We start from the raw sequence: 71328 nt of genomic DNA, 5'->3' as shown, positions 1-71328 counted from the left end.
CTTTAACACAAGCCTACTTCTCTCCACTGGTCTCTGCTTTGCCCCACTCGTTACAGTGACAAATATACATGTGCAGCATGTACACTGATGACCAAAGTGGAAATAGCTCAAATGCTCAAGAACAAGAGAACCAAACGTTGGTTTTAGTATAAAATATAATGGAATACTAGCTAACAAGGGAGAGTAAGAACTATCAATTTAAGCATAAAATGGAAGAATTCCAAATGCTTTATGTGGAACAAAGCAAGGCAGCCATCGTGAATAGCTACTAAAGAATATCACGCATATAAACTTTGAGAATTTGAATGCTATATATGTGGTAGAAATCAGAATGATAATTTCTTTGGCATTAGGGAAGTATGTGAAGTTAATGGAAAATCCTCTTAAGGGATGGTTCAGGTGTGATGGAAGAGTTTCATTTTTTATTTGATTGCTACACAGGTACACATATTTATAAAACTCACATAACTGGGCAGTCAGATATTTGTACATGTATGTAAAATACTTTAAGACCTAGATGGCAATAAGTATAGGATGGCACAAAATATTACTCAACTTATAGTCTCTGAATTTCCTCAATTATACAGTAAAAAGAAGTGAAATTTCAGGAAAATTGAGTAAGTCTGATGCTTCTTTCCCCATGTAAGTCTTTGAGAATTTCGTCCTTTTGAAAATAACCTAGATGATTTTTCCAACTCTCTCTGTGAGTTTGTTGAATGAAAAGAAGTTCAATTAGCTTTGAAGGATCCGTTATGCTGTTTTGTAAATGAATACTTGGGGATTTCCTGGAAAGTCTCAGGTTCATCTCATGTGCTTCCTGGGTAAAGACTGTTTGTCCTTCTTGGCTGAGTAAATTATTATTTTTTATTTTAAAGGGAACAAAAAATTACAAAATAACAACAATATAGACAAAAGCAAAACAAAGCAAAAACAATAATAATGATACAGGTCTTCAAAACAGAAGGATAGGAATTAACAGTAGTTGTTATATTACAAACTGTTATCTTCAGTGAAGTTATTCAGATTTCCAGATGTAAGAATGCAAGATTGAATAAACCATTAAAGAAAATTAAAATAATAAAAAAATTAGAAATGATACAGAGCTTCACTAGACAAGATGGTAGGAAACCAATGGTGGTTATATTGCAAATAGTTGTCTTCAAATTAGTTGTTCAGATTACCAGATATAAGCATAAAAAAAAAAAAAAAAAAAACAAGTAAGCATTAACTGTTCCTTTCAATAAACCATTAGACATCTGCAGCACAGTTATCCCACCCATGTTTCTCTCTATTTCTTTTTCTTTTTCTCTCTCTCTCTTTCTTTCTTTCTTCTTTCTTTCTTTCTTTCTTTCTTTCTTTCTTTCTTTCTTCTTTCTTTCTTTCTTTCTTTCTTTCTTTCTTTCTTTCTTTCTTTCTTTCTTCTTTCTTTCTCTTTCTTCTTTCTTCTTTCTTCTTTCTTCTTTCCTCCTTTACCTCATCTGATGGAGGCCAGTATGAAGCAGACCTGAGCAGGACTTAAATGTTGATTGGCTTTTTATGTTCACTGTGAATCTATCCAAGGCCTAGGCTCTTTACCTGGAAATGGCAGACTCATAGTAAGTGAACCTCTGTGAGTCATTAATCCTTACTAAAGCCTGTAGTGGTGAATGAAGCTGGAAAACCTCAAAGGACAAGACAAGATCACAGCCAAGGACACCTGGATCTGATCGCAACTAGATAAAGACTATAGCCTCAGGCATCTCTTCAGTGGATTAACTTAATACCTTACTTAGAGAAGTCCTAGAGTGGTTCTGCCCTTCTTCAGTACTCCCCTCCCTTCTTCTGACAACCAAATAAATATGAGTGACTCAGAGGTCTTGGTCTTAGCCCTGAGAGAATCTTGAATTATGTGAGAGGGCTTTGATCCCCTTGAAGTCCTGAAATCATACTATTTGCCTCTTTTTATTTAGCCTTCACTGTACACTCATTCAGAAGATTGTGGACCTGGTCAGCCCACAATAACTAAGGGATATTATTAACCCCATAACTGGTGCCTGGGCAGGGACATATAGTCTTTGGACTGAAAATTTTTTTTAGCCTGATTGAGTAAGTCTACCTGAGTAGAAAGTGTGGGAGATGGAGAAGGCCTTCACACGATGAAAACTTCACCAGGGATGCCTGGAGAAAGGAGGGAAGAGAAGCATTCCACAAGGAATAGGGGTGAGTCTTCCCGCTGTGAACAAGCCATTTTTTTGGGGGGGGGTTGGGTTTCCAGTACTGGGCATCAAACTCATGACTTTGCTCTTGCCAGGCAGGTACTGTGCTGCTGAGCTAAATCCCCAGCCCCTTGAATAAGCCATTTTTATCCAGGAGTAAAATAGGCCAAAAATTTTCAACCAAAGCGCAAAGATACATAAAGCTGCTCCAAGGTTTACTTAAGTGTTCAGGAGCTAGTGTTCCAAAATAAGACCTAACAAAAATGTTACAAGAGGCAATCAAATATAGGCCGGCCCTTTCAGGCTGGCCCCCAGCTGTGCAGGTGCCTGGGAGGCGGCACAAAGACGTGCACTAGCCCTCAGGCCGGCCACCACCACGCAGTGGAGAACTATCACGCCACAGAGAAGCACCAACACAATCGGCCCACCCTGTGCTGGCCATGGAGGCCTTCCCGGGGACATGTGTGAACCATCCCAACATGGAGAAATCCCTGGGAAAACATGCCACATGGTGGGTCACTCTGGGCCCTGCCCTTGAGAACCAGAAATGTCCAGAGTCAGCGGAGAAGCAGCTGCTGTACAAGGACTTGGAGAACACAAGAATACAGATGATTCTCCATGACTCAGAGGTCGAGCTGATTGGGGATGCGAGAGACCTTCAGGAGCTGGAAACCAGGAGGACCTTGCACAAAACCTGGGGAGACGCCCTGGAGGCCATTCTCCCCCTGACTGTATAGGCTGTGGTGAAGGAACACGTGGAGCTTCAGAGAGGTCTGCACTGAGACTTCATGGATTACATGGGTGCCCAATACTCAGATTCTGTAGAACCGCCTTCATGGAGAAGGTACGTGTCTAGGTTACCTGCCTGGGACACTTCACACCTGATGGTGCTGAGACTGACTAGCGGGCCAAGAACTTCCTCCACATGCTCCTGCCGCCTGTGTTGACGGTTGTGGAGAGGACACTAAGCGGCTGCAGGGTCCCAGTGCGCTGGGAGGCTGGAGAGACAATTGGTGTGAGGGCTCCATTGATGGCTGAGATGGAGACTCCCCCCTCAAAAAAAGGAAGCACTCCTCTGCTTTCTTAGATCACTTACAAGAGGCATTGATAAAGCATACTTCCCTGGATCCCAGTTCAGTAGAGGGACAAACTATTCTTAAAGATAAGTTTATTACTCAGTCAGCCCCAGAGAGAAGAAAAAACATACAAAAAATGGCTTTTGCCCCAGATAGCTCACTTGAGATGTTAGTAAGAATTTTCTCCTCAGTATTCTATAGCCATGATGACGAGGAAGCCAAGGAGAGAAAACAAAGAGACCGAGAAAAAAGAGCTGCCTTTGCTGCAGCACCAAGAGAAACAGACCCTAAGTCTGATTCTCAGGGCCCCAAGAAGAACTCGATGACTACATTCATCTGCTACTGCTGTCAAAAACCAGGCTGCCTCAAGAGGGACTGCCCTAAGAAGCCTGCTGGGCCATGCCCTGACTGTAAAGGTGACCACCAGAGGTCGGACTGCCCTCTGAAGCAAGGGTCCCAGAGCTCAGGCCCCTCCTACCAGCTGGTCCAACAGGAATGAGAGGACCTGGGGCATACTCTGCCTTCTCCCCCTGGCCAGACCATCATCTCTAAGGAGGAGCCCCATGTAATCATGACTACAGAGGAAAAAGTAAACAGACTATTGCTGGACACTGGTGCTGGTCTCTCGGTCCTTCTTTTCAATCCTGGCCTTCCTTCCAGCCGTCACACCTCTGTGAAAGGAGTCACTGATGAAGAGGTAATCTGCTATTTTTCACAACCCTTAAGCTGTAACTACTTGTTAGATCCCTCTTGCATATCTCTGTCTTCCCGAAAAACCACTTTGAAGATACCAACATATATTATAGCAGCCATTGATAATTTCCTACCAATCTGTCCATAGCTCTGTAATGTTTGTATTGTTCCTATGTTATTTCATAAATGGATGTATATGACAATGTGTTTCCAACAATAACCATTGAGAAAAGCCAATGATTATTTAATTGATCACTCATGTATAGCTCTATTTGTTTTCTCTAGAAACCACTTTGAAGAAACCAAAATATAGTACAACAACCATTGATAATTTCCTACCACTTTTGTCTGTAACTCACTATTATTTGTCTATTTGTTTTCCTGAGAAACTACCTTGAAGATACCAATAGGTAAAATAGCAACCATTGATCATTTCCTACCACTTTGTCTGTAATTCAATAAGCCCCCCTATTACTACGTTATCCTTCTTTTACTCTTTAAAATAAAAAAAGAGGTAACCAAATGTAATTCATGGTTTCCTCAGACAGGAACTGCAGATATTGATGACTGGGAAAGAGTTGGAAAAGATCTTATAAAGGCACACAGTATGGGAAAAGTAATTTCCCCTAAGACATTCTCAACTTGAAACCTAGTTCATTCAGTTTTAAGTCTGCTGCAGAGTTTAAAATCAGTAGCCTCTGACTCAGACACAGAGGAAACAAAAGAGCTCCCAGTAGAGAAACTTAGGCAGGAGCAGGAGCCTTTCAAAAGAGCATCCCCTACGGCTCTATCTAGAAACTTACAGATTTTAAAGGAACAAGCAGCCACAAAAGGAGAAATCATTGGCACCCCTGCTTGCTTCCCAGTTGGAACTCAGCAAAACAGTCAAAATGAGAAGATTATTTCTCATTTGCCTTTTGAAATCTAGATGCTAAAAAATCTTAAAGAGAGTATTGTCAATAATGGTGTTCAAAGCCCGTTTACTGTAGTTCTACAGAATGTTTTGGATACATATTAATTGACACAATATGATATCAGGCATCTAGCACAAACATGTCTGTCTCCTGCTCAGTTTCTTCATTTTGATGTAAAGTTTAAAAGTCTGGTTTCAGAGCTGGCTCATAGAAACAGAATGGGTCCTAATCCACATCCAGAAATAAATGAGGAGATGTTTTCTGGGCCAGGATGCTATGCACTCATTCGGAATCAGCTCCGAGGTCTGATGAGCTATATTCACAATTGGCAGATTTACTGAAAAGGGCATTGCATCAGAACAATGGCCCACTATTCCAGAGGATGGGACTCCTGTGCAGCCCTTCTTCCATATCCTTCAAGGCCCTAAGGAACTCTTTACTCAATTTATGGCTAGATTACAAGAAGCCATTCACAGACAGGTTTCAAACACACAAGGTTTTTTTCCTCAAGCATTCATGTATTATTCCAAAAATTACAAATTTGAACCCTCTTGTGATGCAGTAATCTATTTTACTGATGGTTTATCAAAGGGCAAGGCCGCCATTTGGAGTAAGGATTATCAGCAGGTAACAGAGACTACAGGACTCTCTGCTCAAAGGTCTGAAGTTACAGCTATTTTATTTGTCATACAACAATCTATCTCTAAACCTAATAACATGATTAATGATTCAGCCTATGCACTCTACCTTACTCAGAGACTTGAGAATGCCACCTTACGGTTGACTTTAGATCCGTCTTTATTTAATTTTTTTCCAGGCTACAAAAGACAATTGATAATTAAAAAGAACTCTTCTACATTGGTCACATAGGATCTCATTTTAATTTACTTGGATTTTTAACATATGAGAATCAGCAAGCTGATTCATTCATCACTTTTACTACTCCATTTGATGCAGCTAGACAGTCTTATCATACCATCATCAAAATAGTAAGGCTTTAACCAAAGAATTTCAATTATGCAGGTTGCAAACAAGACAAACTGTTATGTCTTGCCCTACTTGTCAAAAGGTTCCTAGGCCTGCACTGCAGGAGGGCAGTAACCCCAGAGGTTTAAAATGTAATGAGATTTTGCAAATGGATGTTACACATCTTTCATCTTTAGACAAACTGCAATATATCCACGTATCTGCTGATATGTACTCTCATTTAATTTATGCAACTTGCCACACAGGAGAAAAAATTGGCCATGTTCAGCAACATTGTTTGTCAGCATTTGCTTCTATGGGTGTTCCACGCACCATAAAGACTGACAATGGGCCTTCATACATTAGTAAACCATTACAGTCCTTTTTCAACTATGGCACATTAAACACATCACAGGAATCCCTTACTACCCTCAAGGACAAGTGATTATAGAAAGAATATACCTATCTCTTAAAACCCAATTACAAAAACAAAAAGGATGAATACAATTATCTCCACAAGCACAGTTAGATTTAGCCATTTTTACTCTAGACTTTTAAAATCCAGCTTCAGAAAATAAATTGGCCCCTGTAGAATTTCATTGGTCAACATCCCACAATGATGCCCAACACAGGGCTTGAGTGCTTTGGAAGGACATCAAGGGAAATGGGAAGGACCGGTCCAGCTAATAACGTGGGGAAGAGGTTATGCTTCTGTCCTAACAGGTCCACAAGGTGGCTGCCATCCAGGAATGTACGACTTTGGCAAGAAACATGACCAACCGTGGAGACAGTCTCTCACCATGGCTCCACTGATCCAAGCCCTCCAGAGAAAGAGCCCGTACCACGAGGCTGGCGCCCAGGGACTTGCCAATCAGAGAGGCAATCTACCACCAAGCCCTGAAAATACTTTGATTGCCTCAATGGCTCACTGATAATATCCCATGTATAAAACCTGTTTCAAGGGCAGATTATTAGATTTATGCTCCTAATCCACCATGACTTGGGCAGATTCTCCACCTAAGATTTATCATGAACCAGACACTACTGGCCCTAAATTAGGTTAAAGGTTTTTATTTTTTTCAAATTCTTATAAGAGATCTCTACTAATTGACATATAAAAAATTTGATGACTTTTTATAATTACAAACTTAAAAACTATTACTATAATTTAATTTGGCAAAATATATTTGAGTGCACTCTAATTTTATAAACAAATTGTTTTTTGTGTATTTCTTTGTTTGTCTCTCTGTCCAATCTGTAAACAGCTGTTTTATTTGAGCTCAACAAATTTTTCTTCTTTTTGTATTTTTGAAGCATTGCCCATAATTTAATTTGGCTTATAGATAAATGTCATCTAAAATTAAGGATATACTTCCACCAAGGTTACCAGCTGGTCAAAATGTGGTCAAAATTGGTTTTATAAATGTTATGTGTATTACTGTTTGTGTATTATGACTTGAGGGTCCTTCATTGTTCACATTTAATGTATTAAATACTGATATTGCATTTTCATGGGCTATAAAAATTTATTAAGATAATTACACAAAAATCCTTTAGGGTGAGGAGAAACTGTTGGACAGGACCCCAACTGATGACTAAGGAAGTAGCTGCCTGGCAACATTCTTCCAGTCCTTGTTCATTAATGGGAAGCCTCAATAATCTCCATAGCCTTATGGGAGACACTCCAATAAATATTGTTCAAAATATATTATGTGATATATTTGTATTTGTCATCATCAAAAAGTTAATTTTAAAAAATAAGATGGTAAAGATCTCTGATTAGAAGATATTCTTGATACAAAACTAAATTAAACAAAATAGTGACAATTCATTATTGCTAATTTCATGGTGTATTTAATGTATTCTTGTTTTCCAAATGTACTGTACTCTAAAATGTAAAGCTTGGATTATTATACTGATAGACATCTGCCTTTCTCTTGTGCCCCAGATATTTGTAATAAGATGTTCATGTCAAGCCAACATAAGGTCATCAGTCAAATGGTAATTTTTAGAAAAAACCTATGTAATGTGTATGCTATATATGTGCCTCTACTTTTAGAGACGTTTAGATATTGAACAGCCCAGACAATATTACAAAGTTCTTCAAGGACATCCCATTAAAGGACCACAAGTTAGATAAAAGCTTCTTGTGTATTAGGTAGGAATAATTGACTAAAAAGATTACTCTATTCCCAGATAGAGATTTAAATGTATTTCAAAAATATCATCATGTCTGTTATGCTACACTACTATGTATGGCTTTTGATTTCAAATTTTCTCTGTAGAACTATGTAACTATTGTCTATTAACATTCTATAGGGATTCAACTACTAGAACATCCTTGGTTGGTAAAAATAACCTGGCTATACTTTATATTTCAAGATGCTCCCCAGCACAATATATGTCATTATCTTTCTCTTCTGGATGTTCAATGACTGAGGTTTGGAGACCAAAAATTAGAAACATAGATGGGCTAAGCAGATAGCCAATATTTTGGCCCAAGCCCTCTGGGGTCAATGAGAACCCAGGACATAAGAGAACCTTTGCTTAGACATCCTATTACTCAGTTGAGTCCTTAATCTGATCAAGGATATTGTGGGACCACAGAGGAAAGTGACACTACAGTGTGTGGTGTGCCTAAGGAGAGTCGCCAGGAGAGAAAAATCTCCCAAGCTTTCAGAGAAGGCAATTTGGTCATGAGAAGCAATGGTCATGACTCATCCAAAGGGCTGACACAGAACTGAGAGGCAATGTACACGGTTCCACGGTAAATCCTGAAGAGATTTAGCTGACCTTGATAGATAGCAAGAAGTTAATTTTAATACAGATCTCACCTTAACTTGGTCTTTTAACAACCAGAGGAAAGTCTAGCTACAAGATGCATAAAACACCATAGTAATACTAATTTCTCAAAAAAAATTGTTATTCTTGTCTAAAAGACTACCAAACTCCAAGTAACCAAATAGATGAAGCCAACAATAAATATGCTAGATTCCCTCTAGCAGGATCCACCAAATCCACCTTATGAAGGCAATTCACAACTTGTCATAAATCACCATTATGGATGCCACCCTGGAACATGTTGTCATGGAGGGATAAGATCTCAAACCAGTGATGAAGTGTGCTGGCCACAGACCCGCCATGGATTCTTTAATGGACTGATTACATTAACATGTTTGCACCTTTTACTTCTGTTCTTAGTCTGCTATGGGGGACACCAAGTCTGACAACACTAGCCAGTTTCAATTGCTGCAATTACAAAAACAAAAAGGAGGAATTGATGGAGACCACTGTGAAACAGACCTGAGCAGGACTTAAATTAACCAACTGGCTTCTCATATTCACTTGTGAATCTGTCCAAGGCCTACACTCCTCATCAGGAAATGGCAATCTCATAATAAGTGAACCTCTGTGAGTCACTAATCCCCACTAGAACTGTAGTGGTGGATGAAGCCAGAAAGCCTCAAAGGACAAGACAAGATCACAGCCAAGGACACCTGGGTCAGACCTCAACTAGATAAAGACTATAGCCTTAGGCATCTCGTTCTTCAGTGGGTTAACTTAATACCTTACTTAGAGAAATCTGTGAGTGGTTCTGCCCTTCTTCAGTACTCCCCTCCCTTATTCTGATAACCAACTAAATATGGGCAACCCAGAGAAATTCATCCTCTTATCCTTGAGAGAATCTTGAATTATGTGAAAGGGCTTTGATCCTCCCGAAGCCCTGAAGTCATACTATTTGCCTCTTTTTATTTAGCCTTCACTGTGCACTCATTCAGGAGATTGGGAATCTGATCAGCCCACAATAACTAAGGGATATTATTAACCACATACTCTTCTGAGCTACTCTTTCCTTCGAGCAATTACTTTCTCTTCCATATTATGTATTGTACATTTAGAGTTTTATTTATTCTTTCATGTTCTTGTACTATGTTTATACATGTGGATCCAATTTATTTCACTAATGAGTATGGTCTCTAGTTGCATCCATTTACCTATAAAAGCCTCCAGTTTATCTTTTTTATAGCTGAGTAATACTCCACTATATAAAAATATCACATCTTTTTCATGCATTCCTCAGTTGATGGGCATTAATGTTGTTTCCGAGATTTATCTATGACAAATTGTGCAGTAAACATGGGTGCACATATATCACTCTGATATGATGTTTCTAATTCTTCTGGGAAAATACCCAGAAGGGAAAGAGCTGATTAAAGTGAACCTCTAATCTTAGTTTTTTTGAGGAATCTCCACATTAACTTCCACAGTGGTTTCACCAATCGACAATCCCACCAGCAGTGAAGAAGAGTTCCTTTGCCCCCACAGCCCATATAGCATTTGTTACTGGTTGATTTCTTGAGGATAGCCATTCTTTCTGGGTTGAGATGGAATCTCTGTGTTGCTTAAATTTGCATTTCTCAAATGACCAATGATGTTGAACATTTTTTCATATATTTATTTACCATTTGTGTTTCTTCATCTGAGAAGTGTGTATTCATCTCAGATGCCCATTTTTGGATTGGGTCTGTGAATTTCAGGACCTTGATTTTTAAAAATTCTTCATATATTCCTGATAGAAGTCCTTTGTCTGAGGGGCAGTTAGCTAAAATTTCATCCCATTCATGGGTTTTCTTTTTGCTCAGTTTGTGATTTCTATACATGTGCAAAAACTTTTCAATAAGATGAGATCTTAGTTGTTGATTCTTTGAAGTATTTCCCATGCAGTATGGTTTTTGTTCATGAACTCTATGCCTATCCCTATGTCTTCAAGATTTCTACCTACTTTCTCTTCCAGTAGATTTAGTGTTGCAGTTTAAATATTTAGATCTTTAATCCATTTTGACTTTTGTTTAGTGCATGGTGATAGACATAGGTCTAGTTTTAGTCTTCAGCAAGTGGAATGCCATTTTCCAACACCATTTATTGAAGAGGCTATCTTTCTTCCCAGTGAATATTTTTGGGCCCTTTGTCAAAGATATGGGGGGCTGAATGTGTTTGTAGTTGTGTCTGCAACTTCTAATCTGTTCCATTGATGTTCAGGTTTTTTTTTTTTTCCAGTACCATGCTGATTTTTTTCACAGTAGCTTTGTAGTATAATTTTAAGTCAGGGATTGTGATGCCTCCTGACTTGCCTTTGTTTTCCAGGATTGCTTTTGCTGTTGTAGGCTTTTTCTGGTTCCAGATGAATTTTAGGAATGTTTTGTCTAGATCTGTGAGGTATAATAATAGTATTTTTATTTGGATTGCATTGCATCTGTACAAAAATTTTGGGAGTATGGTCATTTTCACAATGTTGGTTCTTCCTACCCATGAGCAAGTATCCATGTCTTTCCATTTTCTGAAATTCCCTTTGATCTCCTTTTTCAGAGTACTGTAATTTTCACTGTATAGATCTTTTACTTCCTTTGGTAGATTGCTTCCGCATCTAACTTACTTGCTTGGTTTTTATTCATTTCTTTATTGTTATGGGTGTCTCTATGCCTAGGAACATTCTTTGTTATGTCTTTCTCTGGGCACACAGGGTAACTTCCTAATTTCCCCAAAGTATATAGTTAGTTTTGCATTTACTAGCTCTTACATTTGAATCTCAGAAAGAAAAATGGAAAAATGAAAGGAAAAATAAAAGTGACTGCGCAGGTAGGTGGCACACGCTTATAACCACAGATACTTGGGAGGCTGAAGAAGGAGGATGCTTAAGGCCAGCCTCAGTACTGAAATTTTATTTCACAATAAAATAAGGAGAGGCTGGGATGTAAGAGTGCCCCAGATTCAAACCTCAGTCTTCTTGGGTGGTACTGAGAAAACAAGAAAAAATGGAAGTGACCAGCACTTTCATTTCTCTGGAAATCACATCAGTTGGAGAGCATGGACTTTCTTCTGATGGGAGGACGTACGGAAAATATGAACCCTTCCCACGGGTGACAGAAGAGTACAGATTACCAGTACTGCAGGACAGCGTGTGTGTGTGTGTCTGAGAATTGTACCTAGGGTGTAGTGCAGCAAGTGCTCTACCACAGTGCTGTAGCACAAGCCCTATTTTGATACTGGGTCTCCCTAAGTGGCCCAGAATGGCCTCTAACGCTTACATCAGGAGTGTTACTTCAGCCTCCTGAACAGGACAGTTGGATCAACAGACAGGTAGTTGAGATTACGGGCTCAGGCTCAGCATGATTTTCTTCTTGTTACTGACCCTGCATCCCTGCAAGCTATTCCTGGAGGTCATTTGAAGTTGTCTTCTACACAGCTGGGAAATGTGGGGTGGATAACTGCTCCTGTGACAATTTGAAATTTACCAAAATTTAGTTTAATTTGCTATTTAAACCTTTCTCTGGAAATGGAAATCCATCAGTAAACTTGAGTCCTCATATACCTGCATCAGAGAGATTCTGCCAGGGAAATTGTTGTCGTGTGTGCTGCCATATTCTTTGAATCTTATGCCCTGTCCTTTTGAATTAATATATTACTTAGGCCTCATCTCAAATGTTACCTATTCAGAAAATGTCCTTACTTTTTTTGTTGACCATACTGCTACGTGAAGTCTTCTTTTTAAATTGTGTTTCAGAATTGTGGAAATGCTACACTGTGATTTGTTTTATTGCTTTAACAACTTATTAAGAGTTGAGTCACAAAAAAGTGAAAACAAATTGAACAGTGTCATCTTTTGTTCTCTCACTTCCTATTCCATATATAATAAAATCTTCCAAAGCTCCCCTTTGAGCTTTTTCCAGAAAGATAAAACAATGCTGGTCTCTTTTGTCATGAGGACCTTAACACCACACATCTTCACTTGGGTGTGGACTTCTCAGCACTGTGCTGAGACACCACCCCAGTATTTATTGTAGGTGATGGTCAGTTTAAAATATTCGCTGTGTGCCTTTATTGAGCAGGTAATGAGGCAGGTTAGGGAGAACAAGAACAAGTGAAATGGAAATGTTCCCCACCCAAGATATCATAATATATCTGAAAAAATATTTTACATGAACAATTTAAATCAGGAGACCTGAGTCTCAGCTGGTTGCACCCAGGTGACAGTTAAGAGAACCTAGAGGGACAGGTATCGAGACAGGGTTAGGATTTAGCAACACCAGTGACTGCATGCAACTGGAGTGGTAGGTCTGAGGCTGAGATTTCAACTTCCAGGCAGAGATCACCTGGTTACAACTGTTAACAGGGAAGGTCAAGGAGCCTGTGAAGTTAAAAATGGAGATGTCACACTTCATTAGTTGTTTCCCCTAACACCTCGCTAGGGTAAAAAAAAGATAAGTGTACTCCAGTCTCTTTCTTCTCAAAGGTACAACAGTAATTTGCCAGTTTTAAAGTCTATATGGCCAAGCATGGTGGCACATGCCTGTAATCCCAGCACTAAGGAGGCTGAAGCAGGAGAATTGCAGCGAGTTAGAGGGCAGCCTGGGTTACACAGTGAGTTCAAGGCGACTCTGAACTATATAGTGAGACCCTATCTCAAACAAAAAGGTCCATATGAACTCTCTTAGTAGTTTCCTCTTGTATTTTTTGCAAAAACACAGGAAGCACCAGTGACTGTCCTTGTTCCTTATTAAAACAATGTGATTTGAGATGACTTGCTCTACTAACTCCAGGGCACAGTGTCTCTTAGGTGAATCTTAAAGTTTTGAAGGAAGGAAGTTTCCACACTAGGATTTGGGCACAGAAGAGCATGGTGAGCTCCAAGTTAAGTCCTCAGGGGCCCCTGCCTAGTTCTAGGAAATAATGCACTCTGGGGCTCCATTTAGCATCTGCTCATCTGTCAAACTGAGTTAAATCTTCCTTTTGACCTTGTGTGAACCAGGGTGCTTGTATAAGCAAGTTCAAACACTGGCTTATTTTCTCTCTGGATTCCTTCATTGTATTCCTCATTCGAATGTTTTTATTGTCTTGAGGTAAAATGTGTGCATGATAGACAAGGTATGAGAAAGCCCTGGCCATGGCATCAACTACTTCATCCCCATTCCTGAAGGGTGACTCTCTCTCTCTCTCTCTCTCTCTCTCTCTCTCTCTCTCTCTCTCTCTCTCTCTCTCTGTGTGTGTGTGTGTGTGTGTGTGTGTGTGTGTGTGTCCGTTTCTCTCCCCACCCTGTCTATCCTCTTGGTCCTGCAAAGCCTAGTTTCCCCTCTTTCTCTGAGAGGAGGGTTTCTTTCCAGGGTGTTACTGGACAGATGGTCTCTGTCCCACTGGATATCCAGCGTCTTTGTATCCCTAAGAATTGAGCCAGACACACAGAAGCAACAAAAAAAGCACAAGTTTGTTAACGTGAAAGCACACGCTGCACAGCAGGTAAGAGCAACAGCGAGCCTGAGTCAGGGTGGCCCCATCTGCTTAGGTTCTGAGGTTCTTATGAGGGACTTTGTTGGGCTGTAGAATCTGTTGTGGTACCTAAGGGGGTCTTTTACAATAAATAGTGAGTCTCCACCCTCATGTTGGGAATTTTTGAAATTACATGGGCCTAGAACCATCATGACAATCCAAGCCTCTTTGGGGGCCAAAACCAGAATGTTGATGACACTGTCGTAATCATGGGCTCACCTAGGATGACATTTTAAAATTTTTATTATTAGTACATGTTTGCAGTACATAATGATTACAATCAGCATGGGAACTTGTTACATGTACATTATACATCTTAGTTCTTTTTATATTTCCCCTCCCAAAGTGACTGTAGGATAGTTAGAGCTCATACTCCACAGTCTCATGCTGCGGGTAAAGGGAGCATGGTCAGGGCAGAATGCTCTTGTGGTCTCCAAAACTAGTGAGACATCTTGCTTGCTATGAGCCTACTGCCAAGATGTTTCCCATACTGTCTACCTTCTGCCTTAATGGGACACTGAATCTGGAAATTCCAGAACAGATTAATGACATAATTTCAGAGAAAATGGAGGAAGGATGCCACTGAGTATAGTATTGGAAGAAGCCAGTGTCCACTTCATAAATCTAGGAGCTAGTTCAGCTTAATGCTGTTATCCTCTACTTATCCTCTAGCATGGTGTTACCAGACACTCAGGGGCTGGAAGACATCCCAGGACACACAGAAAAAGTGGAAGTGAGGCTGGAGGCAACTAAGGAAATGGGTTGGAGAAAGGAGGGAGGGCCCACCTTGGAGCCTCTTTTCTGGGTCTCCATTTAGCATCTGCTCATCTGTCAGGGTTCACCTTCTGTGTTAAACATTAGCGCAGGACCTGGATGCCCAGGTCTAAGTATGATGGGGTAACCAGGTAACTAGGCTTACACATACAAGTACCCAGGCATGTACCCAGAGGTCTTCAGCAACCCTTGGCCAACCCCAGCCCTAACTTCCACTAATTACCATGTCATTGACTATGCAGTTTTGATCCTACCACCCTCCACCTCTAGCTTCAATCACTAGGACAGTTCCTGCAAGGGCCATACAAGATCAAAACTCTACCACCCAAATGAAAGGAAAGCCAAACACCAAGCCTCCTGGCTGGCACTGTCTCGCTGGCCTGCTCCCACCTTGTGGGCTGTGCTTGCCCATTCAGCAAGTCTTTGATCATACTCCTCTTTTTGAGTGTCCTCTCACTTCTTCATTCAGGACATGAAGAACTTGGAGGACCCCTGATCAATGACCAAAGCAGCACAAGTTTACTGACATGAAAGCACACTGTCCAGGACAAAGTAGCACCAGTGCCTCCCAGGGGTCTCTTCAGGGAGGGAGCTCCTCTAAGTCCCTGTGAACCACTCCAGGTAGGGACCAAGTCTCCTCTTGTTGAGGCAGGAGGCCAGGGCATGGCCAAGGTCAGCATAAGGAATGGGTGACATAAAAAGTACCACTGCCACTGAGTGCTTTGCCACTGGGTTCCTTCCCAGTAGTCCACCCTCCCACTGTAGGGTTAACTGGTTTTTCCTACTTTTATTTGGCCCAAACTGGTGCTGCAGAGCCTGTTTCTTTTCCTACCTTTAATGAATGTAAAATTTTGTGACTGTTTGTTAGAAATGTGCCCCCAAACTCAGATTGTTGGTGCCAGAAAGAACTCACTCAGACTTGACAGGGGAAAGTTTAAAGTTTACTTCTGCAAAAGGGTACCAGTGTAGTCAACACAGGAGGCAGCAAGCATGCTCTGTGGTGTGGAAGCCTTTTTTCTCATTGGCTGGATTGAAGGATAAGAGTCTTTCCTGATTGGTTAGTTTAAGAGGCTGAAGGGGAGGATCTGAAGGATTGCTGACGGGAGGAGGAGTGGGAGGGGAGAGGGTGTTGGGGAACAAAAAGTCTTTGGCTGTTGAGCTGTCTTTGGTCTGTAGCTATGTTTCCAAAATCTAGGCGTTTCTGTAATTTCAGTGTGAGGGCTAGGGCTGCCCAGGGTGGACTAGAGTCTAAGAGAAGGCACTCCTGTCCATATCTTGAAAGAAAAGTCAGGACTGCAGTTTCTCACACGTTCGTGCTTGTCCTGACCAAGTCTTTGTTCAGGACAGAAAGAACCTAGAAATCACCTTGAGAAGAGGATACCAGCACCCCAAAACTGGGTCACACTGTCTGCTGAAGGTGGTGTTTTTGTCCTCATGGGGACCTTTGTGGAACTATCTTGGCCCCTGAAGGCCATGGGGGCAAGGTCAAAACCACAATGCAAATAAAATTATAATACCTTGGGGTCACTTCTGGGTGTGCAAGATGGCTCACAGCGCATGCGTACCCTCCACCAGATGTTTAGGAAACAACCGGTTCTGGGGAGCCGGGTTCCTTTCTCACTCTGCCTTTCAGGCCTCATCAGGGACTTCCTCCTTCTACGTCCTGACTCACTGGACCTGGCGTGCGCAGGAAGAATCCCTTGGCTTTTCTGACAGCTGAGACTGTAATCGGTACTCTCACTGGCACGACCGAAGTGTGCCATAACTTTCCTGTCACCCAGAATGGTCTGGAATTTTGGCCAATCAGCGGCACTGTACTAGCTGTCCAATCAGAAGCGCTGTTGAATAGAGGTGCGCGCCCTAGCCAATCTCGCGAGATTATCTTTCCACGGCCATCCGGAACTTGTTATGAGTTGCTGGGTCCGAGGCCGTCTTCATGGTGTGGGCTGCGGTGTCCGTGAGGAGGACTCCTGGGATCTGGGAATGGTGAGTGCCGCTGGGGGCGGTCGGGAGACGGTAGCGTCGGGACCGCGGCGGGCAGGGTTAGTCAGCGCGGGACGGGGCTGCGCCGCGCGGGGCTCCGCAGGGAGGCCAGCCCCGGAGGCGAGCACCGACTGGTGAGGGCAGAAAGACGAGCCGGGACAGAGGGGTTTCGGGCAGCGCCTTCATCCCCTCGAGGCCACCGTATTTGAGTCGGGGCGGGGTGCGGAGCTCGGCCGGAAGTGAAGTGGAGGACCTGAGTTTTAGCGAGCTGAGCGAGGGTCGGGCCGCTAGGTGGGGCTCTAAGGTAACGCTTCAGCCTTCTGCAGTGCAAGGAGAGGAGGGGAAGTAGTATATAAACGGGGCGGGGGTGTTGGGCGCTGTTCTCCAGCTCTTTCTGCGTTGTTGGGGGTTGTTCAGGTTTGCATTTCTTCCCACTGGTGAGGGATTTGTCGGTGTCTGAGTTTTGTGAGTAGCAGGGTGTTGTCCACCTGGTTTTGCGTGAGATTTGGGGCTGGTGTTGGATGAAGTGTAGGGTCTGCCTGGCCCTGAATCTTGACTGGGCGTTGTGAGATTTTATCAAGGCTTTTCTGTGGGCCCTGTGGTAAGCTTTGGTAGACGAGGAGAGGAGTGGTCAGTCCCACTGAGGTAGAACAAATAAAAGACAGAAAGGAGACAAGGAACCACAACTGAAAATTGTATTTTTAAAAACTCTGCAGCTTCCAAAACACAGCCGAAATTTCCTAAGGCCATAAATTGGCTCGATTAAGAAAGTAAGGACTAGGAGCCTGGTCCTGAGATAAGGACAGCCTCAATGTCAACAGTCCTTGGCTGGATTTACACTTGTCCCTACCAGACCCATCGTTAAAAGACCAGAAGTTGGCCCAATTAGGAAAGCGGGTGAGGAGGGGTACTAGAAAGGAATGTGTGTAAATTGTTTTTAAGGTATAAGACAGAGGCTTGGTACAAAGTGGTTTGGAGATAAAGCCGTCAGCCACCATAATAGAGACGGGTCCTCTAATGAAGGTCCCTCATCTTTCCATAAAACTGAAAATGTCACTTATATCCAAACAAAAGAGATCAGCTTACCTGCTACTATTAGACAACCCTAGGCTCTTTTGTAGTGATGGAGACAGCAGGAGTTTCAGAACGAGGGCCTAGTTCAGCTGTCAGCAGCAAGTCCTCTCTTGTTCTGAAGGCATTGTGGATTAATCCTCATTTATTACTGTCTCTCATTGTCCCTGTACTGTTCCAGTTGTTGGTCTTATCTCATCCCATAGTGGGGGGAAAGTAATTGATGATTTAGAGTAAGTCATGTAGCCTTTTAGTATCAGCAGAAAGTGAAAAAAGAGCAAAGACCTCAACCTTTTGGCTAGGACTGTCAACCCTTTAAAACTTTATGTGGGCTTGCATAACAAATTTTCTTAGTGCACATAGAAAGCAACAAGAGATCAGTTTAACCCTGTAATTGTAGTTTAGAATTATCCCAAAACTGTTTATAAAAAATGCTTTAGTCCCATATATCCAATAAAATTTTTAACTTAAAGAATTTAAATGTGAATTTACCCATCAAAGATGTTTCACTTATGGGCCCTCATTACCATTTTTATAGGCTGTCCTGAAGGTATTTTCTCTTGGCATCCTGAGATAGGAGTTAACTTTAGATTATTATTTGTCAGAATCCAGGGTAGGCTGTGTGTAACCCAAGAGCTTCTTGTTAGCTGGTATTTGGCCTTTTATTTTGACTGTCTGTACGATGTTGAGTTTAGACTTAAGCCTGAGTTCAGACTGATGGTTCAGACCTTGGGCAATTACCTAAAATTAGGATGTTTTGCCCAGGATGGATTAGAATAACCCTTTTTCTTTTAGCTTAGTTTGTAATATCTCTGTTATTCTAACACTATAAAGTTACACCAAGGCAGAAAGGGCATCAGAGAATGGAGAGGGAGAGAGAATGGAGAGGGAGAGAGACTGGAGGCTAAACTGGGGCTGGAGGGTGGCCAAAATCCCGATGTGTTTTACTTTGGAAGAGGTTAAAGAGAGAGCAGGGAACATAAATGTGGATAATGTTTTTTGCCCCAGCATGTCATGGAGGGAGAGGACAGAGGCCAGCTGGGGTTCTGGTTTTGGAGGGAGTTGTTGGGAAGAAGAGCAGGTAGTGGACAGAGAAGGAGGGTGAAGAGGGAAGAGAGAGGGATGGAAGGAGGCCCTGGTGGTGAGGTTGGAGAGGAAGGGGCTGAGGTTGAGGGGTGTGTGGCACTGAGGGCATGTGGATGGTGGATCACATTTAGGTTTAAGGGTAGAGTTGGAGTCAGGTCTGGGTTAATCATGAAGAGTACAGGACTGACAGAGAGTACCTATGATGGTGAAAGAAAGCCTGCACATAAGAAAGTTTGGACCACTTGCCATTGCACCGGGTGAATCTGAGTCTCAAAGAGTTCAGCAGACAAAGTGCTTCTGTTCAAGTTACTGATCATTATTTTCTAATAGGTACTGTGGCGAAACTGTTACAAATAAAATAAGTTTTTTGGTTTTTAAGATGTTTAAGGAGACAGAACAGAGGTGAGTCTTTGAGCACTCGGGGCTGCACTGGAGTTGACTGTGATGGAGTGACTGAGACCTCTAGGAGGATGGAAGAGAAAACAGCAGAGACACGGGCATCCCTGTTCTCTGAGCATGCTCACAGTAACAGGGGCCACCACCAGGAAACCAGTGTCCCAGGCTTCCTCAGGGGCCAGGCCAAAGGGACAGTACCCAGGCCAGGGAAAGACCAAGGTTTTTAGATGGACAGAAGACAAGGGACAAGGTCCTCTGGAGGAGACCCGGAGACACACCAGCACTTGGCAGGTGCCGTATGGAAGAATGACAACGGCAAGGGCAGCCTTTATGCCTCAGTGGCCTCCCAAAGGTCTCCCTGGTCTTTGCACCAAGATGTCAGGTGAGTTGAAGACCCAGAAACAACCAGTGGTGGCAGAAAGACGTGTTAGGGCAACAGCATGTTGAGGGTCTGCAGGAGACTGCAGCATCCCCACCCCTAAAGGCACGGTGGCTGCATTGAAGTCTGGGGTAGGGAGTGAATTGGAGGACCTAACTTAGTTTTTTGAGCAAGAATTGAAACCTAGATTAAAAATTGGGCTATTAGGGGGAGTTTATCTAAGCTAACACCTGAGAAAGAAAAAACTTTAAATACAGGGTGTCCTGTGTTTCCCAGGCTGGCCTCGAACTCAGAATCCTGCCACAGCCTTTGAGTGGCTGGAACGAAGACTCCATCACCCAAGCCTCTCCTGAGATTCTGAGTAGAGGATGCAGAGTCTCAGCTCCTTCTGGGTCCGAGTCTGTGGCCCACCTGGATGGACGGGTCAGGCCCACTGTCAGCGCCTGAGGTGGCCAGAGAGAGGGAGAGCGGGAGAGAGCTGCACAGACTGCCTCCTATAGCAGGTAACTCGCTGTGAGTCACTCACCAGCCCAGGAATCAGACGGACAGAGTGGTCTTGGAGGAGGGCTAAGCTCTAATCTCATTTCAGAGGTCTACCTGGTCACACCTCCTAAAATCTAGTGGAGATTGAATTTCCCAAAGGACAAACCACATTCAACCCATTGCAGGAGAAAGGGTCCCCTTGCTGGGGTTGTGCTTGTTGTTTCTGGACATTGTTTTTAGGAAAGGAAATGCCAGTTGAGGTAGATGACTTTATCTGAAAGGAGGGTTGCAATAGAGGGAAGGCCCCAAATGTAAGTTCTTTAAGCATCTCAGGTGTTAGAAAGGGGCCTTTCTTTTGCAAGGAAGAGCAAACAAGAGTAGAGAGAAGGTGGGAGAAGCCACGGTTCTTGGCATTTGCATGTAATCACAGCACTTTGGGAGGCTGAGGCAGAATTGTGAGTTGAAGGCCAGGCTGAGCTATTTAGTGAGACCCTGCCTCAAAAAAAAGCAGATAGGAGGAGGGGGATGATGCTTAGTGGCCACCTCAGCTCCTAGACCACAGAATGATTTCCCCTAGGTTCAGCCTGCCCTCATGGTGGCGATCTGGAAGGGGCTGTGTGCTACTGACCCTGGCTGAGCGGGGCTCAAGAGTCACAGGTGTGAGAGAGAGCGTCAGGGCTGTTATGTTCATGTGTGCTTTGTTCCTGCTGGCAAGTTCAGCTGTTCCTAAGGTGAAGAACAGGAATTTGAAAAGCCGGTCTGCCTTGTCCTTTTAAAAAGGGCCACTAACTCCGTGTAGTAGGAAAGATGTGTCCTTGCAGGCAGCTGCTCCTCCAGGATGAAAGCTCTGGGTGGAGCGAGTTCAGCGTCTTCAGCTGTTTTCTGGAGCTGCTCTAGTGACTGCAGTTCGTGGCAGTTGAGAAAGCCTGTGAGGGTCTGGTGCAGAAAAAGAGGCCTTTGCATTTTTCCTGTTGGGAAAGGGTTTAGGAATATGAGAGTTTATTTGAGTCTGTGGTGTAATAACATATATTTGGTCTTTGGCCCCAATATCTGGCCCTGAGGTCCTATGACCTTAGACTTTCGTGGCTGACTGGTTCGTAACAAGCTCCAGTCAGGAAATGAGTGAGTTGGTGGCAGTGAAGTATCTCGGGGTGCTGTAGTTAGTTTCAGGTTGGGGCTGGTGACCTGACATTGTAAACACTGTGTGGTGCTTTGGACTGGCGTCCACAGTGGGAGCACAGTGCAGGACCCTGGGCTTTGGGGTCTCTGCTAACTCTGCAGGGTGTCGTAACTGCGTTGTTGGCCACCTGTTTGGTGTTGGAGACTTGGCTGGTTTCAGGAAGCACCACACATTCTGTGTCAGCAGTGATGTGAGAAGACACTGAAAGTCAGCCCCTTGCAGGCTGCCTGCTCAGTGCATAGGGTGAGCGCAGGTTCTGGCGGAAGATGCCTGTTTCGTGCTGAGAGGGGAGAGTAGGGCGTGTGTGCTCCTGAAACTTTTGGCTTCTCGAGTTTTGTCACCACTACCTCAGTGTGAGCCACCTTTTGCTACCTCCCTACTAGTAGAAGGTTCTCCAGGCATGGGTTATGTTTGTAATACTACTGTATTCGCAAGAGGGTGAAGCAGGCTGCTTTTTAAAGCTTTTTTCTTTCCTTTCCTTAGTAGAATCTTGTTGCCATAAAGTTTACATAAGCATTCAGGCATTTTATTTCATGATTTGAGCACAAGATTGTGATTTTCTCATTTGGAATTTTGGTGGATATAGTGATAAGATCTGAAGACTCCCAAGAGAATTATTTGTTTATACTAAGTTTAAATAAGTACATATATGCACTTTTCGGTATCACCGTGCGGATAAAACTAGCCATGATCACATGAAACTGGTATAATGCACCTCTGCACCCAGCGCCATCTGTAGGGTTTTCTTTATAACATACCTTCTCTTTTTCATGAAGTAAAAGGTTTACCTGGTATTGCCTCTTGAATTTGGAAGGATCCAATACCCAGCTAATACACTACTATGCATGTTATGCATAGAAGCGATGTTTGTAGTTTCCTTCCTTTGCTCTGTTGGACCTCTGATGCAGGCGAGGCTTTTTATCTTTTTCCCTTTCCCTTTCCTTTTCCCTTTCCAGCTTGCTGTGTAGTTTTGGGTGGCCATGAGCTCACTATGTAGCTCCAGCTGGCCTTGAACTCACATATCAGCCATTTCTTTCACTCATTTCCCTGCTTATGGGATTAGATTTTTTGAAGATTATTTTTTGATGTTTTTGACAACATCATTCTTGATTTTTCTGCAAATGTTAATGCTTTATAAATTTTTGCACAGTATGAGTCACTGACTCGTGTGTTAACTTCTCATTTGGTGTTACCGTTCCTATATGTACATTCATTTATTGTGTGATTTATCAATTCTTGGGATAATCTGAGTTACGGTGTTTCACAGCATCTCTGTGTGATTATATGTTGCTTTATATCAGTGACCACTGGTGATGAGCATTATTTCTAGAGGGACCTTTCTCATTTTCTGTGAAATCCTTTCCATTTTGTTTTGTTTTGGTTGTTTGGTTTGGTTTTCTATTTGTTTCTCCTGTGCCATGTAACTGGCATGTTTTCATTGAACATCCATTTCTTCACTGCCATGTAGCAAAATTATGTACTTTTGTATGTTGACTTCATGTTGAACAAACTTGGTACTAGGTTTTTTTGTTGGTTCTTTGGGATTTTCTACACAGTCGTATATCTACTGCCAATGACAAGTTTATTTCTTGCTTGTCGTTCTCAATAATACTTTTATATTTCTTTCTTGCTTTCTGGTCATTCTGTATATATTGTTAATGATCTTAGGAATTGTGTTCTTTAGTTTGTGGAAGTGATGGATTACATTAATTCCTTTCTCAATGTTTTCGTAGTTCTTACTTGGTCCTCGTTTATAGTTCCTGTTATAAGTTGTTATGTAGGAGTTGGTATTATTTGTGAAGTATTCTGTGTCTGTGTTCAGAAGAGGACTTGATCTACTATATTTTACCTTGTCTGACCTTTATTCAATTTTGGTATCATTGTAGTTTTGCTTCATAGCATAAAATGTTACCTCTTCTGTTTCCTGGAAGACATTGTGGGAAATTGGTGTGACTTCTTCCATGTTAGACAGAGTAAATCATTGTATTCTTGTGGGCCTTGCCCTTTTTGTTTTGGATAGTTACTTCTTACTGTTTTAACGTCTTTAATACATATACTTCAATTTGTATTGTCTCAGCTGGTGTGCTTTTAAGTAAATTGTTGCTTAGCACAGATCAGTTCATTTCACCCAGGTTGTTAAGTTTATGGGCGTGGAATTCTTCATAATACTCATTTATTGTCCCTTTAAGGTCCACGGAAGTAGTGTCTACTGCCTGTGTTTCATTTCTGATGTTCGTAATTTGTATGTTCTCTGCTCTTTTAGTTATTTTGCCTGAGTTTTTATTAGTTTTATTGATCTTTTAAGAGAATTGGGTTTTAGTTTCATTAATACCCTCTTGGTTTCTTCTCTGTAATTTTATTGATGTCTTTACTAACCATTATTTCTTTCTCCTTGATTTGGCTTGTCTTAGTCTTCCTTGGGTTTGCAGGAGTGGAGACTTAGTGGGGAATTAGTTTATTGCATTTAGGTCATTCTCCTCTTCATTAGATTAGGAGTCACCTATGTACTGCCTTTCCCTCATCCCACAGATTTGGTTAAAATGACTCACTTATTTTTATGTGTTTTTAAAATATTTTATTTCTTATGTGACTTGTTTTTGACTTGTATTATGTAGATGTTTGTGGGTTAATCTCCAGTTGGATGGAGCTATCCATGTGCTCCATTTAATTTCTAATATAGGAGGAGAGGATTTTATATGTTGCTATTCCTTTACATTTGTTAAAGTGTATTTTGTAACTTAGAACATAGTCTGTGTGGGTGAATATTCTATATGATTTAAAAATGAATGTGTGTTCTTTTTTAGGTGGAGTATTAATAACATAGATCAATAATTTTCGTTTTTGGTGCTGCTAGTTTTTGCCTCATATAATTTTGATGCTCTCTGTATGGGAATGTACATTAAGGATTGAGAACTGACTGCTTTGTCATTATTTAATCCCTATATTGCTTCCTTTTGTTTCCTTGAGGTACTCCTACCTGATCAGTCTGAAGCTGTTAGGTTTCTTTCAGATAGTGCTAGAAGTGTATCTGTCTGCATAACTTAATACTTAATCTTTGTTGTTATCCTATTTTTAAAATGTTTACCTACTTAAATGTTAAAAGGTTTAATTGACATAAAATCAAATGCATTGATAAGTTGAAATATGATGCTTGTACAGATTTTGAAGTGGTTGAACTGAGCTAATTTTCCAATTCCATTAGTTCATGTGTCTGTAAGTTTTTCTGATGTAACACTGAAAATGTAATCTTTTGGTATTTTCCAGTGAACAATACAAAGGTAGTAACTATACCTTCCATGTTGTGTAATGGATCTCTTGAAGTTGTCCTTCCTATCCACCTGAAATTCTGAAACCTTTGAATAGTACCTCCCTAACTCTCCCTTCAATATATCTATCTTTAAAATGTTTTTTCAGGTAGAGCACAAAAAGTGACATCTTTTCTAATGGACTATCACTCTTTTTTGTTTGTTGATTTGGTTTGGTTCGGTTCTTTGAGAGGGAATCGTGCTATGTGTATAGGGCAGGCTAGCCTTGAACTCGCTGAGTAGCCCAGGATGGCCTCAAACTCGTGGCAATCCTGCTTCAGCCTCCTCAGTACTGGAATTCTGTGTGTGCCACCATCCTGGGCTTGTGGGGTTTTTTACTTTAATTGGTACGTATTTAGATAATTCACAGTTAAAGTGATTAGTGATATATTTAGATTACATGTACTATATTGTGACTTACCACAGCAATTTTTCTCTTGTCTCCATTGTGGGAACCTGATAGGATGTCTGGAGGTAAAACTTACATACACATCCACTTAAAACTAGACATTCTGTATTTTTTACCCGACTATAGCATTTTATCAGGGACAGTTTAGGGTTCTTTTCTTTTGTTCTTCTGGGCTTCCATCCAGAGGGTTCTCTTGGTCTGCCTTTTTCACTACTTTGGGGACAGTGCTTTGCCTATTGACCTTAGTTGTCCTGGGGTTTTGTTTAAGTTGTCTTGATATTTCTCCATTCTCTTTTAAATCATTTTATACTGTTGGGTTTTTTCTTCCTTTGGGACATCAAATATACTTGTTTCCTACAAGTTTTTAGTCATTTCACAGTGTCAGCGATATCCATTCACAACTAATCTAGTTTTTGGTAAGGCTGACATAAGTGACTCTGTCTTGATTTTGACAACCCTAAAGCTTTCTTTGTATTTCTCCTTTGTCTTTGTGATTGTCTCTCTGGAGACATTGCTGATGTGTCATCCTGTAGTTACATTGTTAGCATCCCCCATTAGTGTACTGCAGTTCTTGTTGCTGGCCTTATTTTATCCCACAGAAAAGATCTGGAGAGGACATGAGTGTGAACAGAGAGAAAGAATACAACCACCAAGTTGTGTAGTAAATGTTTGAGATTCACAGCATCATGTGAATTCCTCCTAAATTGAATATAGATCACTGCTGCTGTCAGTCTCACTGTTCCTTCTGAAACATATTTGGGATGTTTTAGGAGTCAGTGACCTTTGAGGATGTGGCTGTGAACTTCACCCAGGAGGAATGGACTTTGCTGAAGCCTTCCCAGAAGAATCTCTACAGAGCTGTGATGCGGGAGACCGTCTGGAACCTGGCCTGTATAGGTAAGGGGAACCTCACCTCTTATTTAGAGAATAAATATTTCTTGCTCACCAGTGCTGTTCAAAAAGTGTTAGAATATGAGAAACAAACATTTTGGAGAAAAAATTTGGCATGGTCACACTAGAATATGCACCTGGAATGTAGCAATTTTTATATAATACAATTATTTATCATAATTTTCTGGTGTCTGCATTTTAGGTCAAAAATGGCAATTCCAGACCGTTGAAGATAAAAACAAAACTCTCAACAGAAACCTAAGGTAACTTCCACTCACAAGAGAAAGCATTGTTCCTCACAAAATTTGGAGTGACAGGAAATATTTTTTAAAAGCATAAAAAACAGTCCCTCCTTCAAAATGATTTCCTCTCAGCATTTTTTCCTTAAACTACGTACAGATTGAGCGTCCTTATTCCAAACCATTCAAAATCCTAAATGCTGCAATGTCCTAAACTCTTGAGCACCAACAAGATGCCACAAGTGGTATGTTCAGATTGTTCAATGTATACAAATTTTGTTACATGCCTAGAATTATTTAAAATGTATACAGCTACTTTTAGGCTTTCCATATAAGGAGCATATAAAACAAATAAATTTTTTGTTTGCACTTGGCTTACATTTCCAGATATAATGTATATGCTGATACTTCAAAATCCAAAACACTTCCTCTGCCAAGCTTTTTTTAAAAGTAGAGTCTCGCTGGCTAGTTCAGGCTGGCTTTGAACTCACTGTGTAGCCCAGGCTGGCCTTGGACTTGTGGTGCTCCTCTTGCCTCAGCTTCCTAGTGCTGGGATTACAGTGCCACCACGCTCTGCCCTCCCATGCATTTCAGATGTGTGATTCTAAATCTGTATGTAAATGTAACTTAGATGTTCAGTGTTTGCACTGTAGTTACCTTGGAAACAGTACCAGGAAACCTCCATGACTGTCAGCGCTTTGATACACACCCTTTTCAAGCATTCAGTTCATTCAGGGATAAAGCTGACACATTTCTGATGACATTAAAATATAAATATAAATCTAGTACTTATTAGTAAATGTAAAGTCATAAGCAAGCCTCTTGGTAATGTGTTGCTCTTTTATTACAGACATCAAGTGCTATAGAGATTCTCTAAACACAGAGAAAGTAAACAACATGGAGAAACATTCAGCAAGACTCCAAATCATAGAGTGAACAAGAAAGCTTCTAGGGTAAAACAGTGTAAAAGCCATGTGTTGAAAGAAGTGGCCAGTAGTTTTTCAGTGGACATCATAATTAACAATGGACACAGGCCATCTGGATATCAGGAATGTACAGAGAGGCCCCATGAATGTAAAAAATGTGATAAAGCTTTTAAGTGGCCCTGTGACCTTCGAAATCATGAAAGGACTCACACCGGAGAAAAACCTTATGCATGTATGCAGTGTGGGAAAACCTTTGCTTGTTCCACCTACTTTCGAAGACATGCACAAATTCACACTGGAGAAAAACCCTACATATGCCAGCAATGTGGGAAGTCCTTCCGGTGTTTTAGTTTCCTTGAAATACATGAAAGAATCCACACTGGGGAGAAACCTTTTGCATGTAAGCACTGTGCAAAAGCCTTCACTCGTGCCAGTACTCTGCGAATACATGAAAGAAACCACAATGGAGAGAAACCTTATGTGTGTGAGCTATGTGGGAAAGCTTTCCAAGAGTACAGCAAAATGCTAAGGCATGGAAAAACTCACAATGGGGACAGACACTGTGCATGTGAGGAATGTGGGAGAGTCTTCAGGAGCTACGGTTACTTGCAAAATCATATAAGGACTCACACTCGCCAGAAACCCTAAATATAGAATGTGAGAAGCCTCTTTATCCCACAGCCACCATAGCACAAATGAGAATGCCTAGAGCAGGGGCCTCTTGTCAGGGTAGATTGAGGAAAGCCTCTAGCACCTGGGTTCCATTGACAGGGTTGAAAGAACACAGTACAGAGAAAAACGTTAGAACAGATGTGCAAAAATCTTTAGTTGGTCCTCACGTAAGAATGTATGCTGGATTGAAACCCTGTGAATGAGAAAAATATCAGAGAGATGCCAGTTGTAATAGTTTTGGGGTCCTGTAAAAGTTCTTGTCCTGAAAGCTTATGAATTTAAGTAATACAAAGAGCATAATGCCATACCTGACCTGAAGGAAACCTAAAATTTACGTTAATAATGCATCCATCATTGGTTCTCTTTTTGGGCAGAACATGTTTGAGCTAGTCAGATTACTGTCGTTAGGTAGCAGATTCTAGATGTTTCTTACATTTTGCATATTTTTATAACTGTGAATGTGCTTTGTTTTACCTGTTTTAGGACACATGTACAAAATACCTTTGTTTTGTCTTGATCTATCCTAATCTCTGAGGAGCATCATTTGATGCTGTGTGTAACTTCATAAGGTGCAACCTTGTAGATGTGAGGCCTACTGAATTCTCAGCCTTTTTTTTCCTTCTACTTATTATCTAAACACTAAATCATTTCCTGCAATGTATAAGTATACTGTTCTCCATAAATGCACATGCTCTTGAACCTAGGGTGGGATGACATTTCTATAAACCCATGGTGAGAAAATATTAAAACTTGAAGAAACAGTACACCTAACCCACTCGGCATCAATGGTGTGTCCTAAAATATGCTCATATGCTCACATCACTTAAAAAGCCCATGACTATGCAGAATCATCTAACAGGTCTGTGAAATGAAGAGGTGTTGCAAATGTCATATAATTTATTCAGTATAGGCAATGTGTCATGTGGATTGCTTACCTTCACGATCATGTGTGCTTCTGCCCAGCATCGTGAGAAATAGTTGGCACTACCACTGTCATGAAACTTTAATCTTGAAACTCTACTGGATGCATATCACTTTCCTATCATTGTTAATATCATAAGTCAAACCATCATTAGTTGATGATCATCCTTGATCATCCAGTTAAAATACAAACCTTGACTTAATCTTTAGCAAGCTGTATAATTCATCTGTTAATTCTCCTCTGAGGGTTTAAGGAGAGCAGTATGTTTAGGTAAACTGTCAGATTACCATCCTAGGAAGGGATAGAAAAGGTATCACTGTTGCAGTTAAGCTTTTATTCCTCAGAAGATATGCCTTTCGTGGTAATTTTTCAGCATCCTCACATGCTAGCTTCATAGATTAGAAACATACAGACTTAATCATGAATAACCCAGGCCTTCTGTGCTCTTAGTGTAGAGCTGTTTAAAAATGAGTTGCTGTCATGCTGGTACTTGCTTTTTTGGTAAGAAAAGTAAGGTGGCAAACAGATGGGAAATCTGGTGTTGTTAAGATGGACGTCTAAGCCTTGTGTAGTGACACACTTCCGTAATCCCTGCACTCAGGAGGCTAAGGCAGGAAGATTGCTGCAAGTTCAAGGCCAGCCTGAACTGCATAGTGAAACTGTCTCAAAAAAGACAGAAAAAGAAAGAAAAAAAGATGGACATCTAGAAGCTGTGCTGTCCTCTTTATGTGAAGTCAGTGTGTGAGCAAGTGAGGATGTCATTTTTCTCTTGTTTGCACACCATCCAGTTGTCACTCCAGGTTCAACAGCTGCTTAGCTATGGGTCTGACAATGTGGGGCCTGCAGAGAGGCCTGTTTTGGTGAGATTGATGGTCGTCATAGCCTTTATAAAAATTAAACAGGCATGGAGAATTAGCAGTAGCTGAGTCTCATTGCCTGTGATTATGAGACACTGAGGGCTGAGACTTCCCATTAATTTGGTATACAGGTTGTCTTGGTTACTTTTCTCTCACTGCTGGGACAAAATACCCAACACCCAAAATTAAGGAAGGAAAGGGTTATTTAGCTCACAGTTTGTGGAAGTTTCAGTCCATACTCAGAGGGCAGGGGTTCCTGGTGGCAGAACATAGCAGAACCAACAAGAGCAACAGGGAGGAGTGGCAGCAGGAAGAGCAAGCCTCTTTCCCTCCCTTATAGTATATGCAAGCTACCCACCCCAGGGTGGTTGTAGTGCTCACACCCGTAATCCTAGCATTGGACCATAGATCAGTCATAAACTTCAGAAGCCTGCGCCTATGACTGCATGAGGCTTTGCGGGGACATCCAGACACAAACCATAACATAGGTGTCTGTGGTGCATCTGGTTGATGTCATTTTCAGGTACATGTTTTGTGTTTCCAAATGGTTCTGCTCTGTAGTCTGAGAAAGGGTTATAATTCTGTGCAAAGTGCTAGGCCCCAGTGGGTGTTCTGTGTTAGTGGAGTGACATCCAAGTAAGTCCCCTGATTTTCTCCTTGAAACACCAAGAAAGTTTGGATGCCTCAGGGTTGCTTGTCCAACTGATAAAACTGAAGTGAGCAGAAGACATAGCTTATCATTTTGAGTGAGGATAAAGGAGTATATTTAGCATACTGAGCAAGGGAAACCATATCTATGTGAGTGTAGCTGAGAACATCGCATTTCAATGACCCACAAAACACAGAGTCCATTTTGCTGTTCATAGGTGTCCCTTCTACATGCTGAGACTTTATGTGTCAGGTTTCATTCGTCCTCCAGTGTAAATAAGAATATTGTATACTTAGCTTCTTGGAGATATAAGCCAGTGCTCAGATTTCACCTTGAAAATGACAGATCTCATGCTATTTCAATTCTTCCCCCAAAATCCTGTGTGCAAAATTAATCCCAATGCAAAGGTAATGGGCAGTGGATCCTCCTTTGGAGGTGCTTGTGTCATGAGTGCTGCATCCTTAGGCGTTGATTAATGCCGCTCTTGCCTATCTGCATTCTGCTCTTGAACATACAGCAAAAGTGTTTTCATCAGGTGCTGGTGCCATGATGTTGGTCTTTACAGTGTCAAAGACTATAGGGACATTCTGTTTTTTATGAATTGCCCAGGTGAGGTATTGTTTTATAGCAGTCAAACTAGGACACGTTGAGTGCAGAAAGAGTAATGGCTGCTGCAGCAAGTACCTGAAATACGGAAGTGGCCTTGAAATTAGGGAGTGGACGCTGGAACAATTTTGTTACGAATAATTGGGGTAAAAAGAACTTGCAGTGCTGTAATTGGAACATGGAGGTTGGGCAAGTGAAGGCTCAGAGAAAGAGAAGAGCTACTGAAAATCCTGAATCCGCTTAGAAATCACTTAAGTGACCTTGAGCACAATGTCGATTAGAACATGAATGGCAGAAGCCAGTAATGAATTACTTAGATGAGGAAATATTGTTGGAAACTGGGGAATTGTGCGTTCTTACAGTGCGGCATTTGGCTGGATTTTTTTGTGTCCGAGGACTTATGAAGTGCAAAATTTCTGAGTGACGGACTAGTATATTTGATACAGAAAATCCCAAAGCTTTATTGTTTGAGTGTCTCCGCTGACCTTTCTTAGCACCGTAGAGTGAAAGGTAAAGGCCAGTGGTGACCAGGACACTGGACATTTCTCAGTCTTGCCCTATAAGGAATCAAAGTTTGCCTAGTGGAGAATACCAAGGAAGTGTCCAAGCAAACATGTAGAATATTGGTGTGGACAGAAGGAAGTCAGGATCAAGGCCGTGGAAAAGTGACCCTGAAGTCACTGTGGTGCATTCCATCACTGCCCCAGATTGCTAGCACAGAAGGATTTAGCAGCAGGTCCCAGGGTGTCCTTGGTACCGTGAGACTCACTACTAAGGCCACAGTGGGCCTATTTCCTGCGTTTTCATGCAGCACACTTCAGTCACTCCAATATAGGTTTTAGAGGGCCAATATTTAGTTCCATCCACCGCTTCGAAAGGTACAATAACTTGTCCCCTTAGTCTTGGTTATCCATGGCCTTAGAGTAGAAGAACCTGGGAAGGGTGGGTTTCCGCGCCTGTATTTCAAAGAATGTCTCAATCCTCAGGCCCAACAGAACCCTGCCACAGTGGTGGAACGGTTACAGAGACACTGCTTCGGTGAAGCTCGGGATTATGTGGTTGGGCTGCTGCAGCAATTGACCAACAGGGCGGTATCTAGGTGAGAAATGAAAGGGGGCCCCTCTGTGACCGGATAGTTCCTGTGGAGCACAAGCCGTGACAGCCTCAAGAGCAAGATCCATTCATGGCAGGTGAAGCGCTGGCTGTGCCCGGAAAGTCTCTCGAGGATGGGCTGCCCGGGTTCTGGGCAGAAAGTTGACCCAGTGTACGGGAAATCCGGTGTGAAGTCAACTATGATTCAGTAGACTCTGTTGCCAGCAAGTTCATATTCTACAGCTTCAAGTCAACCATAGTCTGAAAACTTTAAAGGGGAAAATGTAAATTTTAAATCGTGGGCCTTTATGATTAGCTTTAGGGAATCTGACCTCGACATCATCATCTCAGCGAGCAGCTACATGACGTCACTTCCGGGTACTAAACCACACCCGCCTGACTTTAGTGCAAGGTGTTGACAAAATAGCTGTGGGTCCATTTAGGTATTCTGCATCCCATCAGCCCCTCGTGAGGTTATTAAACTATCACAGAGGGTGTGGTGGTGCTCGGCTGGAACCTGTCACTTCCTTCTCCCAGGCCGGTGCGCCACCGTAACGTGACACTCTGCAGCAGACGGGAGTTCCGGTCTCTGGCCAATCAGCGGTGCTGTGCTAACCACCCAATCAGGGACTCTGTTGTATGTAGGTTCGTGTCGACCCAAATATCGCGGGATTTTACTTACGCCACCGCCCTAGCAATTTCCTGTGCGGGGCCGTATTTCTCACTGTACACGACGCCGGACTCGGGGTCCGAGGGGAGGCCCGGGACCCCTGGGATCCCGGAATGGTGAGTTCCGCCGGCACCGGGACCCGCCTGTGCCTCCCCGGGAGAGGGGGGGTCGGGGACCGCGGCCGTGAGCGGCTCCGGCTTCCGATCTCCACAGGATGGAGCTGAGTGTGCCGGGGAGAAAAAGCTTCAAGTACAGTTGCCGTGTTTCCAGGCTGACCGAGCTCGGAGGCTTCCCGCCTCGGCCTCCCGAGCGGCTGAGACGCCGAGTCCGGCTCCGGATGTGTGTGGTCGGGGTTGGCGTGAGCCGGGCGGGGCCTGTAGCTGTGGGCGCTTGCGGCGGGGCCGTGAGCAGCGTTGTGGAGGGGCGCGCCTGGCAGCCCCCCAGTGCGATCGGTCCTTGCGCCTGAGGCCTCATCCTGTCCCTTTCCCTTTCTTTCTGCCCCCCGCGCCTTGAGTCAGGGTCTCATTCTTTTGGCCAGGTTGGGCTTGAAATTGGGGTCCTCCTGCCTCAGCCTCCCCGAGCGCTGGGATGACGGGCGTGTACCACCTTCGCTTTACATGACAGGCTGCTGCGTCCTCAGCTCGCTCTTCCGTTGTCTCCTGGTGCCGCTGGTGACCCAGTGTGCCCCCAGTGGCCGTCTCGGGTCTAGTGAATGTCGGGCCCTGCGTCCTGGAGGGCAGGAGGAGTAGAGGACTGGGGCTTCGCGGGCACCTCCTTGGTGGGCTGGGGCCGGGAGGACTCTCCCGTACTCTTCACCTGAATGGGCGCCCCTTTGGGAAGTCAGGACGTTCCACTCCTTGCGCACACTGACGGTAGCAGTAAGTACGCGATGGCATTGGGAGGACGAGGTGAAATGCTGCCTGGCCCCTGGACTCTCTCGGAGTCATGAACGAGGACAGGGAGAGCTCACCCAGTTGAGGTGGCGTCTGAACCGCAAAGCACCATCCGCTTGGGGCAGACAGGACCTCACAGACCAGTGTGTGCGAGGGTAGGCTGATGTGAAGAGAAGGGTGAGCTCACTTGGTGCTTCGAATTTCATTCAGACGTGTTAACTTCCAGCTCTGTGCTGACTGTCCCTGCGTTTGTTATCCTGTAAAATCACGTTTGGCTTCAGATTTTAACAATAGTTAGAAAGATATGGTAAAATGTACTCATAAGCCAGTAACAAGTGGACTTCAGGGAAAAAAAGTTATGCATTTAGCTTTACATTTCGTTTGTTAACATTTTAAATTTTATTCTCAGGCATGATGCCATACACCAATAATCTCAGCTCCTGGGGGCGTTGAGTCAAGAAGACTCCAAGTTTGAGCCCAACCTGAACAGTGTCGTGAGATCCTGTCTCTAAATTCGAAAAGTAAAAAGGGCTAGGCTAGAGCTCAGCACTCCCGAGGTTCAATTCCAGACCAAAAACAGAATTTTATTTACAAATTATTATTTTTACATTTCTTCTTTATAGTATGTACAGTACATGGTCTGTTCTTTTGTGAGGGTGGGATGTGCTCACCTGTAATTCCGAGGCTTAGTCTTAAGCATTCTACTGGAGTTAGGAATCTCAGAGAAGGGCTGGGATTTAGCTCAGTGGCCCAGCGCCTGCCTGGCAAGCGCGAGGTCGTGAGTTCCATTCCCAGTACTGGAAAAAAAACAAAAAGCAAAACAAAACAAAAAGAGACTCTCAGAGAAACAGGCTTGGTTGTTGTAGGGAAATAAGTACATTTCCTCAAGTCAGTATGTAAACAAACTAATGAATTGCAAACACTTCAAAATATCATTTCATCTTCCAAGGTGAGGCTCTTGTTACAGTGAGTAACAGAACCTTGTTTTTGATACCTGCTTTTCAGAGGCAACCCCCCAAAATGTTCAAATATAATTATTTATTAAGTAATTTTTTGTCGTAAGAATTAAATGACACCTTTATTGTCTGAAAGGGATGGGTACTTGTGTTTTTCTTGTCAAGCAGTGAAACTTGTGGCTAATTTTCCTCTTGCATGTGCATACATAAACACTGAATTTCAGTGGTTTTACTGGAATATTTGAGCACTGGGTATTTTCTCTTTTAAAACAACTGAACAGTCTTTTATGAAGACAAAGGGTGCATGCCTGTGACTTCAAGGTAAGGTTAATGTAGAGCTGTATGCGAAGTCCTGGGGGCCTTTGTTTCTTCTGTGCATCTGCCCTGCAGGTATCCCTGGCTACTCACAGGAGGCTTAAACAGCGCTTGCTACGGAGACTCTGAAAAGCTGGGGTCTGCTTGCTACTGTGGGTTGGTGCGGCCTCTGAGAAGAGTTTAAGGCTGAGGTCTTAGGTTAAGGTTGTCATTCCTGGGGTATTTTAGACATTGTTGCTTAAAACTGAAGGACTGGGAAGCCACCATGGTGATGCACAGCTGTAATTCAAGCACTTGGGAGGCTGAAGCAGGAGGATTACTGCCGGTTTGAGGCCAGCCTGAACTACATAGTGAGACTGTGTCTCAAATATAATTAAATAATTAAGACAATAAGAGTGACTGTTGAGTTAGGAGCTGACTGTTTGAAAGGAGTATTGCATTAGAGGGAAGCCTGAACTCTGAGGTCTATAAGCATCACCCAAGTTAGGCAGAAAATGGCTTTTCTTTCACGAGGAGGAGCAGGCAAGAGTGGAAAGGAGGTGGGAAAGGAGGGCACTGTAGAGAGGCAAGGTCTGCTTCTGGCGCAGAGTAGGCTTTGTTCTTAGGGTGACAGCAAAGTCAGGGTTTTGTGTTAGGTAAGGCCGAGGGTGGTTAAAGACCACGGGACTACAGGAAAAAACCTAAGGAGTTTGCTTGTTTTGTTGTGGTATTCAGTTCAGCTCATTATTGCCAAAGTTGGAAAGCAGGGATGTGTGTGGTGACTACTTGGAGTGGGAAGGTGCTCCCGGGCCCTGGGCATTTCTCCAGAGCAAAGCAGTTGTGCTGGGTGTATACACTGTTAACTTGCTAAATCCAGCTACATAGTTAATAGATGCATTCTCATGTGTATCGTATTTTTCTGTTGAGAACACTTACAGTACCCTGGTCCCGCAGTAGTTTTTCAGAATGCAATAAAAAGCTCTTAACTGTAGTCATCATAATAAAATTTTGATTCCTTTCAGCTCCTTCCATTTCATTTTAACTTTTTTCTTTTTTACAGAGAGTTGGTTTTCTTTTCTCTAGCTTATTTACTCTGTCCTTTTGTCAGTGTGTACAGATACAGTCCAGAGTGTTTACATCAGTTGTGTTGGTCGGCTTTCCTTTTGCTGGGACAGAGTGCCTGGCAGCACGACTGCAGGGAGGAATGATGGTTTTGCTGTTTCAGAGGTCTCATTCCTCAGAACCCTCATGACGGAGGGCACGGTGGAGCGCAGTTGCTCACTTCCTGGCCCCGGGAAGCAGCAGGAAGCATAGGGCTGGGACCCGGCCCCCAGGTTGTGGCCTGTGACCACCCAAACCCTGGAGTGTGCTTTGCTGTCTGTGAAGTGTGCTGCATTCGCTGAGGTTGACAGTCATGATCAGCAGTCACTAGTCATTGATGTACTTGGAGTAAGAAGTACTGTGCCATATTTATGTTTTCTACTTTTTCTTCAGTTTTTAAGTTTCCATCATCTTCTGACTTCTCTCTTTAATTGGGCATTTTATATGATTCTATTTTGACTCCTCTGTGACTAGGTGGGCTTGTTTCCTAAAATTGTTTTAGTGATTGCCCAGTGTTAGAAAAACCTACTCGCAGTGAATATAAATCAAGTTTAACCTAATGGTCTAATATTTCAGGACAGTGCCAGGACTGTAGAAATGCTCCCGCCTCCTCTTGCCGTTCTGCAGATACTTGCTGTCCTTGAGTTTCCTGTGAGGAGCTGTAACCATGTGGTATAGTGTTGATACCATCAGTAAACAAATGCTTGTCTGTTAATGAAGACATGGCAAAACTCTGGACGGTATCTGTACACACTGACAAAAGGACAGAGTAAATAAGCTAGAGAAAAGAAAACCAACTCTCTGTAAAAAAGAAAAAAGTTAAAGTGAAATGGAAGAATGAAGAATAGTTGTGCATTTTATTCTTTTCATCAGAGTTCTTTACTTAACCTATTTACTTCTTCCCACCATCTTGCATGGCAAATATATCAGAGACACGTTCTGTTAATGTTTTCTTTCCCTTCTTCAGGCTGCATGAATTTAACTGGCTCATCTTCATGTTAGTTGTTTTTGGATTTTTTTTTTTAATTGAGACAAGGTCTCACTATATCTTCATCCTAGTTGATTCTGTGTTCTGCTTTCTGGAATCTGCCCTGGAAACCCTGTAGTGTTGATCTCCTTTAACCTGTACCTTACACTTGCATAATTTTCAGTAATTTCAAATTCTTCATTGGTGCTGTTCTGTGGATACATCCTTTCCTGTTCTTCCTTTGTTCTTTCACCATGGGTGCTTCTGCTCCTTCGAGCATAGGTAAGAAGTTTGCTTAAAAGACTTCATGTCATAGTGCATGAGGTTCCTCAGGAATTGTTTCTTTCAATTAGTTTTTCCAGTGAAGAGCCATGTTTCCCTGTTTCTGTGTATTGGTGGTGGGATGTAATTGTTAAGATGACATTTGAGTGGTGTGCTAAGGTAACTTCAGAAATGGGAATCTTTTTCCAGTGTTGAGTTGTAAAGACGAGAGAGGTTGAAGTTAGGATTTTCATTTGCCTCCTCTCCGCCCCGCCACCCAGTCTCCCAGTTGGTCAGGCTTTTGGGAAATAGGTGGGGTTTTTTTGTTGTTTTTAAAAATACAGAACGTATGGTAAAAGAAGAATTTTTAAAATGCCTCCCTCGCTCTCCCCCACTGTCAGAAGCGGCAGTTTTTGATCACAGAGGAGCTGTGGCAGGTTCCTGGAGATAAAACTCACAGATCTGTAGAGCCTGCTAACATGGGGCCTCCCGGAGGTTTTGCATCTCAGGGCTCTTCTCTCGGTCTTCAGTTCATCAGGGACGCTTTACCCTTGTTCTGCTTACGGGTTTCTGTTGTAGTGAGCTGTGCTGCTCCGTGCCTGCCTTTGTCTCTCCAGTTTGTTGAAAATGGGTTGCATCTTATCCTTACTTGTCTGAGTTTCGAAGAGTTTCTGTGTTACAATTGTTTTTTGGTTTTGCTTTGTTTTTTGCTTTCTTCTGGGGTGGGGGAATCACTGCCCTCCTGTGTCCTTCCATGTTGTGGGGAAAAGCAGAAATGTGTGACTCTGTTTCTTGACATTTGGTGACAGTGTTTTGCCTTCAGTGCTCCTTTCCCTTTCTGACACACATCAGAAGAAGCCTGGAAAGAATGGGAACATCCAGGCCTCTGTCTGAAGGAGTGAATTTTTGTGGTACCTCTTTGAATACTTTGGTTCCTGCCCACCTGACGCTCACCTAGCCTCAGCTACATAAGCAGTAATTCTGTGTGTGTGCTCTCGGTTTGGTTCCTTCTCATCCTCAGTGTCAGTATCTGTCCTTAGCAGATCCACACCTCTGCTTAGTGTGAGCAGGGTGTGTGGGTGCTGGCCCGCTCCTGTGTCTGCCTTCCTCACTCCGGCTGCTGGCCTGCCCTTCCTCCCAAAGGCCACCTGTGCACTGTCCCTGCTTGCTAAATGTCTGGAGATCTCTGGCTGTGACGTGCTCTCTTTATCACTGCCACAGCTTTGAATTACCACTCATACTGCCAAGTTACAAGGAGACAACGTACAGTACGGATATTAGTATGTTCATTCCCAGTGTGACCTTTAAATTATTCATGATGGAGTTTATTTTCAAAAGAGTAAGTATAAAGTTTCTGATCAGATTGTTTAATTGTTGTAAATATTTTTGACACCTTCATTAAGATTTAAAACAGGGCCTTGGTGGCGAGCCTGGGTCATCTGTATGCTGCACCATAGTAGACCACATCTTGATTCCTTGGCTACTTTTTCTGTCTTCACACACATATTTCACTTAGCAGTGTCCTTTAGCCACATCCCAACTCTCAGTGAATGAGTGTTAAAGGGAGTGGAAAGAAACCCCGAGATTCCTCCTTTCTTTCCGTGTGTTTTGCATCTGCTGCTGCCTGAAGTGCGTCAGCTCTTGTCCTCCTCCATTCCAGGGCACATTGGGTGCCACTTCCTCAAGGTTACTTTTCGGTGCTGTTATAAACAGTGCTTCTGTCTCAGGTAAAAATGCACAATGTGTTCTTTGGACATTAAAGAGAAACAGTGTGTACATTGTAGTACAGTTCAAAGTACAGGAATTGGCATTGCACCACATCAGTTTGACCTCCAAGCATAACTGTTTGCTTGCTTTCCGTGGTCCTCCACACTTTCTTTTACGTATTTGGATGTTTCCTCTATGAAGGCCATAGATATTGTTTGGTATATGATGTTTTATCTTGAGTTGCATTTATTTTGATATTTTTTCAATCATGTTTTTATTTGTTCTGCTCTACATGCTAATCCTTTTTGTTGAATGTATTGCACTTTGTTTTTTGACCTTTGGTTTTTTACCTCCTTAGTTTTTATAGATTTAAATACTATGGATTATTCAAAATTTATTCAATGTGGCTTCTCAGAGTGTTTAGATTTTATCTTTCCTGTTTTAGTATTGTGTGATTACTGTCCATGCAATGTTGGGAATACAAACCATGTTCCAGGTCTGTTCCTATTTGTGCCTGCTTTGTGTGTGATTGATTTCTGGCACTGTTTGTTGTGCAATGTCTGCTCTCTTGTGAGTCTATTTTTGTTTACATGTGCAGTTACAGGATGCACTTGGTTTTCTAAGTAACCAGTGGCAAGAAGTGATACATAGTATCTGTCAGCACTGCCCATTAGTGTCTTACCATGCAGAGTGTAGTTTGGGAGCATGTTGACTCCCTGTGATGAATTTATCAGAAAATTGCAAATATTCACAAGGACAAAAAGGGAGTTAAACAAGTAACATATTGTTGTCATACACTGAGAACCTCTAGCACCTCTTCACAGTAAATTCAGTGAGGTCCATCCCAATGGCATTTCCCAGATAACAGCAATGATCAGATTTTTAACAACAAAAAAATCAGACTTTGTTCACAACAGTTTCTAATGTTAGCAGTCTCTGGACTGCTGGTATTAGCCCTTTTGTTTATAGTAAGTAGTAGAACTTCCTGAGGAGAAGTGCTGCAGACCCTGTGCACAAGAGGAATTGGGATGACCCAGCAGTTACGTGGTCGTTTGTTTTCTGTTTCTCTTCCAAGTAGTTCTGATCTAGTGGCAGAATTTCTCTATGGGAGAGGTTGTATGTGTAGGTAGAAAGTAAGCGTGACAAGCAGGAGTGGACTATTTGGAGAACATGGCCCCATATGAACTCGTGATGAGGAGAGTGCATCTCCAGTGAGTCTCACCCTTTCTTCTTTAATATATGGGATGATTTAGGAGTCCGTGACCTTTGAGGATGTGGCTGTGAACTTTACTCTGGAAGAGTGGGCTTTGCTGGATCCTTCACAAAAGAGGCTGTACAGAGATGTGATACAGGAAACCTTCTGGAACCTGGCTGCTATAGGTATGGTGACTTTGCTTCTTTACTTAGTCAGTCAAGGAACAGGTGTTTCCTGCTGATCAGTGCTGTTCTGTAAGTCAGAACATGTAAATGGAACATTTTGATGAACATACTGTGATAGCATTGTACCATCAGCCTAGCTAGAATATGTTTTCTATGATCTTGTATATTCAAGATTATTCATTTATATTCATAATTCTTTTCCTGGCTCTACCTTTTAGGAAAAAATTGGGAGGAGCAAAACATTGAAGATGAATATGAAAATTCAAGGAGAAATCTAAGGTAATTTGCACTTGCAAGAGAAACCAAAGTCCCTTCCAATATTGGAAATACCTGAAGCACTACCAGGATGCCCTAAGTGATATTATCTGGTGGTTCAATATTCATAGACATTGTTCCCAAGCTCAGAATTATTCAAAATATTGTCTGAAATTATTTTCAGTGCTTGAGTATAAGATATATATGAACAAAATGTACTTTGTTCTTGCACCCATTTGAACATATCCTGTCACATATGTGTAAATATGCCAATAATTGAAAATGCCTTTGATCCCAAGCCTTTTACGTGAAGAATGTTCAAGTGCATGTAAATATGATATAGGTGTTCAGACTTTATAAAATAGTTAATTTGGAAATGGTACAGAAACATGTATCAGTGCTGGTGAACCGATGTCGTTAGCAGCAGGCTAACCGATGTAAGGCTATCTGTATCATTGAAAGCTCTAAAAGGTTCCCATCGCTGCCCTATGTAAATACCTTGTATTGCTCATAGCTGCCCTTGAGCCATCCTGCAGAGCACTCCATTCATTTTCAAAAGTTCTTGTTAGCATTAAACCAACATTTCTCCCTGTAAATCATTCATAAACACACCCTTAGTAATGTGCTTCTCATTTTTTGCAGAAGTCAAGTGGTAGAGAGTTTCTGTGAATATAAAGAAGGTAGTCAATGTGGGGAAATCTTCAGCCCGCTTCCAGATCCTATTGGGAACATGAAAACTTTTCCTGGAGTAAAACTAGGTGAAAGCCATGTTTGTGGAAATGTCCTTATTGTTCCTTCATTCCTAAATTTGTCCCTCAGGGAGGACACTGAGCAGGAACCGTATGTGTATGAGGAATATGGAGAGATGTTGGATAAATTTGAGGAACCCGGGAACGCCTTCCGTTTTCCCCAGTGGTTTCACATGTATGAAAGGACTCCAGCTGGAGAGAAACCCTATGAAAGTGAAGCATGTGATAACTTTAGGTGTTTCAGTTCTCTTCAAAACCATGAAAAGCTTCTCTGTGGAGAGAAACAGCATGAATATAAGCAATGTGGGACACTCTTCAGGAGTCACAGTTATGTAGGTAAGCAATGTAGGAACACCTTCACAAGTCTTGCGCACAAGCAGAGACCCACGATAGCTCATACTGGAGATAGACCCTATAAGTTTCAGGTGCCTGATAAGGCCTTTGACGGTTCCAGTTCATTTCTCATGTACGAAAGAAATCACACTAGAGAGAAACACTATGAATGTAACCAATGTGGGAAAACTTTCGCTTTTTCTAGTTCTTTTCGAAGACATGTACGAACTCACAGTGGAGAGAAACCCTACATATGTAAGCTATGTGACAAGGCCTTCAGTTGTTCCAGGTCTCTTCAAAGACATGAAGAAGCTCACAATGGAAGGAAACGTTATGTTTGTAAGCAATGTGGGAAAACCTTTAGTTCTACTAGTTACATTCGAATACATGAAAAATCTCACACTGGAGAAAAACCTTATGTATGCAAGCAGTGTGGGAAACCCTACCACATTCCCAGATCTCTCAGAAAACATGAAATAACTCATACTGGAGAGAAACCCTTCGTATGTGGGCAATGTGGGAAAGCTTTCCATTGGTCCAATTATCTTCGAGTACATGAAAGAGTTCACACTGGAGAGAAACCCTATATATGCAAGTATTGTGGGAAAGCTTTTAGTTCTTCCAGTTATATTAAAATACATGAAAGAACTCACACTGGAGAGAAACCCTATGTATGTAAGCAGTGTGGGAAATCCTACTGTGATTCCCGTTCCCTAAGAAGACATGAAAGAAGTCACACTAGAAAGAAATCCTGCATACGTAAGGTAGGAAGGCCTCCAATCTGTACAGTTCCCTTCACAAATGTGAAAGAACTGGCCCTAGAGAGCAATCCTAAATACAGAAAGGGAGAAGGCATCATTAACACAGGACCTTTCTAGGAACATGGAAAGGCACATAGAGAGAACCATAAGTTTGTAGTGTGTAGGAATGTGTCTAGTCCTTTGGTTCCACACTGATATGAAACTACAGAATATGGCGGAGATTACTCGAAGAGATGTGAAGTCTTCAAATGATCCCCATGTAAAAAGGCACCCTGGGTCAAAATTCTGTGCGTGTGAAAAACCCATGAAACTTGCCAGTTGTAAAAATAGTTTTAGAGTCCTGTGAAGAGTGCTTACGTATGTAGTAGAATTTTGTAAATGAGAGTAATATAATGAGGTCGATGCAAATTAATTTGTGTACAGTGCTCCAAAGAATATATCACCTGAAGGAAATGTACTAAAAGTTACACATGTGTTATGATTATCAGTAACTCATTACGGAAGATCTCTGGCTGTGTAAAAGTTTTCAAGATTATTTTTTGAGACAGGATCTTGCTGTGTTTCTAAGGCTGGCCTCAAACTGGTAATCCACCTGTCACAGCCTCTGTGAGTAGCTGAAATTACAGACATACTCCACTGTGCTCTTTTTTTAATGTAATTGTTCTTGAAAACAAACACGGAAGTGACATAACAAGTTTTCTTTAAGCAGTATGGTATAACTTTAATAGGTAGCATTTTTAGGCTTAAGTTTTATGTCATTTTTTGAATAATGTTGTGGTTAATTGACTATTGAAACATGAATTTTTTTAAACTGTTGGGTTTTTCCTACTGGCCTGATGTGGCTGGTTCTGAACTCTGTGTGTGTGTGTGTGTGTGTGTGTGTGTGTGTAACTTTGTATTTCATGAATAAATTGCCTTTGTAGGTGATTTTTATATTTTTTGCTTTTGATGTATATTTTTTCAAGCAAGGTTTCTGTACATACTTTTTAGAAAGCTTATGATTTCAAACATCCTATAGAATAACAGTGTTATCATATTCATTTACTGAGGTGATAGTTACAAATATCACATTGTAATATGACATTAGAGCAAGATTATAAGTTTATCACATTTGCTGTTGAAAAATATCACTTACTTATAACTACAGATGTATCTTTCCCTATGGAAATTTTACTTTTCATGTTTATATTCTTATAACTTGTGTTTTGACTTGTAATTTTTTCACTCATCATAGCCAAAAAGTACAGCATGCTGGTATGACTGATGTCTTGCCAGAGTACACCAGGGTTATGCCTCTTGTGGTTTATGGTGTAAAGTCGTAGCATAATAAATCTATCCGTACACCATAACTGCCTCTGTGGTTTATCAGTGAGAGCAGTTTCCATTTCTGGTGGGATTTGCATTTGTTTTAGAGGAAATGATTGCTGTTTGGTTCAGTAAGGCATCTCCCGCTGGGGTGCACTAGGATGTGAACTTAGTTCTGTCTTTGACATTGTCATAGTTCTTACCTTGAAGGCTGTAGTAATGAAGTGAAGGAAAGCTAATGTATGAGAAGTACCAGCCAGTCACATTATGGAGCAGAGAGAATTGCACCCAGTTGTGTGTTTCATCAACTTTAGATAAACATATGTAGGATTTCTTACTATTTTGTCTCATCTGTATTTTCTTCATGCGTCTGAAGAGCATTGTCTGATGTTCAGGGTATGTGACATGTCTTTATGAGACTCGGTCGTGTTGTGAATGTGAGGCCTGCTCCAGTTTTCCTTAGCTGGTTTAGGCCTTTACGACTTTGCTATCTAAACTAAGAAGTATTTCCTAAAGTGTAGTCGGCTCTTAAAAGTACAGATGCTTTTCAACCTAGGGTGGGCTACAACCTAGGGCTACAATTTCATAAACTCGTTGTAATGTCAACACTTGAAAATACATTACAGGCCTGTTCCACCGAATGCCGAGTCTGAGTCACCCTAGCTTTAGTAGGCTTCAGTCACTCAGATTTACCCACATTTGGGAAGAATCATCTACTGCAGTGTCTTCTCTGTGGTACGGTAATGACTATATGATTTTACACTCCTGAGCACATGGGAGACCAGAATAGCTCACTGTCCACCCAGCCTCATAAGGAAGCGTGATCCTGAGTTAGGCATGGTGGCATATACTGGTAATCGCAGCACACAGGTGGCGGAAGCAGAAGGATTGCTGTGAGTTCAGTTCAAGGCTAGCCTGAACAGCAAAGTGAGACCCTGTCTCAACACCTTCCACACAGAAACAAAGTCAGAGGTGGCACCTGACAATATATTCAAGGTGGGGTGTATCTCTGTTCTGCATGAAAGTCAGTGCATGAGTTAGGGTGTCATCACTGGTCTTTATTTTCCATATCCAGCTCCCCTGGAGTCCTGCAGCTGCTCGTGTGTTGGGGTAGGGAGTAGGGAGCACTGAAGACAGTCCTGCCTGGTGGGATTGACCGTCATGATTCTGTACAACGTATGAGTATAAGTCCATCGTCTTTGTAATGACACATTTTAGTGCATGTGATAATGATCTCAAGTTTACACACGTGACTCTGGAACTTGAGATTTCTCAGTTCTTTGGGCCACAAGTGTCTTAGATGAATCTGGTTGACACCATTTGAGGACTTTCAACTCCGTTTGGTTTGTTTTTTTTTTTTTTCTTTTCTTTTCTTTTTGAGACAGGGTCTCGCTATGCAGTTCAGGCTGGCCTTGAGCTCACTTTGTAGCTCTAGGCTGGCCTCAAACTTGGAACGATCCTCCTGCTTCAGCCTCCCAAGTGCTGGGATTACAGGCATGTGCCATCGTGCCCAGCTCTTCAACTCCCTGTTCTATACAGCCGTATCATCGTGTTGCTGGGCAGAGTGTGCCGGCACCCCCATTTTGAGAAGGGTTATTGTCTTGTGTATCGTGGCGTTTTCCCATGAGGGTAATGAAATTCACATCGACTTCTGATTTGATTCCAAAAGGAGTCTTGGTGCTTTAAGGTTATTTATCCAAGTGATTATTGAAGTGAACAGCAGGTTGAACTTATTTTGAATTATACCCAAATTTAGTGGGAAAGGGGCTGTATTTTACATCTCATGGTGGAATATTTTTACTGTTTCTGTATGAAGTTAGCTGGGGCACTCTATTTGAATGGTCCACAAAGCCCCCAGACTTCTGTTCTTTCCACAGGTGTTGCTTCTGTGTGTTTATAACATGTTATGGAAGATGAGGAGATGTAACTTTTTTTGTGTAATATTAAAGGAAATTTGTTTGTCATCTGTTTCATTTATGAGTTATGTTTCTTTCATTCTGTTTATATTACATAACTTAAGTATTGTTAGTAACTCAAGATGATCCTCTCTGTTTTATTCTCCCGAATGTTTCCCTCTTACAGAGAATGAAATAATCTTCAGGGAACACAGACCTTTCAAAAATCACATACCTCACAGTGGCGAATCTGTTAATGTCAGCTACTAACATGTTGGCACATGTCCTCAGCACTGTCACAAATGTTGACTCAAGCAACCCAAGTGTTGTGTTTTTATGCAGTTTTTCAAAGGTGGGATTGATTCTATTTTAGTAGCACTCTTATCAGTATTAGGTGACATTAGGCATGGATATGATATATGGGGTTTTTTTTTGATATATGGTTTTGTAACAAAAATACTTTGATTTTATTGATATGAAAACTACTTATTTTGAGACATGCATGTTTTGTGTTTGCCATTTCTCATAAAGCAAGGTCAAAATGGAAATGAGAAATCCTACTCTCTTAAATGAACTGAAGTTGAAACGTGAGACTTACCCAGGGTTCCACATGCAATTCATTCCTTTGCTGTGAGATTACTACCCAGTTCATTTACAAGCTCACAAACTTCTGTTATGCAGTACCTTGCAATGTGAAATGTTAATGTAAGTTACTCTTTCTTTTCATGTCCTGCTATCTCCTCAAGTTTTATAGTTCTTTTGGATGTCTTACACAATGTCAAGGTAAGATGCTGGGTAAAAAGTATTACAAAAAAGGATACTTGTTTTAAAAAAATGTTTGTAAAGTTCTGTGAATGCCACAATCAGATTTAATTCATTCTTGAGAAGGACTGTAAGAAACAAGCAGCTCAGTTGTAGGAAGGAGTACACCGGAAAGTTTTCAAGACTCAGATGGTAAAGAAGTTTGCATGATGGTGTCCAGCATGGGCCTGTGTGTTGGCAAGAAGCCTGACCCTACTCACAAAACTCCTTCAGCGGGGAGGCGACCGTGTGTGCTGCTTTGCTGAGGACTGTCCTTGATGGTGCTAGTTTCTCCTGTGTAATGTCTCTTAACGGCCTCTGTCTTTTGAGCAAGTTTTCTGTATTTGTAGGGGAAGTGTATATGGGGATCATTATATGTAAGCTGTATTAGTTGAAATCAACTTTAATTAAATAAATTTTGTAGAAAAGTTGCATAAAATACTGCTTCTAGGAAAGATCAAGTCTCTCACCCTGACGTGTCATGGTGCAGGGTTTAGTTGTGCTCATTCCTCTAGCGATCAGAGTGAACATAGGATTAGAAATACCTGTGCCAAAGGCAGCTTCTGTCACAACAGAATTGCCAAGACGGACTTTCTATGACGACCGTACTTGTTACGCAGCTTTTTTCTCTTTTCATTTTTATTGCTACCATCTTGGTTTGATTTTTTTAAAATTTATTAATTTTTTTTGAATCAGGAATTGAACTCAGGACCTCATGCTTGCCAGGCAGGCACCATACAACTGAGCTATATCACTGGCCCCTTGATTTTTAAAATTGTAGTCATTTGCTTTGTGGTGTTCACAGCGTCCATTTTAATTTATACAAATACAAATCTTTCTCAGTTATCTTTTTTCTCGGACATTCTGAAATCATGCCTCCCTCATTTGTTGAGCTTTGCTCTTCAGTAATCCGGTCTTAGCACAGGCAAATGCCCCTTTTGTGAACTTGCCTCTTTACTCTTCGCTTTCTACTAAGTTTTGCCCACCCATCAGTTTGTACTTTGAAGCCCAACTCTGCGGTGTGATAGAATTTGGAGGAGAGGCTGTGTGAGGTACCTGAGGCTATGTCTTACTCTCCCTGTTGCTGAGGCGCAATACCCAACATTCCAGAACTCTTGAAGAGAAAAGGTTTATTTTGGCTTAAGTTTCAGCAGTTTTATTGCACGGCTGGCAGGCTCAGAAGTGGTACGACGGAGGGGCCTGTCATGGAGGGAAGATGCTCTGTGGCCGCCAGGAAGCAGACACGAAGGGAGAAGCCAGGGAGGGAGACACTACCGGTCACCTCTGCTACAACCACCTCGAGCAAGCAGGCCCCACCGCCCAACGGCACACGCAACTCCTGACCTCACTCGTGGACGTGCACCGAGACCCAGCACCTTCCGGAGCCCCATGTGGCGTGCAGCAGAGTTCTGGGGAGCTCCTGTATCCAAGCCCTGACGAGTCACATGAGTGCCCAGGGGAGAACCTCACTCTGCTGTGAGAGGACACAGCAGAATGTTTCCATGTACAAGCCATAAAGGTGGCTTTTACTAGGAGCCAGAGCAGCAACAGCCCGGAGCTTTCCAGGGAGCTTTCCAGGCCGCAGAACAGGTGAACGCCTGTGTTCTGTGGGAGTGTGCTGGTCTTGGTGTTGTGTTGTACTAACGTGAGCAAAGGCACTCATCCAGCCTGATTTCCCCACAGTAGCCACACACTATATTCTGTGGTCCTTGTATATCGGTCTCACTGCCGTGGCTCCAAACCCTTTGATGAAGTCATGTCCACTGATGAGTACTAGACTTCTACATTAAACTGATACCGTCTAAATGATATGCAAGCACAAGCCCATACACATAACATGTACACATGTAATTCTGTCTTAGTTTGTTGTTGCTGAGACAAAATACCTGATGTCTAAAGTTAAGGGAGGAAAGGTTTAGCTTACAGTTTGTAGAGGTCTGAGTGTGTAGTTGGCTGACTCCAAGGTAGGGTGGTGGGGCAGAGGAGCATTGCAAGTGCAGTTCATGGAGCCCACAAGGTAGCAAAAGCAACAAGGGGGCTTAACAGCATCTTTCTGCCCCTTTTATACTCACGTGTGCTACTGGGATTACAGCAGTGCCAAAGCAGTCACCAGACTGATTTAGTAATCGCACGCCCTTAATCCTAGCATTGCACCTCGAATCAGTTACATACTCTAGATCCAGGCGCCTCTGAAAAAGCCTCACCTATGACTGCATGAGGCTTGGGGGGGTCATCTAGACACAAGCCCTAACAGATGCCAACACATAAAACTTATTTACTAGCTTTTAAAAAGTCACACTGTCGGCAAGATCTTCCTCATAGTTTCAGGCAATACTTAATTCCTAAATTTGCCTTCCAGATGTAGGATTCCTGCTTGTAGCTGCATGAGAAATATGAAGGAATCCAACCACTGCCATCCTTGGCTGAGTAGAGGCCACCTGAAGCCTCTGCCGTCCCCTCAGGCATCGTGGGTTAGTGAGGCCCACTAGCCACAGCTTTTCCCGGTAACGCCATCCCGTTCTCCAGCCTCCTCCTGGCAGGACCACCGCCCCCTGCATTTCTCAAGCTTTGTCGCTAGCAGATAGCCGCAACTCCTCACTGAACGTTTTCCCTCAAAGTGTGCATCTCAGAGGAGGTCCTGCCTTACAGGTCTTAGTCGATGTGAAAAGCTCTTGCTCCAGGTTTTAAGACATTTTCCACGGTACTAAAATTTAGACATAGCTGGCCAGAAGTTTGCACGTTTTATCTTGGCTTTATTGATCAAGGCCTCTAGTATGGGGTGGGGAGCCAATTTGGAAATAATCCTCCCCAGTGAGACAAATACAAAGGCAAGCCATCAGTAGTCATCTGGTTTTTCTAGTTGAATGGAGGTGAGAAAAAACCAACAAATAAATAAATATCCAGCAAATAGACGTGTTGATAAATGCAGGCAGGCCTCGTGTAGTGACCAGGCTCATTCCTGTGCCAGGTCATTAATAAACTTCTCTGTGTGAGAAATTGTACGTAGTACGTACAGTACAATATTCAGAACAGAGACATGGTCAAAGTCATCTCCAGCTTGACCTTGCTTTTCCTTGCACAACTCTTACATGCAGGACGTTAATGAGAGGCGGCATAAACTACAGTGCTGTGCAGTGCAGCGAGCAGAAGGTACAGTCCTGTGCTGTAGAAGAGGCTGCAAGCCACACTGCTTGTTCCTGCATCAAAGGTCCGAGTGTGGGTCACAAGTTTGAACAGCTGTGAAACAGGTAGGTTGTTAGATGAGGAATATCTATTTTGAAACAACCAGTTTAGAATGATCCAAAAGCTGGTGGCCAAAATGAGGAAAATTTAAACCCCAGTAAACACCCAACATGAGCCAAGTAGCTGCTTGGTCAGTAGGCACAGAGGCTCTGCTGTGGTCATCACTGAGCCTGAAAAGGCAAGAGTAGCTGTGGTACTATCCTGGCCAAAGGTACCCCGAAGGATCTTCCCAGGGGCTGCTACACAAAAGCAGGGTGCCCCACGATCACAAAGTCAGCTTTTCCCAAGCCACAGGTAGCTAAAACCTCCAGGGAGCTATGGAGTGGTACAGACATGTTTATTCCTGAGCAAATCGCAGCTGCTCTCTAAACACACCCCAATGTCTCTAGCCTCTTGAAGTCTCAGTCTGAACTTTCCTGTCAGACAGTGGTTAAAGAACTCTGAGCTCCAAATTGGCTTGTAAAGAGGCCTCAGCACAGCTCAAGGCTTACAGGGGCTGACATAAGCCCCCAGGTGAATTTATGAAAACCCCCAAGGTAAGGCAAAGGAAGCAAGTGGCCTCATGTCTCTGCAGGGTAGATTTAAATCTCCAGAGGAATGCTGCCTAGAGGGTGTTGTCTTGTCCCAGGCCTGCATTTCTCAAAACTGCTACTACCCGATGGGAAGCTCCCTGGCCACCCTCCCCGGCCCAGCTCTTCGAGTTTTAAAGGGAGATCTTTTGTGCCTTGCATTCATATGGTGGAGAAGGCATAGCTCGGGTGCCCCCGCATAGAATCTCACTGCAACATGTCCACTTAGTTGTGGGGAAAGGACTGATTGCTAATGGATTGATTACTGATGGTCGGCTTATGATCCCCAGCTGAACGGAGTGCACGTGGTGCTGGGTGTGGGAGGCTCGCCCGAGGGTTGTTACCATCAGCTGAGAGGCAGCATTGGAAAGGGATAATGAATTTCTCTTGTTGGTTTTAGTTAGGTTCTTTGTTCTAATAAAAGGTGATTGAGATGAGTGGGGCCGCCGCAGTCTGAGAGACTGTAAGCCCCTTGATCCCAGATTTTTAGCTCTCTTGTTTTTCTTGTCTCTTTCACTTTTTCTTATTCATCCGTGGGCACCTCGTTCTCGGGACCTGTCACTACAGTTAATACCAACACTTAGTATACATCTTCTGGATGGTACTGAAACCTGCCTGTCCTGGAATAAGGGTAAGCAGAGAAAGATAAAGCACAGCAAAGCAGTGCTGCAGTGACTACTCCAACGAACACGAGGAAATGGTTCTACCTCTGCCTGTCTTCTCATACCCCAGCAATAACTCAATCGCTGTCTTTCAGTAATGTCATTCCACTCGTGAAGGAGAGCCCCGCGGGTCTTCCTCACCACTGAGCAGTCTCTCCCCTAGTCTGTCGTGTTATAAATTCAGTTTCCCACACGTAGTACTTGGAGGGCAGATCAAGTGTCACAGTGATTTCTTGATTTGAAATCTGACCTGAGCTGAGGAAAACATGCAGCACCATAGGGATGCCTCCGATCACAATGGGGCCCCAGCCTCAGGGCCCAGAAAACCTCTGAGATCCAAGTGTCTTGTAGTGTCTTGGGGTGTGTGACCATATTAGAAACATATTCTTTGGGGACTCTTGGGTGTATTTATTAAAACATGTTTCTCACAATGTCCCAGAAACTTATCCAACATTCAGAGCTACAATTAAGTAGTTGAGTGAAAAGATCCCAGGAATTCTAGGAAGCAATGCTTTGGACAATGTCAAATGAGATTCTAATGAGTGACTCCTTAGAGCGTTTAATTCACTGAAGTGCAACTTCATGGGCAGTGTGGAAAGTGGTATCTGATGGCTTTATTGCAGCATCTCTATAAAGACTTTATCAGACATGATCTCTTTGAGGCAGGTTATTTGGACAGTTCTGCATCGTATGGGCGTAGTGAGAGAGGAAGACTGTGTCCATGGTTTTGTACCTTAACGCATGTTTTATCCCTTTATCACTGAAGTCTTTCTCTGTCATTGTACTGTATTTCCCAACAAATAAGACCTACCCAGAGAATAGGCCCTAGTATGATATTTCATTGTGCTTGTAATATAAGCCCTACCCTCAAAATAAGCCCCAGTTAAGATCATGAGCCAGATGGGCACATTTACAGCATGCAGCCATTCCAACACAGGACTACTGTTGAATCATAAAATAGTATTAATATACAATTAAATAGCAATAAGTAATAGTATTGACATCAGTACTTATAATTGTTTGTAAATACTCAAGCAGGCATCTTTGGAGAAGAGGTAAATGCCTGTGTAAACAGATGAACTCGAGATTTACTGCCTAGTGACTAGAGTACAGACACAATGCACAAATAACATACACACTTGAAATTGAACGGATATGGTTGTGTCTAATATGAATCTTCATAATTCAGTCTGTCGTGCATTGTAAGGGATGTACTTAATGCAGTCATATGAAATAAATGTTTTCTGAATTTGGGTGCCTGCAACATTTTGTGACTTGTGTGGACCTTTTTTTTGAGAGAGTGTCTCACAGCGCAGCCCAGACTGGCCTCAAATTTGCTGTGATCCTCCTGCCTTGGCCGCCAAGTGCTGGGATTACAGGCATGCACCATCATGCCCAGCTGCGCTGTCTCATAAATCTGTAGTGAACACTTGGTTTAATGGAAACTTTGTGTAGCCCGACCTGAAGGAGGTCATGGCTTTAGGGAAGGATTCTTGGAATAAGATCACTGACAGCTGTGTTACCAGTGCACTCCGAGCAGGCTGCCTGGACAGGAGGTGCTCATTTAAGGAACGCTGTATTGCTGGGTGGGAGATCGGGGCCAATGGTTCTACAAGACATGGAGTTGCACGAGCTTCGGGCTGCAATTTGGAGTTTGGAGAGTTATGATGATGTTCCAAAAGATGACAAGAGTGTATTTGGATAAATGTAGATCTGGGTATATGAATAAATGTAGATTTGGGTACATGAAAAATAAGATATCCCCAGAAAATAAGCCCTGTTGTGTCTTTGGAGCAAAAATTAATATAAGACCCAGTCCTATTTTCAGGGAAATATGATAGCCCAACCTCAGACTGTTCTGTAGATCTCCTCTCCTCTCCTCTTCTCTGAAGAGTGGCTGTGGGTTTGAGCAGGGCTCCTTGTTCACATTCACTGACCTCCTCTCCGTGATTTAACCCTTTTCCTCGATGGCTTTCACCCAAGCAGTTTCTCATTCTTAAAGACAGAAGCCTCTGTCCCGTGTCCCAACATCACGTTTAACATTGCTGTATCCCTTGAGAATGGGGGGGAAACAATCACCTAGTCCTTCCAACTCTGGGTCAAGCTGTGCATTTAAAATAGTGGTTATTCCTCCATTAGTGGTGCCATGTTTCCCAGTCTGTGTGCGATGCAATGTCCTTGTGCATCTGGGAACTCTCAGTGAGTGCTCCCTGCATTCAGGATACTTTCCGCATGTGAGATTCCTATCACAGTCCCCCAAGGGTGTCTGTGACTCTCCCACTGCCAGGATGGCTGCTTTCTTAGACATCTTTTATGGGATTGAGTGAGTGAAGGTTTTTACACAGCACTCACACTTATGAGACAGTCCAGCTGGGCATGATGGTGCATTTCCCGTGTCCTTAGTATGAATTCTTTCATGTATTTGAAGGGAACTAGAATATCTGAAAGCTTTCCCACAGTGCTCACATATATAGGGTTTCTCTTCAGAGTGAGTTGCTTCATGTCTGTGCAACTGAGTCCCAGTAGGAAATGGTTTCTCATTTTCTACTGAGAGTGTTCATGTCTGTAGCGTTTTTTTCCACTGTGAGTCCTTCCATGGTATACAAGAGAATAGTAGCAGAGTAGCATTTACCACACTGATATACAAATGGTTTCTTTCCAGAATGAGTATGTACACTCACTTGAAATATCCACAAAGTATCAAAGAGTTTCCCACATTGTTTACATGCATACAGTGTATTTCCACTGTGAAGCATTTCATCATTTTCATATGTCTTTATTTGAAGAAGAGATTACAGTGGAATCTGGCTTATCATTTTATCACATTGTGCGCTTTATGTCCATTGAGTCTCTTTAACACAGTTTCTACAAAAAATGGAAATACACTATAGTACTAAGGTTTAAGTTATGAATTACAAGGAGAATTGGTCGATTTATGCAGTGTACAAACTTTTTAGGTAGACAGGACTCTGTCTCATAACCATTCTAACCAGCTAAGATTACTAGCATGTGCCATCATCCCTGGTTCCATATGGCACGATGAAATGCTTTATAGTACTCCTTATGGAAAAGCACAGAGACAAAAACTACTTTGTACTTAGGAGTATTTGCATATATAAATATGTACGCGCTCTTCAGGATTGATACCAGCCTAAAAGCAAAATTTATTATGGTTTTATGGGTAACTTACAGAAAACATAATAGTCATGTCCCACTTTTAGTTTTGGCTTTTGGCTTTTGTTGTGTCACACAGGCTGGCCTTGAACTTATTTTGCAGGGTAGGCTGCCCACATGTTTTAAAGCTAACTATATGAAACAAAGTTTCTGTGCATGGCAATCTGTGGTGTCAGGTCATTGTTCCAGATATTTTATTTTTTTTGGTTTTTCTCCGGTACCGGGAACTGAACTCACGACCTTGCGCTTGCCAGGCAGGCGCTTTGCCGCTGAGCTAAATCCCCAGCCCTGTTCCAGATATTTTAAACACTGGAACATTTTGGATTTCGGATTTTTCTGAAAATTTTTCTTAATGTTACTCAAATTTCAAATTTTCTTGACAGATATTCCCAGAAGTAATGGCATAACACTTCCCAAACATGGAAAAAGAGTTTTACATACACATATGTGAGACATAAAGAACTCCAATTAACCATGACCAAAATAAATTACACCAAAGCACATAATAATCAAGATTCCATAAATTCAGCATGAGAATGGAATATTAAAAGCTGTTAAAGAAAGAAACAAATCACCTATGAAAGAAAGCCCATCAGAATCATAGCAGACTTCTCAACACAAACCCTCAAGTCAAAAAGAGCATGAAGTATTTCAGGTCCTGAAAGAAAACAACCTCCCACCCAAGTTGATGTAACCTGAAAAACTACCTTTCAGAATCAATTGGAGAATAAGACACTTCCATGACAAAAAACAACTAAAGAAATTTATGACCACCAAGCCAGTTCTACAAAATGGTCTGAGGGTATTTTAGAAAAATACAATGAAGACCACAATTCCAAGAACATTAATAAAAAGAAGCCACCAGGCAGGGCAAGAAAGTAAACAGGTGAAAGGAAACCAACAGAAGGAAAATAATATGACAAGGATAAGACAATATGTATTAGTTCTAACCATCAATATAAATGGTCTCAATTCACCAATCAAAAAATACACTGGCAGAATGGATGAAGACACAAGAGCCAACAATATGCAGCATACAAGAAACACATTTAATTGAAAAAGAAATTCATTTACCAAAAGTCAAAGGGTGGAAAACAATACTCCTTGCAACTGGAACCCAGAAAAAAACAGGGATAGCTGTTCTATTTGCAGACAAGTTGAAAATCAAGCCAAGACTGATCAAAGGGGATAAAGAAGGTCACTACATACTTGTTAAGGGAAATCTCCAAGAAAAGATAACAATCATAAATATATATGCACTCAATACAGGTGTACACAATTATATTAAACCAATATTATTGGGCATGAAAAATTAAATAAGTACTAACACAATTTTAATGAAGGACCTTAATACCCCACTGATAGTGAAAAATAGATAAATAGATCAATCAGACAAAAAAACCAACAAATCAGAACCAAACTAAACCTGTAAATAAATGGAATTAATAGATGTCTACACAGAGTTCCCACCCACAAGAAAATATCCATTCTTCTCACCTGTGCATGGGATGTTCTCAAAAATGAACCACATACTAACCCAAAGAACATGCTTAAGTAAATGTAAAGGAATTGAAATTATCCCATGCATATTATCTGACCATATGCAATAAAATTAAATTGGGAGTCAATGGCAAAAGAAACCACAAAAACTCCATAAAGAACTGAAATTTAAAAAGCACCCTTCAGAATAACCAGTGGGTCACAAATAAAACTAAAAAAAGTATGAAACACTTTCTACATCTAAATGATAATGTTGATGCAACATAGTGGAATTTATGAGCTGTCATCAAAGCAGTCCTATGAGGGAAATTCATAGTTGTGAATTCTCATACCAGGAAACCATAACAAACTCAAATAAACAAGCTAACATTGAACCTTAAAGATCTAGAAAAGTGAAATCCAAAGCTTGCAAGAGAGTGGAAATTATAAAGACAGAGCAGAAATTAATGCAATGGAGACTAAGAAAACAGTACAACAATAAAAGAACCAGAGTTGGTTCTTTGAAAGATGATAAACCTTTAGCCAACCATACCAGAAAAGGAAAGAAAAGACTCAAATTCATGCAATTATGAATGAAAAGGGAGAAATCACAACAGATTCTGCAGAAATCCAAAGAAATTATCAATACCTGCTTTGAGAACTTTTACTCTAATAAGATGGAGAACACAGAAGAAAGGGACAAATTCCAGGATACATATGAATCACCAAGTTGAATCAAGAGGATCTAAAAATTCTAGACAGCCCAATATCAGTGAAATTTAAAATGTAATTTGAAAATTTATCACCAAAAAACCCAGGTTGGGACCAGGGATATAGCTCAGCAGCACAGTGCCTGCCTGGCAAGTGTGAGGTCATGAGTTCAATTCCTGGTACCAAAAAAAAAAAAAAAAAAAGTCCAGACCCAGATGGATTCACTGCTGAGTTTTACAAGAAATTTAGAGAAGAGCTAATGCCATTATTTCTCAAACACTTTAATAAAATTGAAAGGGAAGAAATACTCCCAAAGTCATTCCTGAAGCAAGTGTTATGCTGATACCACAACCACAGAAGGACCCTACTAAAATGGTCATCAGGCCTATCTTCATAATAAACATAGATGCAAAAATCCTCAGTAAGATACTAGCACGCAGAATACAGCAAATCATCAAGAAGATTATATACATCATGACCAAGTGGGATTCATCCCAGGAATGCAGCGATGGTTCAACATATGCAGTTCAATAAATATAATACACCATTTCAGCAGTGCCAAGGACAAAAATAACATGATTATCTCAATAAGTGCAGAAAAAGCATTTGACAAACTTTAACACCAATCCATCATTAAAAAAAAATCTTAGAGATAACTGGAATAGATGGTCTGTGTCTCATTTCTAACAAAAGCCATCAATGATAAACTAACAGCAAACATCGTACTAAATGAACAAAAATTGAAAGCTTTTACTTTAAAACCAGGAACAAGACAAGGATGTCCACTTTCACTACTCCTACTCAATATAGTTCTGCAAACATTAGACAAAGAAATTAAGACAAAGAAATAAAAGGAATAAGGATAGGAAAGGAAGAAGTTAAATTACCATTATTCACAGATGACATGATACTCTACATAGAAACCACCAAAAACTCCACTAAAAAACTTCTAGATTTGATAACCAAATTCAGTAGCATAGCTGGATACAAAGGCAACACTAAAAAATCTGTATCATTTCTAGTATACAATGAACTCACTGAGAGAGAAATTAGGGAAACAATACCATTTACAATAGATTTTAATAAATGAAATACTTAGGAATCAATCTAACAAAAGAAATTAAACGTTTATATGCTGAAAATTACAGTACTCTGAAAAAGGAGATGGAAGAGAATATTAGGAAATAGAAAGATATCCCTTGCTCTTGGGTAGAAAGAACCAACATAGTGAAAATGGCCGTACTTCCAAAATTGTTATACAGATTTAGTGGAATCCCAATCAAAATACCATTAGCATACCTCACAGATCTAGAGAGAACTGCATGGCAAATACTTTAAAGAATTAACAACTAGGGCCAGGCCAGCTCAGTGGCATAGCACCTGCCTGGCAAGCATGAGGTTGTGATTTCGATTCCTGGTACCAAAAAAAAAAAAAAAAAGTTAATAAAAAAAGAATCAAAAACTGGGATCTAATCCTATTAAAAAGTGTTTGCAGATCAAAAGAAATCACCAACAGAGTCAAAAGACAATCCACAGTGGGAAAAAAGTTTGCCAACTGTCCCTCAGACAAAGGACTTTTATCTAGAACATATAAAAAACTGAAAAAAATCAGGCCACCCAAATTCAATGACCCAAGCGCAAAATGGGCATCAGATGAATATGCAACTTTCAGATGAAGAAATACAAATGGCAAATAAATACATGAAAAATAAATGTTCAACATCATCGATCATTCAAGAAATGCAAATTAACACTGAGGTTCCATCTCACCCAGAAAGAATGGCTGTGGGGGCTGTGCAGAAAAAGGGACTCTTCTCCACTGTTGGTGGGAGTACAAACTGGTACAACCACTGTGGAAATCACTGTACAGATTCCTCAAAAACCTAGAAGTAGAGGTCCCATTTGACCCAACTATTCCCCTTCTGGGTATTTTTCCAGAAGAATTAGAAACATACCTAAGCAATATATGTGTATCCATGTTTATAACAGCACAATTTGTAATAGCTAAATCTTGGAAACAACCCAAATGCCCAGCAACTGAGGAATGGTTAAAAAAGATGTGGTATTTTTATACAATGGAGTATGGCTCAGCTATTAAGAAGGTTAAACTTTAGGCTTTTATAGGTAAATTGATGTAACTTGAGACTATACCCATACGTGAAATAAATCAGAGTCACATGTGTAAAATTGTATTGTCTCCCTAGTGTAAGAAACTGAAAGAGTAAATAAGATCCAAAATGTACACCAGATTTTGTGAAATGGGAAGAAACTGCTCAAAAGGAAAAAAACAACTAGGATGGGGAAAAGGAGAAAAGAATGAAGGGAAAAGAAAACATTTATACACAAGATAGCTAATTATAGTACTACTTTCTATTAGTACTTTGAAAAGAACGGTTTGTGCTTATATTGTTTGATCAGTCTCTTATGTCTATATCATATAATCTGAGCAACTACTTGGATGATAACAATACATAATATATTAACCATTGTTAATCTCTTATTATCTTGTTTTGAAAGTGTGTATCATTGTTTTCACTGTTTTTTCTCTTTAAAAAATGTAACCCTACAGTGTCCTGTTGTATCTCCTGTCTCCTCATAGAGACACACAATTGTCTTAGGCAAATATTCTGACTTTTGAGCACAGACTGCCTCTGTCCTGGCATCTTCTGACCTTCCACAAATCTTGAGAAACATGCAGACATCCAAATACAAGAGACATTTAGATCTCCAAACAACATAAGTGCTCTATTTCATATCATAGTCAGAGTATTCAGTACTGAGGAAAGAAATGATATGGAGAGCTGTGAGAGAAAAATGCCAACTCATTCGTAAAGGCAAACCCATCTAGTAACTGCAGATCTCTCAGAAAAATCTCGACCATGAGGGTATAAAATAATGTATTTTAAACTCTGAATGAAAATATGTCAACTTAGATTATGATATCTGGAAAAGCTCTTCTTCAGAATTGAAAGATTAATAAAGACCTTCCAAAATTAGGGGAAAGTGATGACATTTATAACCACTAAGCCAGCGTTATAGAGAACATCTTAAAGAATGGAGCAAAGTACCGTATACAACCTAAAACTGAGACTACCAGGAGAAAACGGGAAATGCTTGGAGACACAGGCACTGCCAAATGTTCCCTCAATAAGGCGTCTGTACCACCGAAACAATAGCAGGAATCCGTGAGTGAGGGTACATAAAATTACAACCCGTAGCACAACGAAAGAAGCAATAGCAAAGTAATAAGACTGCCAAGAGGGTCAGAAAAGATCCTCAGCGGGTTGTCTTCTGGCAGAGAATTATTAGAGAGAAAATAGCCCTGTTACATGCATGTATTTATACACCAAAGTGAAGCCTAGTACTCTTCACAGACTGCTGTGTACTACACACATCTGTCTCACCAGTGCTGAGGCTGAGGAACGGTGCTGCTGGTGTTTCTCCCCTGTGGTCATCATTACTAGATTTACCCTGAATAATTTTGCGTACACATGTGCCCAAATGGAATTTTATTAGAGTGTTCTTCCTGGGTTTGCTTTATTTCTCCAGTGTTCCTTACAGGATGGAGTGACATTGTAACGTGTATGTCTGACTCCTGCTGTGGGCTCAGTTTTGCCCTACCCCATCTTACCTGCATTTTGTCTAGTTATGGGCAAATTGTCCGCCATGTTCCCTGCTCAGAAAGATTGCTGCACAGGGTGTTCTCTTACGTGCTGTCCTGTAAACAAGCTTGAAAAACCACCATAGCTACCCACTGTCTTAGGTACTTTTTGCATTACTGAGACAAAATAGCCAACCCCCCCAAGTTGAAGGAGGAAGGTTTACTTGGCTCAGTTTGTAGAGGTTTCAGTCCATAGCCAGCTGGCTCCGAGGCAGGGTGGCACGGCAGAGGGCATCAGAGGAGAAACAGTCCACGGCAGGCCAGACAGAAGGCGGCGGCAGCCTGCCATTGCCTTTTATCCCACGCAGGCTACTTGGAGGATGCCACTCAGAACTATGCTAATTCCATGCAGTGGACTAATTCAGTGATCACACCCCTTAGTCCCAGGATCACATGCCCTAGATCCAGCCAGTCCCAAGACGCCCCACCTCTGAGCACAGGAGTCTTTGGGGATGCATCTAGATAAAAGCTGTAACACTCAGGAGCAAGTCTGTTGAGGTACAGAACACCTGTGCATTTACATTCATAACTTTCACCCTTCTACACTCCCAGCAGGAGTGAGCAAGCACTCCTCATTCCCCACACCCTATCCAGCAGTGGGGATTTTCTAACTTGCCAAATTTTATGGATACACAGTGAAATTCAGTTGCCATTTTCCCTCTCTCTCTTTTCTCTCTCTCTGGCTCCCACACACTCTCTCTTTCTCCCTCCATAAATCCTTTCGTTTTGAACATCCTTCCATCTGTTTGGCTAAGCTTTTCTCCAATGTATTCATTCATATACTCTAATAATTTTTTTGCATTGTTCCTTACTTCTTGGTATCACTGTTTTGATCTGGGTATTATTTCATTACTGTGTATGTTTGTGTGTGTGTGTGTGTGTGTGTGTGTGTGTGTGTGTGTGTTGTTTGACACAGGGTCTCATTGTGTAGTCCAGGTTGGTCTTGAGCTATGTAGCCAAGGCTGGCTTCAAATTCATGGCTATCCTCCTGCCTCAGCCTCCTGACTGTCAGGATTACCAGGGAACCTGCATTTTGGCTACCCATTACATGAGGTCACATGAATTTTCCATGTTGGCTTTACACAACAACTCAGAAAGCTTTGGATCTTGAAACATTTTAGTTTTGGATTTTCATATTAGGGATATTTCCTATATTGAAGGATTTTTATTAGTACATATTTGTTGTACACAATATTTACATTCCATGTAGGGAATTGGTACGTATACATAAAACAGTGGAGTAGTACATAAAACATCTTGTGTGAGTTTGCCAGATCTGAGAGCACAGCTGACTTCTGACTTGCTCGACAGGAATGTTACTGTGGTCCCCGTGGTCATCAGAGAAAGAGACAGCTTGCTGTTGTTCAGACGAGCGACGGCAGTGTGTTCTGAAATTTAAACAAATTTTACTTTTGCTTCTTAACTTTACAAATTTTATAAATTAAAAAAGGAACTAAGGAATGTAAGTTTGTTTTTGTCTTTTTCAAGCAGCGTATTTGAGACCCTGGGTGAGGCTGAGGAGATGCAAGCCCAGCAAATGCGGTGTGCTACCCTTTCTATCTAAAATGCTGATACTTTCTTCATCATAGAGTTTTAAAAAACTAATTTTGATTTTACATGTTTCAGATTATGACACTTCAATTATGACCCTATAAATACCCATAATGTAAAAATAAGTGAAATAATTTTGAAGGAAAAAATGCTGCATTAAATATCATTTGATTCCTGAAATTTCTGGTGACCCCTTAAATTGAGCGCTTAAGGTGACTATTTCACCTTGATTAATGCCCCCAATAGGGACCAAAAATCCCACTTGTATTTCTTTTCCCTCCAAAGACCAAAAAATAGAGCTCATCATTAATTTATCCAGTGACCGAAAGATGGATAAATGCAAAAACCAGAGGAAGCACGGCCAGTCTTCTGCACACGCTGCGGGCGTGGAGGTGGCCCCACTCTGATCCCAGGTCCGGCCAGCATCCCTTACCCTGGGGTCCTGCTCACTGATCAGCTTTCACTTTCTGAAGTCCCCACACCCTGCTTCCAAGTCCTCCTTAATGATCCCTCTGGACCATGTGCTGTGATGTCTCCAAGACGGAGCCTGGAGAGGTGATTAAGGGCATGTGCCTGGAGACAGAGACGCCTAGACTTTCCAGCACCCTGCCCCTGAGCTAATTAGTGCTCAGCGTGGTGGTGCTAACTGCTAGAGGCCACGGCCAGCTCCAGAGCAGCAATGGATGGTCTTCACAGCTCTGGTTCCACTCGCCCGCCACATCCACCCAATGCCTTTGTTCATGGATCAAATTCCAGTCCCCTCCGCATGGATGTTTTCTCTCTCACCCCATCCCACCCTCTCAGGCTGTCTCTGTCCAGCAACAAGAGGGAGCTCCCTGGAGGGAGCTCCTGAAAGGCCCCTCTACTGAATCCTCTTCTTCCTCAGGTACAGAGCACACTGCTGTGGCCGTGGAGGCCACATCCGCTCCGGAGCCCACACCAGCTCTCCAGCCTCACGGCCTCCTGTGGGAAACCAAGTACCTTCGTGTCAGGACCTTTGTGCCTGCTCCGGCCTCTACTTGGGATGGCCGTTCCTCTTCTATACATCTTTAGGTCTGACATAACTGTCATCACCTTGGGAAGCCTTCCCCTGACTCTCTCCCCAAGACACCACCACCTTTACCAGCCCTCACTGCTACTGATTTATTTCCCTCAACACTGTTGTCACACTCATATATATATATATAATATGTATGTACATAATATATAATATATATATATAATATATATATACATACAGTCAAATCTATGTATCCATGAGGACTGACCCCAGGACACACCACAGATTCCAAAATAAGAGGATGCCCAAATCCCTTGTGTAAAATGGTAGTGTTTGCCGAGAATCCACACAACCCTCTCACATACTTTAAGTCATTTCCGGATGGCCAGAATACCTAACACAATATAAATGCTGTATAAATAGTTATTATGCTGTATTTTCAGGAAATTATGACAAGAAAAATCTATATACATTCAGTACGGATGCCATTTAAAAAAAACTTCAATCTGCAGTTGGTTGGATCCGAGGGTGCTGCATGTGAGGGTGTACGTGGGGGTGTCAACTGTTTGATGTCACTTAATATCTGCGTTCCCTTCTTGCATACAGATGCTGCGATTGGGGATTCTGTCTCATTTGTTCAGGGTTTTATCCCCAGTGGTATCTAGAAAGGGTCTGGCACAAATAGGTTCCTTTTTTTTCTTTTCTCATTCATTTATTCATTTATTTACTTATTTGCAGTACTGGGGACTGAACACAGGGTCTCACACAGAACTATATCGCCCCTCCTTTGTATTTTTTATTTTGAGATGAGGTCTTTTTCTGTTACCCAGACTGGCCTCGAGTTGTGATTATCAAAAGCAAAAAATTGTGATCATCTTGCCTCAACTTCCAAAGTAGCTGAGATTATAGTCATATGCCACTGTGCTGAGCATCTGCTCCATTTTAAATATAGGTTCAGTAGTTTTTCTACTTCAGAGAGGAATCACTGGTAAACTAAATTCATGTATGTATATTTGTTGACAGTGAGACTACTAATACCACTTGCTTATGAAGTAAAAGAGCTCAGGTATGTGAAGCTCTAAGAACCAGACTTACTGCCAGTCGTCAGACAAATGCAATCTCATACTGAGACTTTTCCGGAGCGTGCTCTAATTCCTACCCTGCTACATTTTGCTGATGGAAAACAGCATCATAGGCTCTGTACTGGGTATCCCAACATTACCTGATAATACCTATCCTCAGAACAAGCCCAGAAGGAATTGCCTCAGAAGAGCAGCCCTTGCAGCCAAGTGAGTGGTGCTTCTCTCATGGACTCCAAAGGTGTTCCATGTCTCTCGTGAGCCACACAAACTTGTCCTTTGCTCAGAACAGCCTGAGACTCTAGCCTGAAACTAATTTTGATACCAAAGCCAGTGCACTACTTAACAGTAGAGTTCCATTTTGAATGCTAATTAATGCATTCGTTTCCTAAGTCTGCTATATTAAAGTGCTGCAAATCCGCCAGCTTAAAAGAATACAGATTTATTCTCTCGCATTTCTGGAGACCAGAACTCTGAAATAAGTTTCACTAGGTTTGAGCAGAGGTATTAGAAAAGCTGGTTTCTTGTTGAGGATCCACAGGAGAATCTCACATCTTGCTTGATCCAGCTCCTAATGGCTGCTTCAATCCCTGATTCATGGTCTTTTTCTAATATAATTCCAATCTCTTCCTGTTGTTGCTACCTTTCTTTTTATCTACCTCTGGTTACAAGGACCCTTAAGATTCCATAGGGCAAACCCATAAAATCAGGAACCCCCCCCCCTTTAAACCTTTTAGCTGAATCACAGGGCAAAATCATGTTTGGTGAAGAAGAGAATATATTCACAAGTTCCAAATATGGTAATCATTCTGGATGGGGCAATACTCAACCTGCATTAACGAATGAGTGCATTAATAAAATTCAACCTTAAAAGCGGCCATAGCCAGTTCTGTCAGAAGTAGAAAGTGTCTATTCACTTGGTTGGAGCTAGTGATTCTTCCTTGCTTGGAGACATTAGTATTGACCTAAGACTGTGCTCTTCACCAAATATAAGCCTCTGCCTTCTGAGTCCTCCTTCTAACTAGAGCCCCTTTTCTGTGTTCAAATCCAAACTTCCTTTGCAGGCACTTGCAAAATGTGTGTCCTGATAACCAGTTCCGGATCAGTCCTGAATGTTTTTCATTCCTCCTTCACCACTGCATGGGTGTGTGGTCTTAGATAACTAGTTTAACCTCTCAGATTCATGTTTTATTCACCCCAAAATATGAATAATACAGATGTGGCTATTATATAAGTGTGGATATGTGGTAATGTAATGTCACATAGAGACGCTGCTGCGTAGGAAATGCGTAGCCCAGTATTTGGTGAATATGTGACATTCATGTACGTTTCCTCCCTCTGGATGCCCTTTCCAGAAAAGTCCACATCACACAGGGGCCTCCGCTCCCTTTCTGTGTTCTCAGCTGTATAGAATTTGCACAGAAGTTAGAGCTGCCAAGGTCCCGTGGATGTTTCCCCTCACAATGTGTGTCATAGCATCTCAACCAAAATTCTCCAGCTGTGGAAGAATGGGACCAGTTGCACGCAACCTGTATCTCCTCTGGTGTCACCTCGAGATAGCTCTGCTCTTGGACACATCCCCCAGTGGAGCCCTTCTCCTGTTTGACTCTCTTTCTTCAGCACCACCCCTCTTTGTTGTTATGACATCTGTCACCAAACTTGCACCAATGCATAATCCCCCCTTACAGCACAGTCCTGCCAAAGACATGAGGAATTGCTAACAGTGGATGGTTCTCTTTGAGATGAACAGCTTAATGTTTCTTGTGTAATTCTCCTTATTAAAATTATTATTTTCGTGTAACACCGCACATATTGCTTGATACATAGGAAGAGTTTGATGCATCATGATGCTTATGACTATTATTAATTTATTTCTTTGTTATATTGGGAAAAACTAAGTTTTTCTTCATTGCTTATTCAAGAACCATGTACATAGCATTCACGCGTCCATAGGGTAATTCTCACATGCCTGTAGACACGTGGCACCATGCTAGGCACAGATGATGGGAGGGATTCCATCAGACCTGGTCACAAATAGAAGATCATGATTGCTTGAGCCTAAGAACGGAGCTGAGAGGAACAGCAGCTGGTATGTGCAAACACCAGCTGACATGGGTCTTTCTACAAACACATGCTTTCAACAGTCCTATGAAGATGATCTGCTTTCCTCTACCCTACTTCACCCCCAAAGATTGACCGTTAGGAATTTTGCAGACAGAATTTTCTGTAGAAGCTCTTATTTATGGCGTTTTTCAGCTCCTTATTCCTGAGGCTGAAAATGATTGGGCTGAGGAAGGGGGTGAAAACCGTATAGGTGGTGGACATCAGAGCGTCAGTGTACAGAGAATGGGGACCCTTTGGCTTGAGGTAGATCATGGAGGCAAAGCCATAGTGCACAACCACCACAGTGAGGTGGGATACACACGTGGAGAAGGTCTTGTTCCGGCCCTCAGGAGAGGGGATCTTCAAGATGATGGCCACAATGAAGACATAGGAGAGGATAATGAGGGATAAGCAGCCTATCAGGGGTATGACACACACCAGGATGACACCCAGGGTGACAGAGCCTGTCTCCTCCCCGCAGGCCAACTTCAAGAGGGAAAACACATGACAGAGAATATGGCGGACCACATTAGACTCACAGAAGGTAAGGTGGAAAACTATCAGTGTCACCGTCATCCCCATGACTGAGCCACCAGCCCAGGACCAGGCCACAAGGTGGACACAACCCGTGGGGCTCATGAGCACGTTGTAACGCAGTGGGTGGCAAATGGCCACATAGCGGTCATAACCCATGACCATGAGCAAGAAGGAGTGGGCATAGCCGAACGTGAAGGAGAAGAACATCTGGGCAGCACAGGCCACAAAGGTGATGGCGTGGTGGGCGGAGAGCAGGTCGCCCAGCATGCGAGGCGTGATGACAATGGTGAACAGGATCTCAGAGGTGGAGAGGGCACACAGGAAGAGGTACATGGGCGTGTGGAGTCGGCGTTCTGTCCACACGGCAGCCAGGATGAGCAGGTTCCCCAGCAGCGTGAACAGGTACATCAGCAGGTAGAGCAGGAAGAGAGCTGGCAGCAGCTGCCGTGGGAAGGCTGAGAAGCCGAAGAGGATAAACTCGGACGAGGCGCTGTGATTCCTGCCAGGCATGGTGCTGCGTCTGGGGAAAGCGGGAGCGAAGGGAGGCTCAGCAGTGAAAACCCGAGCTCTGCCCCAGGTCAGATGGCCGTTTAAGAATTCTGTGCTGTTGAACAGCTGCTGAACTCTTTGGTCTCATTTCCCTCATCTGTAAGATCATGGTTCATATCATTCTGTATTGTTGTGTGGATAAAATGAAATAGGTACATTTAAAGTTTAAGGCAGAGTTCAGCTAGTTATTTTTTACCAGCACTGATGACCATAAATGAAAAGGCTGCATTTGAAACCTCTGCGGACAGACTGGATGATCAGGGTTGCTACACTTGAGTGTATCCTGGTTCTAGAAAACATGCATTTGGGTTAGATTTTTAAAGTTTTTTTTCCCTGTCTGAAAGTTTTTGTCTTTTAATTGATTGTTTAACTGCTTTACACTTCTTTTTATTCAGTGTTATCAGCAGTCACTTCTTCCCACGTGTTTACTACTTTTAAAAATGAAACTGATGAGTATGCCTGAATACAAAAGAAAGACAGATAGATGCCAGGAAAAATTCACCACAGAACATTTATGCAGAAATCTTAACAGAAACGAATGCAAGAAAAAATTGACCATTTGTCCCTATGCCACTGAGAAGAACTAGGGTTTCCTGCAGCAATGGCTGCTTCACATTCTGAATATGGAAGCAAACCTCAGTCGTCCCATACCAGTATGAAACGAAGTTTATGTGGATTACACAACAGTGATGTTAGAAATCAGAAGAGAAGCTTTTCACATCACATGTGTTTTCACTGCAAAAACTGTATTAGTGTTTTGAGCAATAAAGATAAACTGAGTTAAGAAATACAATAAAATAATAATTTAAGCACTGCAAGTTCAAATTTTAGTCTAAACCCATACTTTGAGTGAAATATAGAAGTTTCAAAATATTTATCAAGATACTTCAAGAAAAGAGCACAAATACATAGTGAAACCAAAATGATTAACAAGGTGAGAAATAACTAGAAGAATGCACCAAGAGCAAAATGCAAACTAAAAATTTGGAAATAATTATAATGATCATGAATATTTTAAAAATAAACAAAATTATTATTTAATGCATTTTAGACAGCAGATAATTCTTAGAAAAATACAAGTCTGACACAAGAAAAAAGGGGATGTGGAGAGTGAAATAGGTTGTCAGGATGCTGATGTGCCATTCAAAGACCTTTGGGGCCTACAATCATCTCTCCAGCAGATGTGCAAGCAAGCCCACTAACTGTTAGGGTAGATGATTAGCATCTTCTACATGTTATTCAAATGAGTGGACAAGAGTTGAGAAACCTGCACAGCTCATTTCATCAGGTTGATGGAATCTTTTCCTAAACCAGGTGAGAATGTTTACAAGAAAGTGTTAATTTCACTTCACCTGTACATGCAGATTTTAAAATCCCAGATAAACATAACCTAGGGAGAGACAAGGATGAACTAGAAAACAGTTTGTCATAATTAAGCGGTGTTTGTGTGCCTCATCCCTGACAAAAGTACTTTGGCCTCTGAAACATATCATGGGCTTATCACAACAATTCAACAGAAAATTCGTACTCCTATTCCAGTCTTGGTAAAAGTACACTTTCTAAAAGTCCAGCTCTATGAATTTTTTAAAAGGCTCCTCAAAACACAAATCAAAAGGGAGATACTTACCTCAGTTAAGCTTGTGTGCCATAAAAGTAGCACACAGGACCCCGAATGGAGCAACTGTAGATGTATTATTTTAGGATTGGGAACAAGGCAAGTACACTCACTGTTTGCTGTTCTTTTACATGAAACTGAAAGTCACGAATGCCTCCTGAGGGGAGAAAAGGAACATGAGTAAGGACTGGAAGCTAAGAGACAAGATCATAGCTAGAAATGGTGAGAGAATCAGGGTGCAACTCCTTAGAACAACAGGAAGCACAGTGCTCCTGAAGACAAGATCAACTGGCAAAAAAAAAAATAGTGTTTCTCATAGTTTTACCATTCGAAATATATCATGTACGTAAAAGCAGGAGTTTCCCAATAGAAGCATAAATTAGAAAGAAATAGCTCCCAGTTAGGTTTCACAGTTCTTTGTTTGTTTGTTTGTTTGTTTGTTTTGGCTTTTTCCAGCACCGGGAATCAAACTCACGACCTTGTGCTTGCCAGGCAGGCGCTGTGCCGCTGAGCTAAATCCTCAGGCCGGTTTCACAGTTCTTTTACACTCAGTAACTATAAAAACCCTCAGTACTTTTGTTTAAGTTGATTAAACCACCAGTTTTTACCATATTCAAAATTAACATGTAGAATACTTTAAATTACTCAATGTTTTTGCTAATATGTCTTATATCTGCTTGGAAGGAGACAGCTAGGTGCACTTATCTTGTTCTTCATTTAGTCTGTGGAAATATGTTGGATTAATTGAGGAAAGTACTTCCTCAGATGTTACTGGAAATTAAGGGACTCAGGCACAACAAGAAAGTCTTAGGAATCCCCAGGGTGTATGTAGTACACTTTGGAAGGCTGCTGGAATGGAATGTGTAGGATTTCACCCAAAATCATCAAAACTTACAAAGAGAAAAATTTTAAGCATTAACACATTGTAGATGACCTGAATACACCTGCAAATTGGATCAGATGTTCCTGAATTGAAAATATTCCAAATTTCTAAAATACTTCCGAATATTCTAAAATATCCCAAATTCCTTGAATTTTATTCATAAAAATAAAAGTACAATAATCTCTGAAAATCTGATTTAAAGATGGATACTATCAGATGAACACACTAATGAGAGAGTTATTCTAAGTTGTAAAAGTGTGAACCTAACAGTATGGAAGCACATTAAATTCTTTAGAAAATTCAGAATGTGCTGCTTCATTATTTAAACTGAGAGACATGATAAATCAGACAACACAAATCAAGGGGAAGTAGTAGGGTCTTCACTTGTTTGTGGTGGGAAAACTCTCCTATTCTGGAACCAAGTAAATCTGATTTTGCCAGACAGCATACTACAACATTGGGGTAGAGATGGTTTCAATATAGAAACATGAAATTATGAACTCTAAAGTGCTGTATACAGGAATTGTAGGAAAACAATGATAGAGAAAAACTTCAATATGCAAAAACAAATGCCAAGATGACCACAAAAAGATATAGCTTAGGATTAATAAAGGATATCTTAAATCACAGTAAAATTCAGATGGAAAACTGGGAATGATATTTGCATTTTCCAAAACTGGCAAAGGAATAAAACAAAAAAAAAAATCAGTTGCATCAAGAAGTTACAACTTCAGTGCCAAAAAATTAGCTCAGGAGATGACTAGAAAATTGCAGAAGGTGTTAGGCAAATGGGAAAACTCGAAAGAGGAAGGAAAGATGGAAGGAAGGAAGGAAGGAAGGAAGGAAGGAAAAAATGAAAAAGTGCAATTGAATTTCACTGCATGTGAACATTTCCAGCATTAGGAAATTCCCCATGTTGGCTGGCCTGTGAGGAATAAAGAAGCCGTGCACACTGCTGGCAGGAGTGTAGATTATGGAATTAAGAATTTACGTGTGTACATAGTCAGCATCAGCGAACTTCTCCCGGGTATTTATGGAGGTTCTCAAAGCCTCTCTAGGACACTTCATAAGAGAATGTTTCCTGCTGCAGTTCTTTTAGGCAAGAAAGCGGACAAACCTCACTCATGTCTGGGGAAAAGGTAGGTAAGAAAAAATTGAAGCAAAAACCAGAGCCCTTGTCAGAAGTTTGACATACATGTAGCAATGTCAATGAATTGTATAAATGATATAGAGTGAATAAACCAAAAGCCAGGATGAACTCCAACCCTGCATTGAAATATGGAGATGCACTGAAACATACAAGCACCCTAAGGAAAACTTGTCTCTATCATCCAGTAATGACAAGCAGAGACATCAAGCAGAGGAAGCACGCCTGCACCAGGGACCCCTACACCAACACTAGGACATCTGGGGCAGACTGCCTCTGAGGACGGTCCTGTGCATCGTTTAATGTTCAGAGGTATCCTCGTCCTGCCACTCACCAAAAGCCAGTAAAACATGGTCTCCCTCCATGTTGGAGAAGAGAAACATTCGTGGACATGTCTACACGCTTCCCGAAGACCACAGTTACTACTACGGTAGTTGAAAACTCTTGACTTAGCTGCTGCAGTGGGCACCAGAAGTGGTTCAATGACAAGGCACCAAAAGTGAGCAAACCAGTATCTCAGGCAGCCTCCCCAGCTTTTCTCTCCAGCCCTGCACACAATCCTAGTGTGAGTGACTTTGCCCACATCTCTCCTATTTTGTCCTGCACGCTTTCTCTCTTATCCCCCCCATTTCCCTGGGCCCCCCTCTTCTTTGAAGTAACCAAAATGAGCATGCAGAAAATGATCCCTCACTTGACGTTCTCTTGCGAAACTCACAGGTAAGAGTAGGAGCCAGATCAAGGGATACCTCAAACTGAAGCTCTGTGCCTTATTTCTATGTCCTTGGGCACAGGCCTTTCCTATGGGCTCCTCCAGGAAGTCAACCTGCAGGGCCTGAGCTCAGAGGGAAAGCCAGGAGGGACTTACATGATCCCCAGGGACCTGAACCTCTCACTCATCCTCCAGCACAGCACAAAGGCTTCCTATTTCCCGATTCTCCCCAGAGAGAGCGC

At 41.9% G+C, this 71328-nt stretch overlaps 4 protein-coding genes and 1 long non-coding RNA gene across 5 annotated transcripts; 4 read left to right on the top strand and 1 right to left on the bottom strand.

Moving 5' to 3' along the window:
• The first annotated feature begins 16818 nt into the window (after positions 1-16818).
• On the top strand, positions 16819-28663 carry LOC102018966 (zinc finger protein 124-like). The gene is made up of 4 exons (XM_005409478.2): positions 16819-16926; positions 26003-26129; positions 26326-26386; positions 27213-28663. The coding sequence occupies exons 1-4, from the start codon at positions 16849-16851 to the stop codon at positions 27226-27228; spliced, it is 282 nt and encodes a 93-aa protein (XP_005409535.1). The 5' UTR covers positions 16819-16848; the 3' UTR covers positions 27229-28663.
• Positions 27231-28731, top strand: LOC106147183 (zinc finger protein 829-like). Its single transcript, XM_013507305.1, has one exon. It carries the CDS (start codon positions 27523-27525, stop codon positions 27934-27936), a length of 414 nt encoding a protein of 137 aa, XP_013362759.1. The 5' UTR covers positions 27231-27522; the 3' UTR covers positions 27937-28731.
• A 3489-nt stretch (positions 28732-32220) lies between these two features.
• Positions 32221-44058, top strand: LOC102019312 (zinc finger protein 627-like). Its single transcript, XM_005409479.2, has 5 exons — positions 32221-32274; positions 32732-32872; positions 40189-40315; positions 40534-40594; positions 41213-44058. Exons 1-5 carry the CDS (start codon positions 32221-32223, stop codon positions 42528-42530), a joined length of 1701 nt encoding a protein of 566 aa, XP_005409536.2. The 3' UTR covers positions 42531-44058.
• Positions 44059-48592: 4534 nt separating this feature from the next.
• LOC106147182 lies at positions 48593-52152 on the top strand. The gene is made up of 2 exons (XR_001231957.1): positions 48593-49662; positions 50794-52152. It is a non-coding gene; the product is annotated as an uncharacterized LOC106147182 (long non-coding RNA).
• Positions 52153-65742: 13590 nt separating this feature from the next.
• On the bottom strand, positions 65743-66693 carry LOC102022848 (olfactory receptor 63-like). Its single transcript, XM_005409660.1, has one exon. It carries the CDS (start codon positions 66691-66693, stop codon positions 65743-65745), a length of 951 nt encoding a protein of 316 aa, XP_005409717.1.
• Positions 66694-71328: the final 4635 nt, after the last annotated feature.

This window comes from Chinchilla lanigera, unplaced genomic scaffold (genome assembly GCF_000276665.1).
Source record: "Chinchilla lanigera isolate Chin_1 unplaced genomic scaffold, ChiLan1.0 scaffold00123, whole genome shotgun sequence".
Classification (NCBI taxonomy): domain Eukaryota; kingdom Metazoa; phylum Chordata; class Mammalia; order Rodentia; family Chinchillidae; genus Chinchilla; species Chinchilla lanigera.
The sequence above is the reverse complement of the archived record's forward strand: the minus strand, read 5'-3'. Positions and strand labels throughout refer to the sequence as shown.

Bases quoted from the DNA above. Each gene is read 5' to 3' on its own strand.
- LOC102018966 (XM_005409478.2), top strand. From the start codon at position 16,849: ATGAGTTGCTGGGTCCGAGGCCGTCTTCATGGTGTGGGCTGCGGTGTC. The intron at 16,927-26,002 runs GTGAGTGCCGCT...GGGATGTTTTAG, and splicing joins ACTCCTGGGATCTGGGAATG to GAGTCAGTGACCTTTGAGGA. The intron at 26,130-26,325 runs GTAAGGGGAACC...TCTGCATTTTAG, and splicing joins CTGGAACCTGGCCTGTATAG to GTCAAAAATGGCAATTCCAG.
- LOC106147183 (XM_013507305.1), top strand. From the start codon at position 27,523: ATGCAGTGTGGGAAAACCTTTGCTTGTTCCACCTACTTTCGAAGACAT.
- LOC102019312 (XM_005409479.2), top strand. From the start codon at position 32,221: ATGGGCTGCCCGGGTTCTGGGCAGAAAGTTGACCCAGTGTACGGGAAA. The intron at 32,275-32,731 runs GTGAAGTCAACT...TGTTGTATGTAG, and splicing joins CAGTGTACGGGAAATCCGGT to GTTCGTGTCGACCCAAATAT. The intron at 40,595-41,212 runs GTAATTTGCACT...CATTTTTTGCAG, and splicing joins AATTCAAGGAGAAATCTAAG to AAGTCAAGTGGTAGAGAGTT.
- LOC102022848 (XM_005409660.1), bottom strand. From the start codon at position 66,693: ATGCCTGGCAGGAATCACAGCGCCTCGTCCGAGTTTATCCTCTTCGGC.